Genomic DNA, 71,306 nt, shown 5'->3' with positions numbered 1-71,306 from the left:
ATTTCCCAACGGGGTGATTTAACTCTGTGTGATCTCCACTGAGGCCTTGATGGTGTGGTGCTGAATATGTCCATCTCTTGGATGAAAAAGCTTGTTTTCCCATTCTCTGCATCTCGTGGGGCCTCTCAACTTTATCACTTCCAGACAGTTCGATGACCGTGTACACGCACATGCACATCCACACTTGTGGGTGTTCAGCCTGTAAAAGCACAACACGAGATTGATACGAGCAGCAAGGCACAAAAACAGCTGCAATTCTGACACGAGGGTAAGCCGAGTCCTGCACAGTGTGGCCTTCTCATTTTTTAAACAAACATTAAATGGAAATTCCTCAACGCAGTGAAAGGAAAATACAAACACATAAGCACGTGGAGTAGATCGAGTGGAAAGTCATGGTGTTTCCCAGTCCGGGAAAACCAAGTAATCAAACCTTAGGATCAGGAGCTGTGCAACAAGCCTATATCCTCGCTGATAAGCCAAAATCCTGTTCCTATCATGCTCTGACCTTTTGGTTCACAGAAACTTTCAGTAATCCAGAGAGATTTTTTGTGTTGCGTCTTTTCCAAAATATTCACTGCAGCAATAGCGTTCAAATCTGCCTTCAGCGCTCTGGGTTGTTTCTGTGTGTTCTCCCTCCTTTTTGCTGCCTTGATGCTTCAGGTGCTTTGGTTCGCTCTCACACAAATGCTTATGAGACTAATTATTTTATTACCCTGTTTCTCTGTCTCATCCTTATAATAGAGTAGGTGTGCCCCACTTTTTGCCCAATTTACACATCTAGTTGGATAAGCAGTTAAGAAAAACAGATGAAGGGAAGATATACATCCATGCACAAAAAGATCCATTCACCTTGGGTAACAAAGTAAGAATTTGGAAGCCAGGAGCCCTCCTGTCTGAGTGTCTCAGTTTGCACTGTTCTCAGAAAGAATTATTCGATCAATCACAGAAACGTGTTGTGTTGAAATGTATTTTATCGCCCAACTATTTGGAGCTTTTGCTACATTATTGTAAACCTTGCTTTACATCGTCTGGCAGGACATTCAGCCTCACGGGATTAGGATGAATGTGATCGTTTTTAGATCAAACACATCCAGAAAGATTAAAAATGGCCAATAAAACGAAAACCTGATGTAGCGTAAACATTTAGAGCCACGTTTAAAGTAAAAAAAGGAGCCTGAAATGTGCAGACATTACGTCATTTGTCTTCGTATAAACTTCCTCCATGTAAACAGTCGCCATGAAGACAGAGGGCTGTACACAGATCAACGAATGTTTGAACTTGTTGAACAGTGTCTGTAAACCCACACCTGTAGAAATAGGTGTATGGAATGGTCATTAGTGGCACTCCTGCCATATTGTAACATTCTGCAGTGTAGCGTGATGGCAGAGATCACTTCACATTGATAGGAGTTGGAGTTGGAGAGACTGAGGCTCATAAAATGTTTTTTTCCCTCTTTTACCAACAGATTTCCGAGCATTTCAATTCAAAGAATGCTCATGCTATACCCATTTTTATTAAAATAAATAAATGTTATAAGATTTGTAACATTTTTAACATATCTGTTAGTTGCCAGTCGAAACAAAGAGACTAGGTCACTCAACATCTTTAGCTGCTCATACATCCTGTTGGTGTATGAGGACCAATGGAGAAGACTCAAATACAGATGCCAAACTAATAAACCGAGAAAAACAAGAGGAGCAAGTAGGACACCAAAGAAACAACTGGAAATAAGGAAAGGACCTAACTCTGACCCATTAGATAAATGCTTTACCACAGCTAATTAGAGTCACTGAAGAGGCTTCTCTGTCGTGTTGGTGCCTTTTGAGGCATTTTAATGAAATCTGACAAAATTTTTGGCTTGCTGTGTGGTTAATTGTATTAGTACACTGTCAAAGAGCCAGGGATCTGTTTGCTATTCACACATGAAGTGCATGGATCTATCTTGCTAACCAAGCTTGCCTGCTATAGGCCGTGCCTTTATTCTAACCACTTGGTCTACAGTTTGAAGTAATTTTGATCAAACTTTCTTTAGGAAATATAATGGAATACGCTCGTTTTGTCCCAGAGATAATTTCATAGGATTACATTTCACTGGACATTAGTTAGCCAGGGATTTTACTCACTAATTAGGTCGGACATCAAAGTACAAACAGATGCACTTGAAAGTGTCAGACTGGTCTGAAAATAATGGGATCTGGGTCATATTAAAATGCCAGATACGGATTCAAAAACACTTTGGACACATAGTGACAGCTCAGAAAAACATTTATCTTCTTTGTTATTAAAAGAAATCCAGCAGCTGTTAAACAATATGTTTGCTTTATTTGCTCCTATGAGAGAGGATATGTTCAGAAATTGGCCGAATTTCACAGATCACACACAGGGACCAGGACATAAAGAGCCTTATAGTCCAGTACATTGGTATGCAGACTTACCCGTGCATGCACACATGCACAAACAAAAACAGGCACCTTAGTTTAAGTGGACGGCTGCAGCCACTAAAGCGTGTTTGTTTTTGTGCTGATGGTCAGTTCCAATAGGCAGACTTTCAAAGCTGTCTCTAATCCGTTTGATTAGCTGAACCCAGGCACCCTGGCTGCACACAAAGAGCTCTTTCACACATGCAACCACTGCTTGCAGCTACATGTGATCTCAGGAATCTTTACATCATCAAATACTCTGCTGATCCCCATCTCTTTTGTCCTTGTTGGCAGATAAGTCTGAAAACTTGATATGATGTATTAGGGTAGATTATCATGTACACAGATGATTTCAAGCTCGGTAAAAACTTTTCTTGTGACTCTTATGTGTTTAAAGTACACATTTTCTTATGAAAATGTGACTCTTCAGCACAGATGACAAACTATGTTAAGAGATGCACAGAAAAAAACTTGCAGTCCAACAGACTGACAACAAAAAACAGTTCCACCTCAATCATTACTTTTTTCTCTCATTAGGATAAAAGGTAAAAATGCACTCCTACAAGCTTACTGGATCACAGAAACATAAAACATAAATGTTCAAATTAAACACATAAAAAGTTATGATACCCTGATTTTATGTCCCTCTCAGCTAAACCAAAGGGGTTCTTTGTTTCACTGTTGTAAATGTGCTTAAAAATAAACTGCCACATCACTCAAACTCCATGAGCCATAAACTTCCTGTCCTCTGTGAGCTGCTACACCTGTCAGACTTTCCACTCTCACAGACTCATCATTTACAGATTTTGAAACATTTTGAAAAAGTCACCTGCTTACTTAATAAACCAATGTTGCAATAAACCAATGTTGCAATTGCATCTGACCTTTTGCAGATTGTTCCTGTCAGCATATACTTTTGAAGAAGCAAAGACCTCATCAAGCACTGGGATTTGGGGGAACCTTTGTATTACCTCGTAATGCATTTGCTTTGCTCCTCAATAAAATTTGCATTGCCTCGACTCACACAGAAAGGATAAGTCAGCACATCTGACCTACATTTTCCCCAAATTTAATAGAAACATGTTCACATGGAAAGAGCCGTGACGGAACCAGATGACCAGACGGAAACATGCGCAGGTCTAGAGTCACATATTTCTCACAAGATGACAAACTATAATCATAAAAAAAAGAAATATCATAATAGAGACTAAATGCATTACAGTTGATGCAGACAAAAAGAAAGGCTGACTGAAAAAACACTGCAAAAGATGGCTTAGATATACTCGTTTCAAACAAATTTTAAGTAACTAAACTTTTTAAAATTTGCTGAAGTTTGCATGGGCTGAAAAAAGAAGCTTAACCAAGCTAGCTACAGTATTAACTGATAAAATAGCACTCCACTTTTGCATCATCTGCACCCATCTGTCTATGCCTTAAAGCTGATGGCTTGTTAAGGCGGAACAGATAGAAATATAACATGAACATCTTCAGCTCAAGTTGTAAGTTTCACTTCTTGTTAGACCTCATATTTGGTCTCATTTTGTGTTATTGTTTTAAAAAAAAACGGTTCAGTTGCTCCTTGAATCAAAACAAAGCAAATAGTTCCCAAAATGTCTGAGAATGTGACCATAAACAGGATCTGTTTAACATATGAATAAATGGCAGCAGAAATGCATTCCGTCTTGTTAAATTTATGTCAGCATGCCATTAGCAGCTCCCATGTGTTGCTATCTCTGGTCCTGAACCTGATAAGTAATGGAAGGGCCATCTGGTTTGACAGCACCTCTGACATCAAATGTTTTCTGTTAAAAGACCAGAAAAAAATCTCCCAGGGAGGACCAGCATGGTCAAAGTGATGTGAACACAGCCATGCAGTTGAAACCTAACACGTGATTCAGGGAGTGAAGCATACGTTGTAAAACGGTGGTGATCCAAAAAACCACAGAGGAACCATAAAAACCTGTAGTGTGAAGAGCTGAGACCGAGCGCTCTTCTTTGGTTTGCTTCACCCGTCCTGGATTAAAGATTTCACGAGTCCCCCAAAAGTTCACTGCTCACCCAATCTCAGTTCCGCTCAACGCTTTTACAATATAAACTGGAAAAAAAAATCAAGTGAAGAGGGAATGGCTTGAATTCTGTTTTCACAGCTTTCTTCTTCCCTACACAACACAAGACCTTTAAATGGACAAACCCAGATGGTCAGAAACATATTATGTCATGTTTGTTTTGACACTATGTACCACCTTCTCCTACACACAAGCATAAATGCACACACGTGCATGTTTTACAGCTGCCTTCTCTAATGGAAAAAGACACCCATTTTCTCATGACCGCTGTCATAAATAAAATAACACAATGTCAAAACATTTAATGAAATGTGCATTAGCTATCATCCCCAAAAGACCAATTAAAAGGTGTGTTCCACAATTTAAGAGACTGTTCCAGACAAAGGCACTTGGGAGGCAGGCTGACTGAAAGCTTGTCCGCCTTTATGTGTATACGTGTGTGTGCGTGCACGCGTGTGCGTATGAGTGTGCAGGCTGTGCATGACTTTTATGCGACACAGAGGAGAGACAGATCTTGGTTAAGAAGGGAGTGTCGGTGTGAAGGGACAGTGGAAGCAGGCGGCCTTGTGTCTCTTGGGTGCATCTCTGTTCTGCTCGCTGAATACGCAGCAACAGTTAATGACATGTTTTCACAAATGACAATGACGACGACGAAACAGATAGACCATAAAGCGTACATACCAGCAGAATTATCCAGGTTTGATAGGTACACTCAGCTCTTTCTCTCCTTTCCCTCACTTTTTCCCCTCTCTGTTTCTCATCTGGTGCTCCTAGCCAGCTGTGAGATTGCCCAACCAGCCAGCCAGCGTGAGACATCTGGGATACATTGGGCTTGTGAGACAAGAGAGAAGGGGCAGCTGGAAGCTATCAGAACCCAGGAGATCAGCAGATCTGTTCAGTGTGTATGAGATCTGACCTGTCCTGAGCGCTGAGTTCATCCCATACAAGACTGATGTGAAGGTAAAAACGAGGGTCAGTGACTAAAATGCTGAGAAATTAATTTACTGAAGGTTTACTTTGAGGTTTTAGGTTTCTGTTGATTGCACCAGGGGTTTTTTTGGGGGGGGGTTTTTTGCAGATTTTTCCATGACAGGAGTTGAATATTTGCTTGTGATAACGCAGAGCGGAACTTTGGTTCTACTTCATTTTATCGAGTTTCAGAAAGCATTTGTCAAACGCTATATTGATTTTTTTTTTAATATAGTTTTTACATTTTAAAAGAAAAATAGAAAATAGAAAATTCAAAAACCCTAAATAAATACAGACTGAAATGTAAAACTGATTTATTTTGTCAAAAAGCTTTAAAGGAGTTGGCTGACCCTTGCAAATAGTGGGTGGGGACGCTGCGCTCAAAGCCAGAGATGGGAGGATCTCTTGTTTTTGACATCATACAGGGCAGGGATTACTTGCACACATGCTGACCTCACTGTTACGTTGTTTAAAAAGCTGGTCATGTTTAATATGAGGATCCAAATACTGTGCACATATACTTAAGAGTGAGTGTCAGCAAGCTAGCATTAGCCCACCCTGCTGAGTTAAAGTGGAATATGAGATACGATGCAATAATTGTCTGTTAAACAAAAACAAAAAGTTCTTTGTAAAAAAGCAAGATAGGGGTGCTGGCTGGCTGGTAGACTGAGGGTGCTACTGACTAGTGAGGTCATTTACATCTGGGATTTATAGGGTTTGGCAGGTGTTGGAACCCCTGATCCAGTGAATGGAAGCAGCAGGGGAAAATGACTCACCTCAAAACAACTCATGAATTTATTGAAATTGTACTGTGCACTGTTGGACCTGTTCTCTTTGCAGGACATGTGATCAGGTGACCAGTGCTGCTGGCTGTGAGGTTTGCTACTCCTTAATGTATTAAACCAACTTCATTTTTTATGCACATTCACTGACAACCCCCCCCCCCCCCCCTCAAAAAAACAAACAAAAAAACCCCAAAACTATTTCATGTGATGCAGAGCAAGCAGCTGGAGTACACCCAGAATGCAGGACTCAGAAGACAGGTGGAAAACTCAAAATCACAGCAATATCGCTGGCAAAAAGGCACTGCAAAATTAATAGCTATGCTGGGTTGGGACAGACTAAGACAGACTATGCACAATATACAGATGCTCAAGAGTTGGGCGTTCGCCTTGTAATCAGAAGGTTGCCGGTGGTGGTGGTCAGAGGTGGCGCCAGTGTTCGGCAGCCTCCCCTCTGTCAGTGCACCCCAGGGTGGCTGTGGCTACAATGTAGCTTGCCATCACCAGTGTGTGACTGGGTGCATGACTGGATGTGTAAAGCGCTTTGGGGTCCTTAGGGACTAGTAAAGCGCTATATAAATACAGGCCATTTATACACAGAAGGAAATTAGGGCAAAGCTGACACACCTGTGGACCACAGCTGAACGAATCTGACTGATGACGAAGCGAAGAAAACGCGAACATCACACACACACAAGACATGAGACTATCAGAATAAAACAGGAAATAACACACTGAGACCAGACTAAGGCACGTGAACTTCACACAGAGACAATAAACAGACATGAAGACATGGCTGATGAAAGGATAGAACATGTTGCTAGCTACACTGGTAATAAATACCACAACCAGTCTTTTCTTTTCTTTTTAAACACTGAATTTGAACCCATTCAAGGGAGTTGTGAGGAGAGTGGAAACACCATAGGGACACATTACTTTCTCATTTATCGAGTTAAACAGATGAACTTGAGATTGACATTCAGAAAAACAGCTTCAGATTTTTTTTTCTTTATTTGAAGGTGCAGGCTCCCTCTGGCCCACCTTAAACTCTGGTGACACTTTAAGGCCAATCATGAAAAGATAGCATGTATGGCAATTTTCTAAAATCATTTCATATATGTGATGACTGGACATAAGCCCTAAAGCTTGAGCTAAGTCAGTTGATTTTATAAAATAGCATGGAAAGAGCTGAAAATGGAAACTTAAATAATTACATTTTTAAAAAGTAAATTATTGCTTTGTACAGACATCCTCCCCTGGCCTGTTGACTTATTTTGACTATCTTATCTCATTTTTGGCACATCCCCTGTGCTATAGACATATAAGGTAATTTACTTGGGGGCAGAGAGAGAATGACTAATGTCACTCTACAGTCCAAATGAAATGGAACAGCTGCTGAAAACATTTCCTTCAGTCAGTGCCTCATTAAGGATTCTATTTTTTTTTTCACTGTTCACAATTGGTTTATAAATGACCAGGTTTATTCCAGCTTAAAACTACGGTGTTATGTTAAAACAGCATTTATGTGTTCAACTTTACAATGCAAGTCTTGTTGGATGTAGTTATTTATTTTTTGTTTACATAAAAACAAAACAAAGCTTAGAAACTTGAATAAAAAACGAAACAATATTCAAAACTCTTTCCCCTTAAATTTAAACTTCTACCACATTCTTTGTTGCAGCATAGATTTTGATTCAGGATTCTTTTAGTGACACTTTCTCAGTCTATGGTGTTAGAGAGGAAACACCGATGATGGTCACAAACACATTATTATCCATTTATTGCACATGAAAGTGAAGCAACAGGTCTAACTTACTCTGTAGATGTTATTGTGGCAGTGCAAGGTACAAAGAACTGTGCAGGGAGTACTAAAACAAATATGATATGGAAGCTTGAGATAAGAGCTTTTGTTTGGTTTAGCTTGGGAGTGTAACGAATAACAAGTGTTTAATCAATCACTGCTTTCCATTCATTGGCGTAAAGGCTGCACCAAGACTTGCAACATCTTTCTGTAATATATATATATATATATAGAGAGAGAGAGAGATAGCTCACTTTAAAGGACAGTTTGAGCTCAAGGGTGACTATCCTGGAGACCCAGCGTCCCTCTCTTCATGCTTGTTTTTCTTTCTTGCGTGTAGCAGGTGTCCAAGCTGTGATGGAGCGCTGGCGGGGCATTAAGGATTCTAGACTATTGTCTTCAGCAGCTTTGTGGGCAGGTTAAAGCAGGTGTGTCTGGTCCTGGGCCCAAGAAAGCTAGAGTTAGACTCGGCGCTTAATGGAGGAGGACAGATGTGTTTAGTAGGCATGCTGACACTAATTTGGCCTGACACTTGGAGCCTACGGTGATGATGGCAGTATTTGGACATGTCTATACCCAGTAAGCCTTTTATGAGTGGCCTTTTCAGAAGGGAAGTCCAGTGAGTGAAAAAAATGTGTCAGAAAACCACCTGATCAGCATATTTCTGGATCTCTTCCCTGAGGAAATTTGTCTCTTTTTTTTTTTCTTTCTTTTTGCTTTGTAAATTTAAGCCTGCCTGCCTCATGGCACCTGGCACCTGCTACAGCTGAGACGACAGACGGACAACAGACAAAATGTCAAAGTGTAAGGGGTCACCGTTGAGATGTGTCAGCAAACATGAAAGTAATTTTAAATTATGTTGACTGTAGCTATAATTGGATTAGTGGTTTTTTTCCCCCTAATATAGCTGAAAAGATCATTTAGCTTTGGCACCTGAAAGAAATTCTGCAAACAGCAGTGCACAACAATAAGAGCTACAATCATGTGGATACTGCTCATCTGTAAGGGCTTTAGGTGTGGGTAGTCAGAGAATGTGCTGTTGGCTTTCAGAACAATAATTGACTTTGTTCCACCCAAGGATAATTGAGCAAAATACAATGATCCTTGTGTGTGTAACACATTTATACAATTAAACATACAGACCCTTCTCTTCTGCAGCCACACATGCATACATGCATGCAGGCCTGAAGCAAGATTTATGATATTTGATATACCTTTATTCACAGTTTATACAAAATTTAATATATTCCCATAAAATTCTTGCTGATTCCCAACACTAGAGTCATTTGTTTAATACGATACAGTGTTTCCACTCAGAAGTGTCTACGCTCAACTCTGCGAACTTTTACAACTGCAGATCCATACCCTGAGTTTACAGCTAGATTAGTGTTTCACATTTCATTCCTCCCATTGTCTTTTCTCTTATCTCTGGCCAACACACCGAATGCCTTTATTCACATACTGAGCCCATGTGTTTGATAAGTGCCCTGAGCAGCTGGCAGTATGGGCTAAAACTAAGGCTACAGAACACAGTATGAAATATCCAGCAAAAAAATGTGTTCATGGCTGCTAACGTGGCTGTTTCCTGATCATCAATGTGTAGTGAATCATAATCAGGCACCTTTTTTGCCCAGCTGTGTTTGGGGGGTTTTGCGTGTTGCTCTCTAATTCCGGACTCCTCTTTGCTACGATCCGTCTTCCAGTTTTCCCTCCAGTCACAGCACATTAACATATTATATAATCCTCAAATTGCAGCTTTTGTTTTAGTGTGCTTTCCAAATAATCAGAATTCACTCGGCAAGACACTGTCCAGCACTGTGACTCATTGTTTTCAACAGCACACTAGAGGCCTGTATATTAATCACTTCTCACAATGACAAAGCTAAAGCAGCCCCCTGTTTGTTTATGGGTTTTTCTGAAGAGTGCTTTTTTAGGAAAGTGTTGTAAAAAGAGCACTTAACACAGTGTCAGTGCCACTGAGAAAGTCTGAGTGACTCAAAGATGAAATGCTCAAAAAGCAAATGCCCGGTCATATTCAATCCAAAACTAGTGCCTCCTGCATGTCATTTCAAATGAATCTCAGCTGTCTCAAATATCAGTCAGTCTCGCCAGTGGGAAACACTATATCCTTTAAACCACTTGAAGCATGGGCCCTTCTTCCAAGACAATAAATGCAGAAATCACATTCCTCTCATTTACATATTTATACAGATTCACATCCTGTCAGGAAGCCGACTTTTCTCCATCCTGTCACTCGAAGCCAATCTGATTCCTGCAACTTCCGAGCCACCGTGGGGAGCCTGAGAATCCCGGAATTCAAGAATTCCAAAAGGGTTCCCTTTCCTTTCAGGAAATATCTCCACTTTCGTGTTTTTCTACTTATCCTTTCTTTTTTGTGTCTTATAGGTCAGAGGATGTTTTTTCTTAAACAGTCTAGTTCAGCAATGCAGTAATACCAAAGTCACAGGTGGAGAGCTGTCCTGCAGAGCTGCTGTTAGACTCACTGTCACACAGTTCACTGACTCACAAACAACTCGTGACTTTTTCAGCTTTTCTTTTTTTGACCTCTCAGAGACTCCTTTCATCGATGGAACCACTCCTCTGTTGTGTTCTCAGCTCCTGCAGTGGTGTAAGAGTTACTGCCTGTGTTTCTCTTCTTCAACTCTGTGCCGTCTTCTTTGAGGTCTGAGCTTAATGCAATGCATCGAGCTGGTTATTTTGTCACTGAACTAATAAAAAAGTCCACAAGTATTTGTTCCACTATGTGGCTTCTCTGGCAAGAAGCCACATAGTGTATTTATCCATGCTGAGAAAATAAATAAATAAATAACAGTCAGGGCTTAGCCCCATTTCATCGGCTCGCCAGTGAAAGAATCTGTGTTTTTGTGTCTGTGTGGGCACCAAAGAAAAAGCTTAGTTTGGAGAGGGCTTTTGTGGCAAGTTTCTTTTTCTTTTCATGGCTCATTTCATGCCAAATGGAAAAATCTAAATAAATATATATATATCTGCAGTAATATATTTTCACAGTTATGATAAATGTAAAGGTCTTAAGAATAGTCTTTTAGCACCAGTGTTTGTAGTGTCTGTGCGTTTTGGAGACTTATCGAGACTTATTAATTTATGGTATGTTCTCTATGGAACAGACTGTTGGATGACATTCATCTTTTATATACAGTTTATGAATGACACATCTGAATAGTTAAATATATAGAAGCTGAACTGTCAATGTAGTGACATAAAGTTTAAAGGTGGAGTTCATTTCACTTTGGCCATGAAATTGAACAGCTTGGCACCAGACTGAGTGACACATTCCTGGTTACAGTGAAACACAGAAGCTCTGTTGGCACAGCTGGTTGTTTATGAGGACAACAGAGAGTTAAACTGAATAGATACTCTGGGTCTGAGATACAGACTGACTCTGTGGCCTGCTGGTCAAACAAAAGCCAGATGCTTTCCTGGCTTCCTGCATTATTCTCTATATTATTTATTAGCTTCACTCAGGGCCCATGCCAAGGATTTCCAGAATCTGACTTTCCAGCAGTCCGTTGCATCCAACACATTATCAGGCAGAATCCTACCCAAGTGATCATTTAGCATTTTTAACCTCTGGGTCCATCTCATGGAGACTGAAGACCACTGAAACAAATCCCACCAATCAATGACGGGTCCAAACATTTCTAAAACACAGTCAAGCACCATTTAGACTCTATAATGGCTGAACATGTGCAGTTAAGAGTGACTTCAGCTGCGCTTACTCCAAGGACATCGCTGTCCTGTCTCTGCTGATGTAACAGCAGCTGTTGGCCAGTGTGTTACATAAGCACTGGAGCCACATGAAAAAGCTCGATTGGAAATGAAAATTACTGAAAGTCTCTCTGGTCACTACCATAGAACCACACAACGCTTGCTTATGTCACACAGTGGGGGGGAGTTTTTAGCATAGGGAAAAACATTCATTTAGCTTTGTGTTTTTAGTGCTTAATCATTCCTGCCGGCAGGGTTTTTAGCGGGTTGTAAACACAATTTTTATTGTATTTGGGGATTTTAGCTTGTATTTGGGGTTCTGACCGTGTTTTATCCTGAAAATAAATGGTGTGTTTGAAGCCAGCTAAATTTCTGTGCTCTGAGCGCTGACCCACTCACTCCCCTTTCTGCTTGTATGTATACAGACGTGGTGGTGAAGATTTAGGTCCACCAGTCTAGCGGCTACATAATTTTGGTGTTTGTCGACAGGATACAAGTTTGGGGAGCAGTGTTCCGCCCCTGGAGTGCAGATATAGAGATGATGATGCCAGTGTATCCGGGTGCCCCTTGGGTACCAAAATATAAGGGTCCTGAAGCAGATGTTTCATATGGAGACTGGAAAGAACAAATACAAGGTTTATTGAATGCTCAAGAAATAGCTGAGACCCGGAAAGTAGAAATTTTAATTGGGGCTTTAAGCGGTGAGGCAAAGCGTCAAGTAAGCGTGTTAGAAGAAAAAGATAGAGACCAGATTAGGAAAATATTCGCATATCTAGATTCTCTATATGGTGACAATACCTCCCTAGCGGTTTTGAGGTCGCAGTTTTTTAGCTGTATACAAAAACAAAATGAGTCGGTAAAATCTTTTACCTTAAGGTTGAGGGAGTTGCACTGCAGGCTACAACAGCGCAATCCAAATCAAGCACCTACTGAAAAGTGTTTACAGGAACAGATGCTGTTGGGCCTGCGGGAGGGCCCGTTGTCACAAACCCTGCGAGCCTACGTGCGTCACCATCCAGAAGAGGATTTTGCAACAGTCCATCGGGAGGCGTTGCTCCTAGAGGAGGTACAGTTGGGACACCAGGGATTGCAAACTACGTGCTTGGCAGTGGGTGAGTCCAGGTGTGTTAAGCCACCTTATGAACCAGACTGGAAAGAGACATTTAAAAAAGAAATTATGGAGGATGTCAAGGGTCAAATGCGCGATCTCGTCAAAGATGTTGTTAATGAAATTAAACCGCTCTTGCCACAGCAAACCCCAGCCGGCTCAGCTTTTAATAAATCAAGGTTTAAGCCAAAGCATTCTGGGTATGCTAATAACTGGACCCGAGAGGGAAAACCCATTTGCCATCGTTGTAAACAAGCTGGGCATATTGCCAGATTCTGTCCGAGCACACTAGACCAGCAACCACCTTTAAACTAATAAACCCCGCTGCCGAGGCCCAGGCGGTGGGGACAAGGGACTATTCAAACAATCAGGGGGCCAGTACAGCTTTTGTGGGAGAATGTCCACTCATTGAGGTGTGTATGGGAGGGGTTAAGATGACGGGATTATTAGACACAGGCTCTCAGGTTACACTAGTGCAACAGCAGGTAATGGATCTCCATTTCCCTGAAGTGAATAAAACTGACACACCCCTGTTGTTCGCCTTAAAGGCAGCCAATGGACTTGAGGTACCATACTCAGGCTATGTGGTTATGGATTTTGAGGTAGAAGGGGTGGAGATACCAGGAAAAGGGGTTGTGGTTGTGAGAAATGACTGTTCCACGCACCCTTTAATTATTGGTATGAATGTTATTAGTGCATGCTGGAATGATGTTTTTGCCAAAGGCAAGTCTGCTTTTCATCCTCAAAAGCTGAAGTCCCGCAGAGCATGGAAAGAGGCGTTTGCCATCTGTCAACAGACTGCTACCACCAAGACTGAAGGCTTTCTAGGCTATGTTCGACCTGCTAGCCGCAGAGGAATCAAGGTGCCCCCGAACTGTGAAGTGATGGTCTGGGGCCGGACGTGTAAAGGTAAGGGTGTAAAGGTAAGGGTGGGACAGAATGCTTGACACTAGTGGAAGCCTTACCTGATGCCTGATGTCAGTAGTCAAAGGAGGGAGGCTCCCTATCCGGGTCTGTAACCCTAATCCATACGACGTGACTATAGGACGCTACCAGAAAGTGGGCCAGTTGTATCAGGTGGAGGAGTCGGACGTGGAGATGGACAGTGATCTTAGCCTGACAATGGGATCCGATGGTGTGATCGAGGTGGGCGTAGTTGAAGTAGCTGGGCCCGAAGAGCATGCGATCCCTGAAGAGGAGGTGAGTCAACTGCTTAACGGCATAGACTTGACCCCCCAGCAGAAGGCCGAGCTCCAGACCCTGCTGCAGAGGTGGCGAAAGGTGTTTGCTGTGAACGAGGAGGATTACGGAAGAACTGATTTGGTCCAACACCAGATCCACACAGGTGATACACCACCCATTAAACAAAAATATCGCCCTTTACCACCACTGATGTACAAAGAGATTAAGATACTTCTAGCAGATATGCTGAAAAAAGGTGTCATTCGGAAGAGTAGCAGTCCCTGGGCAGCCCCCATTGTGTTGGTGAGGAAAAAGGATGGCAGTTGGCGATTTTGTGTAGACTACAGAAAATTAAACGCAGTAACTCATAAAGATGTGTTCCCGCTCCCCCGAATTGAAGAGACTTTAACATGTCTGACCAGAGCTGAGTGGTTTTCCACACTGGATCTTGCCAGTGGATACTGGCAAGTGGAAATGGATCCTAAGGATCGGGAGAAAACTGCATTTACCACTCCTCTGGGTTTGTTTGCGTTTGATCGCATGCCTTTTGGACTCTGTAATGCCCCTGCCACCTTCCAGCGCCTGATGCAGCGGTGTCTAAGTAGTCACCTTTCTGAATCTGTTTTGGTATATCTGGATGATATAATAGTCTACTCAACTGACTTCTCTACTCATCTACAGCAATTGGAGAATGTCCTGCAGAAGCTGTGGCAACATGGTCTGAAGCTGAGGCTGGACAAATGTAAGCTGTTCCACCGTCAGGTGAAGTTCCTGGGGCATCTTGTCGACCAACAAGGGGTAAGACCGGACCCTGAGAAAATCCAAGCTGTCCAGAACTGGCCTGTTCCCTCTACCACCCGTCAGGTCAGAGCTTTCCTTGGCCTGGCAGGTTATTACAGGCGATTTGTCCCAGGGTTTGCTAGGTTGGCTCGACCTTTAAATGCTCTGCTCGTGGGAATTTCTAGCAGGTCAAGCATGCAGGTCCAGTGGTCTGCTGAATGTCAGGAAGCCTTTGACAGCTTGAAATGTGCTCTGACCGAGCCCCCTATTCTGGCTTATGCAGATTTCCTGGAGCCCTTTGCACTTTATACTGATGCCAGCAATCAAGGCTTAGGTGCTGTGTTAGCTCAGGTGCAAGATGGCAAGGAACGGGTGACGAAATGACAAAAACTAGTTCCATCAAACTGGAACTTTTAGCTCTAAAATGGGCCGTTACTGAGAAGTTCAAGGATTACTTGACAGGTGCCAAGTTTGTCGTGTATACCGACAACAATCCTGTGGCCCACTTACAGAGTGCTAGACTTGGGGCAACAGAGCAACGCTGGGTGGCACAGCTGGCATCCTTTGACTTCGAGATTAAGTACAGGGCTGGAAAAGAGAATGCTAATGCTGATGCTCACTCTAGATTTCCCACAGACTGTCAAACAGCTTTTTTTTTTTTTTTTTTTTTTTTGGCCTGTCCCGTTTGGCTCTTTTGCCCTCAGAATTGTTGTCTAAAGGCAAAGAAAGATGTCCAACGGATTTACTTTACCAAATTGACCATCCCAGCCTTGCCGTAATGGTCCATTTGATTCACCTTTTATTGTTTATTTTATTTTCACTTACTGAATACGGGACAGACTTGACTGGGGGAAAGAAGGGGAGAAAGAAAGAGGGTAGAATAAACAGCTGAGAAGAGGGACGGGGGAGAAGGGCAAAAGACAAAAACCAACAGAACGGGCAGAGAAAAAAAAAAGCATATATCAATCACCTGGGTCACCTGCTGAGAAAGAAAAAAGAAAGCAAGCAGAAGAGAACAAGAGTAATAGAATAAACAACATCACAATGATATATGGGAATATGACAGTAAATACTAAATGTTAAACATTATTGTGCAGCACATAAGATCAACAGAACACAGTGTGCTTTGAGGTAGGAGCCAAAGAGGGTGTAGTTTGTGGGTGTGATCACCCGTGTGTACACCTATGAGCATGGACGCGCTTGTTTTTTGTTTTTTAAAAGGTGCCTCTCCCCACCGCAGGTAACACCACCTGGGTCTGGGTGCAATTCCCCCCTCCAGGGACAAGGGTACCTAGACCCGGTTTGTAGAGTACGCTTGGGGAGTGTGATTGTGTGTACAGCATCTCTTTATGTCTGTCTCCAAGTTGGTTGAGTGTGGAGTGAGTGCATATGAGAGCATGAGGGTGGGAATGGATGTTTGTGTCTGTGTGTGCCTGTATGTCTGTGTCTATATGTCAGGTTGGGTATCAGACGCCACCTCTCTGGGGACACCTCAGGCCCTCCAAGGTTTGGAGGCCTATCTCCACCCACCACCACTTCCCCTGCCGGTGGCGGACTCCCTCAGGTGTCGGTGTGTTGGTGGTTCTTTGTGTCTGGGGGTGGGCGTCCGGGTACACACCGGCTCACTCCTTGGCGGCCGCTTGTCGGGGCCTGGGGCCTGGGGCTCGCTCGGGCCCCTTTGGAGGTGGGGTGCCCCCGGCCTCTCGGCCTGGGGCTCGGTCACTCAGGCGCAGCTGGGGGCCGGCGGAGCTCACGGGCGCGTCACTGCAACTCCCCCTGACTTCTGCTCCGCGGCTGCTGGGCGAGCCCTCATCTGGGACTCTCCTCAGCTCTTACTGGAACAGTGGCGCGGCTGCCCCTCTGTTGGTCTTCCATGGTCTCTTGTATTCTGGGGGCCTCTGGATGTCTGGAGTTTTGATCTCCTCCATACCCGCTTCACACCCTGGAGGACGGGGCTGTGGCCCCCCCACACTCCCTAGCAGATCATTACATGGAGAAACCTTTGGAATGCAAGCATGCTGATCCACACAGGTATGCACACATGGGTATTCACAGACGCGGACTAAAGCTTTCTTGGCTGCTGCCTCAAAGCACACTGTGCGCTGTCTATCTTGCGTGCTGCACAATATCGTTTATTATTTAGTAAATATTGATATCTATGGCTAGCTAGTTTATTGTGATGGTGCTTTGTTTTCTCTATTATTATGTTGCTCTTTGTTGTTTGCTGTCTCCTCTGTTTGTTTTTTTTGTTTGGTTTTTTTTTTTTCTCCATACAGGTGACCCAGGAGTTCTTTTTTTTTTTCTCTCTCTCTCTCTTCCCCCCCCCCCCCCCCCCCCTTTCTCACCGTCTCTTCTCCCCTTTGGTTTTCTTTCTTTCTCTCCCCCTCTTTCTCTCATTCATTCCCCCTGTCCTATTTATAAAAAAAAAAAAAAAAGACAAAGGATGAACTGAAGCTCTGCCATCACGTAATGTCGCATACTGCTGTTTCTGATGTCATTTAAAAAAAATTAAAAAAATAAAAAAATAAATAAAAAAATAAAAAAAAATAAAAGGTTCCTTCATGTAATAATCTGCTAGAGGGTGTGGGGGGGCCACAGCCCCGTCCTCCAGGGCATGAAGCAGGTGTGGAGTCCTCCTCTCCTCCACACCTGTCAAACAGCTTACATAAACATCACGAGTGCTCCACGTCGGGATCCACAGGGGCTGGTGCCGCAGATGAATGACTGGAAGGAGGCTCAAGAAAAGGACATAGATCTGCGCATCCTGAGGGAGTATGTGGAAGAGGGAATCCCCCCTGATGCACCAACGAGGAGATCCCTACCTAGCTCTGTACAGAAGTTATTACAGTAATGGAGAAGGCTGCAGGTTTGCGAGGGTACGCTGTGCAGAGAGGTAAGGGACCCTAACACTAACGAAATGTACCTTCAGATCCTATGTCCTGCAGAGAGACACAAGGAGGTGTGGGAGAAGTATCACGAGGCAGTGGCGCATGCGGGAGTGGAAAAGACACTGTCCAGGATACGTCGCTTCTTTTATTGGCCCAGCATGGAAGAGGAGTTGCGCGAATTCCAGCTAGGGTGCGCTGCGTGTGGCCTACGAGATAGAAATAGGCCTAGAGCCCCCTTGCATCCCGTTATTGTGTCCTATCCCCTTGAGGTTGTGGCCCTGGACGTTCTTACATTGGGGAGGCCCACAGACGGGTACCAGAATATTCTGGTTATGACTGATCTTTTCACACGGTACGCCTGGGCAGTTCCTACCAAAGACCAGACTGCTCAGACTGTGGTGCATGCTCTTTGGGCTCACGTGATTCAGACCTTCGGTTGCCCGACCAGGCTACACTCAGATAGAGGTGGTAGTTTTGAGTCTGCCCTGATGTACCAGCTGTGTAAGTGCTATGGCATTACAAAAAGCAAGACCACCCCATACCATCCGGCTGGAAATGGTGGGGTTGAGAGGATGAACCAGACATTGCTGCACATGCTTCGGTCCCTAGAGTCAGAGAGACAACAGAGGTGGCCAGAATATCTCCCAGAGCTCTTACAAGCATACAATAATACTGTCCATAGTGCCACAGGGTATGCGCCGTCGTACCTGATGTTTGGGCGGCATTTGAGGCAGCCAGTGGATTTGAACCTAGGTGTTGAGCGGGATTCCCCATGCCACAACCTGGGAGGGTGGGTTAAGGACCATCACCAGAAACTATCTTTTGCCTATGAGATGGCTAGGAAGAAGATGAGGGCAGCAGCCACCCAAAACAAGAGGGCTTATGACCGAAGTGCGCGGGCCCTGCCGTTGGTGCCAGGCGAGAGAGTTTGGATAAGGGACAGGAATAGGCAGGGACAAGGCAAGTTGCACCCAGGTTGGAGCTCAGAGCCGTATGTGGTAGTGGAAGAAGTTGGCAATACAGGTGTAGTATATAGGGTGCGTCCGGAGAAGGGGGGGGGAGAAGGTCCTCCATCGGAATGCACTAAAGTTGTGCGTTACCCCTGCAGCAGACTACCACTCAGAGGGGCAGGGAGTCAGCCTTGAGGGAGAGGTGCTAGTTGAGCCTCCATTTTATGGTTTTGTGCCCAGCGCTCCAGCCCAGCAGCCGGGAGAGTTGTCGGAGGTGCGGCGCTCGACGAGGCCTAATTTTGGTCAGCCACCCGCCCGTTACAGGTCGCTTGACTAGGGTGACAGGGACTGTCACAGGTAAAATGTGGGGGGGATGTCACACAGTGGAAAATTGTGTTTTTATATTTTGTTTTGGATCAGACTGTGTTGGTACATAGTGTCGATTTTATTTGTATGATTTTATTGTAATAGTGATATTGCATGTTTGTTTATTGATATTCCTATTGCATGATTTTATCCCCATATTTATAGTGTGTGTTTAGTGTTGATTGAACAATATGCTTTTTTTATTCCACTGTGGATTAAGCGGACAATTGTAGGCACCTGTGAGGTGGGGGCGTTCCCCGAGGTGGCCTTTCAGCCGCCAAACTGACTTAAGGGAGATAGTGAGCGCAAAGACTGAAAGAGAGACACACGACAAGTGAAGAGCTGGAAACAAAACGTGTGCAAGCCAGCATATGAAAAGAAGGACCTCCGGCCTGACTGTGGGGCGCCACGAGACATTCGGCGATCGGCCAGCATAACCCGGCGATCCAGTCCCGACGGACAGAATAGCGACCGTGGGAGGCGACGCGTGAAATCCACAGTAGGGCAGGGGTACGCCTCTGCCTGCATCTGTGAGTATCGCTTTCCCACTGTTGGGCGCTAGGCGTAGCTTTGCCGGGGAAGGGTAACAGCGGCTGCGCTGACAACGTTGCTGGCCCGTGTCTGTTGTTTCAGGGCGGGGCTACGAGGGAGGCCGTGCGCGGGTGTGGAGAGTGGCTGGACTGCACAATCGCGCACAGTCAGGTGGAGATAGGAGCCTCCTCCCTGGTCTTCTGCTGGCGAGATTCCCCATCCCGGAAGAGGAGTTCCCCTCCTGTCTCTTTCAGCTCAGGAGAATTTGCCCGTGTGTTGCTGGACTGTGAGAATTAGGACCCTGGGGGGGGGGGGAGTTTTTAGCATAGGGAAAAACATTCATTTAGCTTTGTGTTTTTAGTGCTTAATCATTCCTGCCGGCAGGGTTTTTAGCGGGTTGTAAACACTATTTTTATTGTATACGGGGATTTTAGCTTGTATTTGGGGTTCTGACCGTGTTTTATCCTGAAAATAAATGGTGTGTTTGAAGCCAGCTAAATTTCTGTGCTCTGAGCGCTGACCCACTCACTCCCCTTTCTGCTTGTATGTATACAGACGTGGTGTGGTGGTGAAGATTTAGGTCCACCAGTCTAGCGGCTACACTTACACAGGCAACCGGCCAATCACATCACTACAGTCCAACACTATCCCCTCTCTCAGTATCACTGCCATATGGACAAACCACAAATCAACAAGTGAGAGGATGTCACTATGTTGAAATTGTTAACATATTAATGTGGGACATGTGCTGATGTGTAGGAGCACCCGGCTACGACAGGGAGTTGTGTATGTTTAGAGCTCTCGAATACGTTCTTAAAGTGGTTGCATTTTGTTTTTTCCACACTCTGCTTTGCAAAAAACAAAAAGCTGAAAACACGACGGAGACTGTGGAAGCTGCATTGCTGAAATTCTCCTTAAGTGCACTGCAATGAAAACAACAAAGATCTAAGAATTTTAAAGTCCGCTCCCTTGTGCCCCAAGTCGATGACACATGACGATAAGCTGTGTGATTGTGATCATAAAACTGAAAGCCATCTCTTCTGGAGGGCAGCCAAGAATTCCAAACATGTTTAATCCAGTGAGTCAGTGCTCTCAGCATCATGCACTCATTCAACCCTCCCTGTCTCTGGGCTGGGATCTACAGGAGCTTTAAAACTGATTTGATATGGTTTATTTGATATGGCTTATGTGAAAACCCCAATCAAACAGTGATGTGTAACTCCATGGTGTGGAATCTTTAGGGTAAGCCACTAAAAGTAGTTTTATCACTTAAATAACAGGCGGTTAACCAGCAATGTGCATAGCCTTCTGTGCTGACTTATCAGACAGTTTTTTTTTTAGGTTTCCTGAATAAAACAGCATATCTGGATAGGTTCAAGATTTTGTGTTGCATTTTTAATTTATACCTTTATTTATTCATTAAAAAAATAGTTGGATAAAGTCTTCTGTTGCACATTTACAGAAGGCTGGCTAACAAGCTTCCGAGTTTTGAGTGTTGACACAGCTGCAAAGATGAGAGAGACCTGGCGACGGTAACGTTGCATAAGTTTTTGCTTCCGCTTTCAGTCGTTGGACAGTTTCAGTCCAACTTTACGATTTGCTCAACAGTTTTCTTTGTGTCCATTTCATCGCCAGTGCAAAGTCAAATTAAAACAGGGATAACCATTTATTTTCTTTCCCATAGTTTTTACCATGACCTCTCTTTACAGCCAGAGATGGCCTCGTTAAAATAATCCTACTTCCATAAAGTTGATTTACAAGACATTTCAAATGTACACGTGACACTGTCCAAACCCACAACTGAATCTTCTCTGTGAAAGTCAAGCTCAGTAAACAACATAACCTCTGATGAAATCTCATGTTGTGCTTGATTCCCCTCAAGCTGCAAATGAATGGGAATCAGCTTTCAGTTGTGAGCATACACACATGTGCACACACACACATAGATGTGCTTACTGTACTGAATGGGCACTTTATAACCCAAAGCAAGGATTTAAAAAGTTATCTGATCATAACAAAGCCCATTCAGCATTAAAATAAAAGAATAGCACAGGAGATTTTAGAGCCAGGCACAGTAACCACAAACAGATGGGTCTTCAACCACTGAACTTAATTGATTGAGGAATGGAAATAATTTCAGCCTCACCAATCAGAGGTAATAGATGCTAGTCCTCCCCTGACACCCCTGTTCTAATTAAATAGTACTGCCAGTGTGTACTATAAATCTTTCAGTGGTTACTTCTGCTATGAGCTGAGATTTTTGACTTTGACTCCCCTCTGCAAAGCATCACATGACCGGACCCTCTAATTGTGCAGAACACGCTGTAATCGTACATGAAATTATTGTGTGCCTTTCCCTCTAAGGCAAAGTAATTAAGATAAGCATCTACTTTTTTGCAGGATCATTTTACAATTTGGATGACTTACAGATGAATGGTTCTCACTTTCATTCATTTTTTAATGAGCATTGGGCAATTTTTTGACATTAACATGGTGAAATGATTGCACAGTGTAGTGGCTGTAGAGTCAGAGTTACAGTGGCTCTCTATTATAATACAACTATACAGATCTTTCCCCCAGCGACTAAAAAATTTATCAGGAAAACGAAGCTGCAACCAAGAAAAAGGAAGATGAGAGCCCTTTAGTTTTCATGGCTGCTAATTGAAGCTTTCCAAAAGTAAGACAGTGGGACAAACAGACTAACGGAAAGCAAAACAAGACTGTATCCGGGGCAGGTTTCAAAAGTGACATTCAGTCACTTACACTTATTCTAATAAGTAATGAAAGTTGGACACTTATTGGTCTAATATGAGTGGGTGTTTAAACCAGAAAACATATAACGTCTGTATGATTCACTTATGTTGGTCAGTTATTTCCCCCATACTTTGCCCCATAATACTCCCACTGCACTGGATTACTACAAATATTTTCTAATTTAACAGGAATGACTTGTTTCCTTTGGAGTGTCTTATCTCTTTTGCTGAGTATTCTGTTTTTATGCTGCGGCAGTTAATTAAATGAAAGCAATTCAGGGCTTTGATGTCTTGTGAAGAGGCATATGTTATGTACTGCTTTTAATGGTAATGAGATGCAAGGAGGAAAATGTTGGAAATACAAAACAGTTGAAATGAATAAACTGCATTCCGTTCAAGCATTGTTTTTGCCTGCGGTGGGTGACTGGAGAAGAGACTGGAAACTGGAGGGAAGGAAGGTTCAGTTTGCTGGATGCTGGTCAGGAGCTGAAGACAGCAACAAACTGATTGCACACCAGAGGCTGGTTCTCAGAACTCTGGAGTCCACTCGGTTCGGGTAATAATGTTGGAGCTCTACAACCGTAAACGCTGAGAGAGCTGCAATCAATCAGCACCTCAGGCAGTAAAAAGAAACTGCCAATGGAGGCTTTGTGGAGCTGATTATTGGTGTGTAGTCAGAGTGATCACCTAATCATTTAGGTCCATGTGCAAAGAACAAAAACTGCATACAACACTGTAAGACAATGGTGGCAAGATAAAATATGCTGCAGTTTATTGTGGAAAAAAAATATAGATTTGCCTAAGAGGATCCAGAAGTCTTTAAGGTGGTCTCTTGGAGAAGCTGGCAGAGTCATAGTATTGTATTCACTCACACTCTGGCACAGAGTCTTTTTTTGTTTAACAGCAGAGATGCTGAGGTTGCCTTGGGAAAAGGCCCTTGCTAACCACTGCAGTGACTTGAGTTCAGTTGAGGGTACTACTGGTTTTGTTTTGAAGCTAACCAAATGCAACTGCTTATTGCACCAGCAGAGCGCCTGTGGGGAAAGGAACCAAGTCTGAGGCACATGGCATCAACATCCTTGCGTGCGGCGCCCTCCTGTTGAAGCTGACTGCTCACAGGTGTAAAGAAGCAGATGGCACTATCACATACATTGAGACCAACACATTCGCACAGTCCAACAGTGCGAGTTAGCATTAAGTAGAAAAACTTAGTGAATAATAAACTGAACGAAAACATGCAAATTGGTAATGATTTATCAGATGACAGAATTCATGTTCCAGTTCACACTTTTGCTGCTACTCTAAAACCCCTTTTGTAATATGAACCTTTGTTTTATATCCCCTAATTCATATCAGCATTTGACACACATGTGAATGTGTATTTAATCAGGCAGACATCTGGTGACATGACAGAGTAAAGTAATTAATCTGATGCTTTTAGACGTTTAGACAAGACCAAAAGAGCAAATCTCAACAATAATATATCGTGGCTTAAACTTGGCAAAGAAAGACTTCTGCAGCTCATTCTGTCTCAACACCTGTAATAACAAATAGAGAATCACTGCAGTTTGGATCCTACCTCTGTTTTCCCCGTTATCCCTCCAGTCTTAACCTGTGACACTGTGTCACTTGCAGGGACGATGCTTTTTGTCTCCTGATATATGTTTTTTTTTACATTCCAAGAGGACCTGGTTAGAACTCATCTGAAATTAAGAATGAATATAAATTTCTAAAAAAAAAAAGAAAAAAAAAGAGTCTGATGTTTTGCTTTTCATTTTTCTGACAGCAGATAATCTTTGAGTCACACAAAAATCCTTTGTGTTTATGAGTTCAGGCCACCAGAAGGAACAGTTTCATGAATGTGTGTGGTAGCTCTGGAAAACATGAAACTAGAAGTTTAGACTACAGATAAAAATAAATAACAAACACAGGAGCATAAGAGAATAAATCAGAAAAATCATTTTTCAAATAAATAAAATAGTAGCACTGTTCATTGAGTCATGGAGCGTGGATGAGCTTTTAGTGCATCAGCTGTCCTTCTGTCCCAAAATACAGCAACAGTTTCCGATTGTAAGGAACAGGATTTCTCTAATTTGTCATATTTTTCTTTCTTTTTTTCAGTTCCAGAAGCTCAAATGTAAGGCCTGACTTTTTTTTAATCAACTGGCTGAAAATGTAAATGCGCACTGACATACATTTACAAACCTTCATTATAGCGTTTACATTAATAATTACCACGCATGAGTGGGTTTACTGTAGCTGTGACTTCATATAGGTTTTGCAATACATGTGTTAAAGAACCACTTTTTGAAATTGTGTGTAATATGTACAGTCATGATTTAGTTTAAAAGTTTAAAGTCGAATGAATGTCGTGGCAATAAGGGGCATGAATGATGTCTTTGAACTATTCTTTGTCCGGGGTGAAATGATTGTACTGCATACATCCTTAATGATATTGAAAAAACAAGAATTGGGCCCAAAAGTCTGAATTTATTTGGCATTGTTGCCAAGCTCAAAAGCCCAAAATTACCATGAAGTTCATGCTCAGGATGAGTGTTTGTAAACTTCTGATCATAACTGTACACAAGTAGCATTTTATAATGTGTGTAACTGGTACATCTGCATGTTAAGCCAATAAGCATGTGGTAAACACACTCAGACTGCAGAGTTTATTAGCAGGTATATGCATGAAGTCTTCTGGTCATAATGTTGCAATATGGCTTTTATTTGCTGATTTTTATGCTGATTTTGAATTTATTCAAAACGGTGTGTGTTAAACTATAAATAAAAACATATTCATAATTAAACATTTACTCTATTCGGGTAATAAATCACTGTGCAGAACCAAACATTGCCCAAGATTTCATGGAAACAGAGCGAATGGACTGCATTCATAAACCACACTGATGGAAATTTAATGTGTAAACTGAATAAAATGAAATACTAAACAGTTTTGGGGCCTCTGTGCCAGGGATTGCATTTCATCACAAGCAAATATGCGTAATAATGTGTTTTCTATTGAGACTGTAACCATGAAATACACTGTAGGCCTGAAATGGGCATTACTGAATTCCTTTAATCAACTACATGAGGGATTGCACTCAAAGAAAAAAAAATACTTTAAGGGTTTGCAGACGCATACCCTCGTGTAAGTTCAATGTGTGAAAAGAGAAATGTTAAATATATCCAACTAACAACTGAAGAATGACTAAAATTGATAAATTAATACATTTTAAACCTTAACATGGAGCAAATCCAGTAGTAAAAAGTCTTTTTGTATTCATTTAGTCATTCATCACTGCTCTGCCCTTCCAGAAACTTCATACCTCTATCATTATCTATACTGTATATCACCATCAAACGGCCAGTGAACTGGGAAGAGAGCAATGCCTTTCATTAAAGAATGTGTATCATCCCCTAAACTGAGCGCTTCACTGACCCACTTGGTGCATTGCATGACTTATTAGATGAGCTCAAGCTAATCCAACTGTAACCAATTGTGCGTTATTGTTCACGGTAATTACTCCATTAGAGGAGGCTGTTCTCTAGTTCACATCAGGAGGCCAGAGGTCACAGTCGCCCAGGGTTGAAACCTCTCACTCAAATGCCCACCTTCACCATCACCTAATCCCCCTTTCTCCACTCAGCAGTCTAACGTACATTTATAGTCCCCATACCGTCGCAGTCTGGGAAAGATTAATCTGCAATAATGGCAAAATTGGGTTGTCGCTGGAGATTTGAGTTAATACGCATACATCCGCTCCCCATTGTGGCCCTGTGACCTGTGCATGTGCTCCCGTCAGTTGAGAGCACAGGTATGCAGGGAATGCTATCACAGCAGAGCCAGACAGATGCTGCTCAGGGGTGCGAGTGGGAGGAATTGTAGGTTAAGGGGTGAGGACCGTGCTTCGCACCCAGCTGGATGTTTGTTCAACCTGGGATCTTTTATGAATAAAGCACACGCTGAAGGAGGTGGTTACGCCGCCGTCGTCTCTATCTCGCCTTCTATCTGTATAAACTGTTCTCCCCCAAGCCGCAGGACACAAAAGAAAGTTGCAATGATGTGGAAGAAGTTAGTCCAGCACTGTACTCCCCTGTGGCGCAGCACCAGCCTGCAGCTATCGCTCAACACTGTCTAGCCTCTGTCTTTAACCCTGATTTGTCCTGTCTGGATTATAGGAAGAAGTGAGAAGGCTTATCATTTCACACATAATAATCTCATTTCACAGCCTCTGGCACAGGGTCAGAAAAAAGGGGAAGCACACAGAGTTCTGAAAGCTGGAGGTCCAATCACATGCTGCTGCTGCTGTGTGTGTGTGTGTGTGTTAGGGGTCCTTTGTCTTTTGAGGCAATGGGATATTTAAGTTTCCTTATAATAAAATTTAGGATGGCATTCAAAACGTATTAGGGTGCATGTGGATGTTCAGTCATGTATCCCCAAGTTATATATCTGAAACACAAAGTTCTTGGGGGAATAACTTAAATTCACCCTTCCTTCCCACTTATATTCACACCCTTCTCCAGTTTCCTCAGTTTGTGGCCTGCAGAAACGATCCCTCATAGGCACTGACGTTTTTTGGCTTTCATTCAGATTAAAATGTTTGGTCTTAATTAGAATCAAGTTAAATGGTAGCTGTTGAACTATCAATATCACAAGTATTTTCACTGGGTTCATTCCATCTTTGATTCCTATTTTGTTGAGCTATTTTTACAAGCTCAAAGCCTAGAAGTGCCCTTTAACCACCCTTACAAGACAGGTCTGTAGGACACATCAAGAAGGCTAAGCACCATTCATATTAGCTAGTAAACAACTTTGATAGCATCATAAAATTGTGATTCTATCTGATGCTGTCTTTGCATATTTGTTCAGTATGACATTATACAAATTGCTCAGACAGTGATATCTGCTGTCACATCTCCTGACCCCATGTTGTCACTCCTGAAGAATGCTTTAATGACATGTCAGAGGCTATACATGCAATTGTAATGGATAGAGCACATACCAAACACACAGCAGCTGCTATCAGTGCCTCTACTCTACATACCATCCTGTATGGCGCTTCACTGTGTCCTTAAAAAATCCTGAGCATGCATGCATACATTACTTTCAGGGGTGCCTGCAAGTCCCACCCTTGGATTTGACGAAGTGCAGAGGGGCTGTTGCTACATTACAGTCTGGAATGCAATTATGCTCGATTGGTGGATCAGTGTCAATAAATCCCTAATGAAATACATGGATTTAGCTTGCACGCTGGATCGTGTTAGTTTAAAGAAGAGCTATATTTCACGGTGAAGTTTTGTATGACACAGTACCAGCCAAACAAATCTCATATTTTAATAAAGAATGTAATTCTTCATCTGACTGCAAGAGGGACCAAGTCCCGACTTGGTGCATTGCTGGAGGGAAAATATATTACGTACTTTAAATGTTTTGATTTTTAATATAAGGCCTAATGTGTGCGTATGAAATTGATTCTGGTGATATGTGATAAGGGGAGTCTGTTCCCTATTTATGCAGTCAGCAAGCCATGGTTGATAAGCACCCAGCCAATTATTAAATTAATTTCAGCAAAAATCAGGATGTGACACAACCAATCACTTTTAAAACGAAGACATTCACTGTAGATTAAAAGGAAAGGTCTAGCCCATAAAGGTTTGATAAGCCAGGTATTACAACATGAAAATAATTATTAAGAATCAAAGGTTTTTATTGTGGAAACGGTAATGTGGAAACAAGAAGTTTGGAATCTCAATGAAAACTTAATATTTTGTTACAGGAGTTGTTGCAAATAAAGGGCTTTGTAATAGCCAGATTTAAATCAGGTACCGCTTTAACTCTTTTTTTTTTTCTTTTTTTTTTTGGCAAAGTCACAAACATTTTGATTGTAAAATGGTTGTAAAATAGCTGAAAAGTACCTTTCTCTAGAAGGCTATGCGGTCATTTCTTTTAAATAGCTCTGGGCATTGAAGACATTTTCATTTTGATGTGCTGTGCCATAATTTACACATATTTTTAAAAAGGCACTCCAATCACTATAGAAGCTGTGAGGAGCCACAACTAGGTTCATAAATCCAACTTCATAATCATCAGTATTTGCAGTATCATATGATGGTCATTACAGACTCTAAACTGATCTTTCTTAGTTTTTTTGTCTCTTATCGGAGGTGTCTTAAATTTTTACACCTTGTGAACTTTGGAGCAAACATGTTTGTAAGTACCAGTTCTAAGGCAAAAAAACGCTAAAAAGTACAGTGAGTCATTTTTTGAGGTTATTTAAAAAATTTTATAAGACTATTATACGCATAATAGTATATCAGTTAGTGTGTAATTACATCTTCCAATAAATTCATGGAGTCTCATAAATTTAGAATTAATCCCATAAAAATACACAGGAGCAGGTGTCAGTTTGTGGAAGCTGCCATGTCTTGATTATAGTCGCCAAGATGTGAATCACCATTCCAACTAATCTACATACTGTACGTAGTACACCAGGGCAGACACAAGAACTCGTAGGTGTTCATGTACAGTGGAGACAAATTTTAAGTCACACGTGCACCTTCAGACTGAAGATATAATGAATCATGCCTATGTTTTGTCACCTGAGAAGGGCTTCCCTTCACCAAAGAGGTAAAAACATGACAGAAAGAGACAAAGTGATGATTTTGGCATAGTATCTTTCCAGAGGCAAGGATTTGCAGAGAGAAAATGATTTAAATAATCTTGACACAAAAAAATGTCTTTCCAACAGCAGGCGCTGCAGCTAGAATAATACACTTGAACTGGGTGGGGTAAGAAAACTGAATTCAATTGACTGCAATCTGCTATCTACAGTGAGATTTTCCACACTATACTATTAAGAATAGCAGGAATGCAACGGCCCGTGCTAGTTTAACTGACTCTAACCAGCAGGCTTCTTCATTAATTCAGCTCTGCAAGCTAAGAGCATCAGTCATTGTTGCATTCATTATTTCATTTGTTGGTTAGAATAACAAAATAATGAAAGGATGCTCTTCTTCTCTGAACCAGACTGGTCGCTACAGTGACTATGGACTTTTGAGGTACAAAATGGCACTAAGATGAGCCTAGCTGGTTAGCATGGATAACAATTCAGAGATGTCTTTGTCCTTGGAGGTATTTTTAAAGCCTTTACTATTATTCAACTTCATGCAGTGTAGAGCAGGTGGTAGTATGGCCATGTACTGCTTGCAGTTGTAATATAGTGCAATTGTAGTTGTCCTTTGCATCACTAACAGTTTATCAAAATAGAGAAAGCCATCAAAAAACTCTCAGTGTGTGAATGTGGTAAATGCACAATCTTCATGACTTTGTCCTTCACCCTAACCCTGATCCCATCGCCCCAGACCCATAAATTATATTAAATATCTTCATACCTAACAGGTTTCATTCAAGGAATGTAGTACTAATGAACTTTCTTCTAGTTTATTTGAATGAATTGTTCCACCTTCTTAATAATTTAGAGTTACAAAAGCCTTGAATCTGTAATTTAATAACTCATACTCTGAGAATAAAATACATCTTCCCCTGCTTGTAGCTCTTATCATCTCTTACTCTTCATGATGTAATGAGCTCAGTATTTTAAAGCATTTTACACTTTTCCTGCCCTGAAGATGATTTTTCTTAATGAAAATAAACAAAGGGTTCCAGTGGTTGTGATGGCATGAATTTATTAACACATCCAGGAATCTGAAAAACTAACAAATCTCCATTCTTTAGCAGACAGAGTATGAAGGTTATATGCTGCAGCAATCATAGAGCATGTGCCGGTCAAACACGTCTGGGTACGTGTATGTGCATTTAGTGCATGTGGGAGAAAGAGACACAAAGTGCATGCATGCACATGTAAGTACATTTTTGTGGTTTGGATTAAGAACCCCCAACGTGCAAACCTCCAACATTTGACTTTTCTCAGGCTATTGGTTATTAAGGCAAGAAATTGTGCACTGGTGACCCCAGACATCTAACTTATGGCTGATTGTTCCCACTTAGCATGGCAGCACTTCAGCTGAAACCGGGTATGGCTTTGACTTAAACAATTCCCAAATGGACTGGTCAGGATTTCTGTTAGATTAGCTAAGAAAGCCCCTAAAGTATACAGCCATCACCAGTGCATCCCAGAAAAGAGAAGCATTTTCATTGTTTTTTATGGTGCGTATATGTTGCCCAGCTGCAGTTACTCATAAAAAGTTAACATCTTTCCTTCATAATACTAGAACTCAAACAAAACCATTCATAATGTGCTCACGTGTCCTTGCCGGAGACAAAGGTCACTCCTGGGCGTGTGAAATCACTCTGTGAAATGCTGGACTCCAAATTGGTTGGGTGTGACGGCCACTGATTTGCCAATCATTCCATTTCTTTCAGGAGACTGACAGGGCTGCCAAAAGAAGTGTGAAACACTGCCTTTCAGATTAAACCAGAAAGAGAAAGAAACAAATAAATGCCAACACACAGACCCGTAAAAAAACATTCTTTTAAAAAAAGCCTCTATTTAGACATAAAGAACCAATGCTAAATCGTGTGTGTGTGTGTGTGTGTGTGTGTGTGTGTGTGTGTGTGTGTGTGTGTGTGTGTGTGTGTGTGTGTGTGTGTGTATGGGTGAACACAGAAGAAGACAACCTGTTATCCTTCTTCTCAAAACAGTTGTCTGAACACCATAGACTGCTTTGAACCACTGTGTAGTATCAAGGTTTTGCAGAGATGTGACTGCTAACCATGTGATGTTAATGTGTCCACCACTTTGGACCTATGACATCATGGTGTCATAGGTCAAATGAGGCACACAGGCCTAGAAATTGGTCTGCGACTGACTTGAAACCACCTGTTGCTATGGGAAAATGTTGGCAAAAACTGTAATTGTTTTGGTTTCTAATATTTTCTGTTGTTGCCTGTAGTTTGCACAAAGTGGCATACTTGTCTCAGAAACACTGTCCAGCTACTCTCCGAGTTGTCCTGAAACTAGCTGTAGCTCAGGAGGTAGAGCATGTCACCTACTGATCGGAAGGTTGGTGGTTTGATCCTTGACTCCACTGGTCTGCATGTCAAGTATCCTTGGGCAAGATACTAACCCCAAGTTGCTCTCCGATGCATCCATCGGAGTATGAATATGTGTGAATGTAGTTAGAAAGCACTAAGTACAGAGAAAGTGCTTGTGAGAATGGGTGTGCTTTAAGTACTCTGGGAGAATAGAAAAGCGCTATATAAGAATTGGTCCATTTACCATTTACCAAACTGTGAAAATGACTGTTTGCCTTCAAAGTAAAAGCTGTGTCCTTTGAGACATGTTGGCTTACTACCAATCATCTAGTATTTAGCAAGTATTTGAAGGCAAACATGAATAATTATAAGCACCCGTGGCAATTGGCTAGCAAATGAGAGCTAGCAACCTCCAGAAACATTGCTAACAAGTCAGGGAATACACATTTTTTCCTATCTACTGGTGGTTGTATTATATTCAATATGGCAAACAAGTCTAGAGTAACATATGCATGTCTTCAGCTTTGCCAACTTTAAGTAAAACTCTTGAGTGTGTTGTTAAGCAAGTGTGCTTGACAACACACTCTTTTGAACTTTTGAGCACAATACTAGAATCAGTAAAGGCTGGATGCCTTTGTGCACAGCATACACTGGGAACCAATCTTCCGTGTAAAAATATTGCTTCCATTCCTCTCTTTGACCATTAAATGCGACCAGATCACTGCACGTGTTTCCGTCCGAGTGAGGGTCTTTGTTTGTCTACACACGAATCCCAGCAGCCCTGGTGTTGGGGGGTTTGCAGGGAGGGATGCAGGCTGGAAGCTGTGGGAGTAGAATATCATTAACCATAAAGCATAAATCTTCACTCTGCAGACCTCAGGATGGGGCAAGGACTGCATAAGGCCGAGGGAGCTTCTTCTTCCTTCAGTAACATACATGAACAGGACCCTGTGAGTCTGAACTGAGAGATGGATACTCCTTTTCAGTTTTGAAAATGTTTTTCAGTATGTGGATGCATTAGTGTCTCCCAAGGAGGACTGCAGGAGAATGCAATCTCAACTGTGGGTTCTCCTACTTAAAAAGAAATGGAGGTCCCGGTCAGCTAAAGAACATAGCTGAGATCAAAGATTTGATTTTACTTATTTATTTGCATGGATATAGCATGTTAACCAATGGATTGACTAATATACAATAACAAATCACAATTATGCTCTCATGTTCTTGGCTTTTATTCAGTAATATTTATATTGCGGCAGTGGTCTCTCTCCTGTTACTACACTACAGTAGTCTTTGTGCAGGCATTCTGTGGGCAGTCACTCCTGACTTTCATTAAGCAGCTATGGTTCCTCGCTAATCTGGACAAGAAGAAGGGCCTAAAGGAGAAACGTGGACCTCGTTCAGACCATGACAAGAGCCAGTATCTGTTTACTTGCCAGACATCTTGGGTTTAGAGAGGTAAACATAACAAGAGTGAAAAGAGTTGGTGAAAAAATGTGGCTGATTTGATACAGCGAAGAGGGAGAAGTTTGCTAAATATGTTTATGACAGAAAGCTGTGCTGCAGCTTTAAGTGACATCACAACAAAATAACAGCTTCTGCAAGTTGTTTGTGATTTGGGTTGAGTAACTCAAGTCCCTTAATTATCCTAAGCTGACATACCACAAATATACCACACCTAACATGTTTTTGGATAGCCGGAGAATTCTTTTCTTTTTTTCAAATCTAGATGATTTAACACTGGAGGTTGTGTCTGTTTTGCTTGTTATAAAGTATCGACACTCTCATTTCAGCTTAATCAAGACCCAGTGAATTCTCATGTGCAGATCAGTATTGTTTATCTATTAGCGTCTCGTCCAGGGTCATCTTCTCTTGCTTGCAGTTTCATTAAAGTATTGGAAAAATCTCAAACCACTTTGGCCATATCCACCAAATTTCAAAAATAATTGGCCAAATTTGCATTCCTGATTATATCTTCCTACGCATCAGTTGCCAAGTCCTTGGCATCAAATACAATCTTGCTCTATGTTCACCACATGGCTGAGTTTATAGTCTATGGTTTAACATCAATAGAAAAATGGCCTCCTATGAGCCAAACACGTGGCCACCTGGCTCCAGTGAGCCTGGCCACAATACGGACCCATACTCGCATGCACATACACACACTGACAGAAGCCTCTTCAATTAGACAGACTTAATAGCAGTGGTGACAGCTGTAGGATAGGAAAGAAGACAGCTAGCACTCAGATTAGTGATGATGGGCTTGGATGAGTCTAGGATTCTGGCCAGGGACACAGGGGAGTTAGAGCTGGAAGGCTAGATGGAAAGAGTTTAAAGAATATGGTAATTAAGAGTTATTTACTTAATAAACACCCTGATGAGAAGTGATGTTTCCTTAAGGTCTGCTAATGATTATGAGGGAATTTGGGGAAACTGACATTGGTACAGCAATGTCAGTTTCCCCAAATTCCCCAAAATACTGATAGCCGAAGAGAACTGACCTCTCTCTGCTCAGCTACGGTGGATGATGGTCCAATAACTCAACTCAGGCCTAGACGCAGAGACGCAGAGGTATGGGGGAAGTGGAATACGGTAGGAAATAGTGGGAAGGGTAAAAAGTACATAAAGGAGACAGGAAGATCACGATTTACTGTTGTATTAAAGAGATGTGGGAATAAAACAGGGGAGGCTGGGATTTTTCTGTGGCTTTTTAAATGCTGCCTGTGTCACAAAATAAATCGTGCACATTTAAAATGAGCTAAAGCACAATTAATAAAGGAGCATATGTGCAGTTGTAGTCAGAAGTTCACATACTCATCATCATGGCAGTTTGGGGCTTTGAACTGTTCTTTTTCCAGGGTGGAATAACTGTACAGCATAGACTGCTCAGCCTTGGATTGTCAGAACATGCAATAGTGTGGTTCTCAAATTATCTGAATAATAGAACCCAGTGCATTAAACTTGAAGGTCTTTGTTCTAAATTTGTTGCTGTCCACAAAGGGGGTGCCACAGGGCTCAGTTTTGGGTCCCCTTCTGTTCCTTTTATATATCAATGACTTGGGTCAAAATGTCTCAGACACAAATTTGCATTTTTATGCTGACGACACAGTTATTTACTGTTATGGATCATCTCTTGCTCAGGCCATTGAAACCCTACAGAAAGCCTTTGTTGCTTTCCAGCATTCACTTATTCAGCTAAAATTAGTTCTCAATGCTGACAAGACTAAGCTAATGTTGTTTTCTAAGTCAAAGAAGGTCCCGGAGCCTATTCCAGTGGTGTCCACCCTTGAAGGAAATGTCATAGAGATAGTTCATGAATATAAATACCTTGGTGTCTGGATTGATGACTCCTTCACCTTTAAACCACATATAGAGAGACTTGTAAAGAAACTGAGACTTAAACTTCGTTTTTTCTTCCGTAATAAACAGTGCTTTTCTTTTGCAGTAAAAAAACGTCTTGTCACTGCAACCTTTTTATCTGTTTTAGATTATGGTGACATTCTGTATATGAACGCTTCTTCTTCATGTCTTCTAATGTTGGACACGATGTATCATGCTTCCTTGAGGTTTATTACCAATTGTAAATACCTGACCCATCACTGTGACTTGTACTTAAGAGTAAAATGGCCTTCTTTGGCCATTAGAAGACAGGGGCATTGGTACACTTTTATTTACAAAGCTATGCTTGGATTGCTGCCTCCTTATATTTGTACTTTGCTCACAAGGACAAATAGTGGTTCTTACTCCTTGTGTTCAAATGATCAGCTGCTGCTGTCTGTTCCTCTTGTCCGCACAGAGCTGGGTAAGAAAGCCTTTGTCCACTCTGCGCCTTTTTCGTGGAATCTGTTACAGAAAGACTGGAAACTGACTGAACTGTTGTCTTTAAATGTTTTTAAAACTAAACTCAAAGGCCTACAGACTGCCTCAATAATGTGTAATTGTTTTGTGTAATTTTAACTTTGTTTGTTCGTATGTATTTGTTTTGAAATGTGCTGCCTCTTGGCCAGGACTCCCTTGAAAAAGAGGTTTTTGATCTCAACGGGACATTCCTGGTTAAACAAAGGTTAAATAAAAAAAAAAAATAGATCTTTAATAAATTTTTAAAAAAAGAATTGGGTACAAAGGTTTGAATTAATTCTGGATTTTTTTCTAATCCAGACAAGGTCAAAAGTACAGTCATAGGCTCAAATATATATCTATATATCTATATATCTATATATAGGGGGTTCAGGCCTATGCAGAACAGCAGTGGGGACAGAGCATCTCCTTGGTAGATTCCGCACTTGATGGTGACTTGTGCTATGGGCTTGGAGTTGGCCTCTAGTGTTGTCTGCCACATCCCCATTGAGTTCCTGATGAAGGCTCTTAGGGTCCTGTTGATCTTATATAGTTCTAGGCATTCCAGGATCCAGCTGTGGGGCATTGAGTCATAGGCCTTCTTGTAATCAATCCAGGCAGTGCACAGGTTGATCAGTCTGGTCTTGCAGTCTCGGCTGACTGCTTGGTCTGCCAGTAGCTGGTGTTTTGCACCTTTGGTATTCTTGCCCATCCCTTTCTGTGCCCACCCATGTGCCTGACAGGAGCTTCCACGTGGTGCTGAGGCAGGTTATTGGTCGGTAGTTGGAGGGGACCGGTCCCTTCTGGGGGTCCTTGAGGATCAGGACTGTCCGACCTTCGGTTAGCCATTCCGGGTGTCTCTCGTCAACTAGCAGCTGGTTCATTTGTGCTGCCAGACGGTCGTGGAGTGTAGTCTGCTTCTTCAGCCAGTAGGCGTGAACCATGTCGGGCCTGGTGCTGTCCAACTCTTCATACTGGAGACCCTTTCTTGGATATCTGCCACTGTGATGGTGGGGACCCTGTTCGGGGAGGTTGCTGTGGTCTGCCCTCAGATCCACTAGCCACTGAGCATTGCCGTTATGGGTTGCGTCCTTCTCCCATATGCTCTTCCAGTATTGTTCCGTCTCCAGCCTTGGTGGTGCTGTTCTCATATTATTCACCTGCCACTGAGAGTACACCTTGGCTGGTTCCGTGGAGAACAGCTGGTTTATTCTCCTGCCTTCTATCTCTCTGGTGTACCTCCTCAAGCGGCTGGCCAAGGCTGTGAGTCGTTTCCAAGGCCTCAGGTATGGACAGCTTCCTGTACTTCTTAGGCACCTTCCTCATCGCGCCTTTCTGCAACTCCGATAGTTGGCTAACCTCCCTCCATGCTACCTTGATCTTAGCCTCTAGCCTCCTTCTCCATGGAGGGTACTGCCCCTTGTGTTGTTATACATATCCTCTATTTGAGCCTTTATACATGGAATATAGAGAGCCTCTATGCCTCTATGTATACTTTTGACCCTGTGTGGATTAAAGAAAATCCCAAATAAATTCAAATTTGTGGATCCAATTCTCATCAAGAGAAAAGTTCAAAGTGACATTCATGCCCATGATGAGTGGTTGTAAACTTCTGACCACAACAGTATCTACAAGACTTTTGTTTCATAAGAAAACAAACAAACAATCAAAAATAACTAGCAGAGGTTAATCCAAAGCAATGTAAATAAGTACAAATCAAACAGGAAATGAAATGTTGGAAGCAACACAGTGTTTGCTTGTGTGTAAATGGTAAATGGCCTGTATTTGTATAGTGCTTTACTAGTCCCTAAGAACCCCAAAGCGCTTTACACGTCCAGTCATCCACCCATTCACACACACATACACACTGGTGATGGCAAGTTACATTGTGCGTAAAGAATAAAAAAGGGAATTTTAAAAGTTTAACAAAATAGCAATGAATAAAGCAGGACTGACAGGAAAGCTATGAGTAAAGAAAGTTTTCATTCACTTCAGAGACCAATCTCAAAGGTCCAGTCTGCTTATGTGTTTGCCTCCATGCTGCAGCCTTTTGGGGGAGTTCTCTCTTGATTGTTTGGCTACCAGGAGGGGTCTGCTATCACCTCAGAGCCCCCTAACAGAAAGTGAGCAGCTGGAAGAGTGTGTGCATCTATGTGTATTTGGGGTGCAGGGGTATTCAAATCCTTTTTGCTGTGACGATGTCGGCCAGAGTTCGTGCCATGGCCAAAGACAACACGAGCTCACTAAAAATGGAAGTCAGATTCAGTCATCTGAAGAGCAGGTGGGGTAGAGTGAAAGATAGCTGATGGACTGTGAACGGGGGATAGGAACCAGAAAGGTCTTGGTTTGTTTAACCCGCGTTTGATTCTCAATGATCATCTGATGTTTATTTAAGCTCTCAGGGATGACATACAGCACAGGTGTAGACACTTTTATAAGCTCTGTGACAAAACTGAAACATGTAAGTGAAGGTGATCTAGGCCTCTGTTGTCCTGGAGCATCTCTATGTGTTCATCACGGCCGGTGCTTTTTTCACCTCAACACATTTAGTTGCTTAGTCTGTGAAATTTATTGGCCAGCTGCTGTGTGCTTATGCTGTACTTGATCAGAAAGACACACAGATGACTGCCGACTAGGTCTCAAAGGTCTGTCTTCTTTTTAACTCCTGCCTTTAATCGCTTCACCAGATCACTATAGCAGAACATATTGTTCATAGACTCACTCTCTCTCCCCTGATGTGTATGAAATTTCCAGGAGAGATTTTTTTTAACCTCGTTCATCCTTTCTTTTAACACCCCTACCACTCCGCCGTCAATAAGTCTGGGTTCAAAATGTGCACGCACCCAGACCGCACACTCATATATGCACCCTGGGAAAATGTACACGTGCCTGAATCACATTTGGGTCATGCGAGTCAGACATGTGAATTCCCGCTAGCACTGCAGCAGAGAGGGATTATTGCAGTGCCTGGTCATCAGCATATACTTCCCAATTTAGTAAATGCCAAACATCAAGACAACAACAAAAAAATGAGAAAAAGTAGCTTCTGAAAACTGATGTGTGTATGAACAGGGAATAAAATCCATTCCACAGATGCACACACCATCAAACTTTTTCTGACACCAGTTTTGGTTTATGAGAGCAGGTCATTTTGCCTTCATCTGGAATATTTGCTTGCATTTTTATATCAGCAAAACCAGGTTTGATGCAGAGCAAACACCCGTTCCACTTCTGGATCTATATGTATCCTTACATATAACTTTGGGACGCAAACAATGACTGAAATCTTACTTTTTAACTAGTTTTTATCCAGATTATGCCTTCTGCTATAGCTCAGAATAGTCCTGGAAACATGCAGACATAACTGTGTGTACACACAGGGACGGAGAACAAAGGAAATCACCACACGAAATTAAAAATAAATAAGAAAATCATTTGCCATTTAGCAGCAAATCTGTGGATCCTGATATTTTTTATATTTCCTAGTTAATCTCTGACTTTACACCACAGGGATGGCAAAACGTAACTGTTTATCCCAAATGAATTAAGAGTTAGTAATTTAGCAGTTCAGTACGCGCATGATCAAACACCTGATTTGTTTAATCCACAATGAATTCATCACATCCAGCCCACCGACTGTCAAGACGTCGCACACACTAAGCGCTATCCATCTTTCTGTCTTGAAAAGAGAAAGGCGAGTGGGCGAGTGACTGAAAAAGAAACAGAGGGGCCTGTGTTTACACTGGCAGAGTGAGCGGCCTGTGAGCCCCATGGAAATGGCCAGCTCACATCTGATGGCGAGAAAGCTCCACCATGACTGACAGGGCCTGGCTTTTGAAGCTCTGCACAGTCAGTGCAGTCTGTTTCTCTATGTGCCTCGCTCCCCCGGGGTGGCCACACCAAACAAAACAAATAAGAGAGATTAGAAGGAAAATGGTTGCCATACCAGGGAACACAGAAGGAGAGCCTTCACTGAGGGTGAAGGGGTGCATGTGGCACGGAAAAACTGGACCCTCAGTGAGTTGTCCGCTGAATTCCTATACACTGTAATTCCAGCACTAATAGAGGGGCTGGAATGCCAAGGACATCCCAGTGGAGTCATTTCTGCAACTGTCTTCATCAACAATGTACAGTATTTCATCTCCGGAGAGGAAAATGCATTTACCAATCACTGGCATACATTTTCCTTCCATGTTGTGCTGATAAGTTTCCGCCATGCTCTCCAAGCCATACTCGCCATTTAATTGCATTTAAAAAGGAAAATAACAACCAGCACAGGGCCCCAGTGGTCTCACAGCGGACCACAAACACGAACTGATCTTCTTTAAAGGGTTGCGTAAATCTTCAAAGGGGAGTTTTCAGTGTAAAGCCCACTATTACCATCACTTTCACAATACCAGCTGTCTTCCTGGAAGAGAATGGATTTCTTGTATTGCCATTTAGATTTCCAGCAACGGGCTCGGACTCTATTGATTCCCATAATTGCATTAGATGACTTTTGTCCTTTTCAAAACAGCTTTATAGCTATAGATTGGTTCATGGAGCCAGGGCATGTCAAATAAAAGAGGTCCAGCTGAAGAGAAAAGGGTTCAAGAAGTGCAAGAGCAAGATTAACGGGTGAACAGATCAATGAACCAACAGGAGAGCACAGTCTGTGATATCCACCGTTGTAATTGAAAGGATGGAGCTGAAAGGTATGGGTAAACTGTATAGGAGTTGTAACTGCATATGTATACAATTACATTCCTCCTTTGGTGTTTTTCCACACCGCTCTAGATAATCTTATATAGATATTTGAAGATAAGTGTTAAGAGTGATGGTGGAAGAAGAAAAGGTCGATTAACAAAAAAAGCTCTTATCCCAGTCATCCATGTCATCATGATAGCAGCACCTTTTATCTTCTCTTTACTCTTCTTTAAGTGAAAAAAACTTATCAAAGCTACTAAATTGTTGGTTGAGTGTGGAGTAAGTGCATATGAGAGCATGAGGGTGGCAATGGATGTTTGTATCTGTGTGTGCCTGTATGTCTGTGTCTATATGTCAGGTTGGGTGTCAGGCGCCACCTCTCTGGGGACATCTCAGGCCCTCCAAGGTATGGAGGCCTATCTCCCCCTACCACCACTTCCCCTGCCAGTGGCGGTCCCCCTCGGACATCGGTGCGTTGGTGGTTCTTTGTGTCCGGGGGTGGGCGTCCAGGTACACACCGGCTCACTCCTTGGCGGCCGCTTGTCGGGGCCTGGAGCCTGGGGCTCGCTCGGGCCCCTTTGGAGGTGGGGTGCCCTCGGCCTCTCAGCCTGGGGCTCGGTCACTCAGGCGCGGCTGGCTGCCGGCGGAGCTCACGGGCGCGTCACTGCAACTCCCCCTGGCTTCTGCTCCGCAGCTGCTGGGTGAGCCCTCATCTGGGACTCTCCTCAGCTCTTTCTGGGACAGTGCTTGTTTTCTTTTTTCTTTCTCAGCAGGTGACCCAGGTGATTGATATATGCATTTTTTATTTCTTTTTTTTTTTCTGCTCATTCTGTTGGTTTTTGTCTTTTGCCCTTCTCCCCCGTCCCTCTTCTCAGCTGTTTCTCTTTCCCTCTTTCTTTCTCTCCTTATTTCCCCCAGTCAAGTCTGTCCGGTATTCAGTAAGTGAAAATAAAATAAACAATAAAAGGTGAATCAAATGGACCATTACGGCAAGGCTGGGATGGTCAATTTGGTAAAGTAAATCCGTTGGTCATCTTTCTTTGCCTTTAGACAACAATTCTGATGGCAAAAGAGCCAAACGGGACAGGCAAAAAAAAAAAAGAAAAAAAAAAAAAAGCTACTAAATTGTATGAAATTCTTCTTACAAGTCCTTCCCACCAAAAACAGCAGCTTTTATCGATTGTGGAACTGACAATCTGCAAATATGGTGTTATAGAGCAGCTTTAAAGCTGTAAATAAGCCTATGTGCGCCATCTAGTGGAGGAGAAAGAGAAAAGACATGGCAGCAAGTATTGAAAGCTTCATTAATGATAAACAACAGTGACAGAAACCACCAGACACAGGTGGATATTTTGTTTCAGAAGTGCTGTTTTTATTAAATTGATTACAGTAAAGAAATATAATAAAAACAAAATTTAACAAAGCAGTACTTTAACAAGAAAATCATTACTTTATGAGTTCCAACCCTTTCAGAAAACCTGGTAAATCTTGTGAGTATGCTTTTTCCCACAGGTGTAGTGCAGCTCACACACGATCATTTCAATGCACTCTGCAAAAGAACTAATAGAGCTACACAAACTAACATTATGAGGATTCCTTGTAACTAGGAGAAAGACAATGATGGTAGCAAACAGCTGGAAGCAGTCGCAGTGACCAACAACACACTCAGCCTCTGAATGACTGAATAGGTTCTGTCTTCAATCACTCTCAGACAGACTGGAGAAAGTATGCTGTCTAATTTATGAACACAAACAGATTCAACACAACACAATCTTTCTGAGTCAGTCTCTGCTGAACCAGACTTCACTGCATCTCTCTGCAACTGTTTGCCAGCTGCTAATTTAAATGTGAGGCTGCCGAATGCTTATGTGACTCTGCAGCTGAATCATCGTCCTGCAGCAGCTGTGTCACCATTCGTGTAGAAATGTCTGAAATTATGCTTCAAAACTATCAGGTCCTAGCTGGACTCTGAATGTAAGTACATAATGTGAATTTCAATGTATTGCCATTTTATCACCATCACCAAATCCACTTTAAAGATAGCAGTTGTCTGCAAGTGATCACAGACTTGGTCGCCATCTTCAAAGCAACTATTTGAAAGCCAATGAGATCAGTCAGTTGCAAAAATGTTTGGTCGTGCCGTCGTCTCCACCCACTGTTTTCCCTAGTGTGACTGTAGCATAAGATACTTTGTGGATCTCCTTCTGTGTTCCTTTTTCTCGGTGAGGAGAGTCCATTGAGTAGTTTCAGTCGACTGTCACACCTTCAGGCAGCTCCACCACAACAGGTTCACAGTCGTCCAAGTCTGAATCGAAATCCCATCTGAACTTCTTGGTCAGGTGGGCTTTGAATTTCTCTGCTCTCTTACGCAGGTTGGCATCTACACCAGGCCCAATGGCAAACTGGAAAAAATCCTGTGAAGAACAATTAATCAAACAATTTTATAAACTGGTAACTGTAAATGTGATCTGTAAAAATTCAGGTGATGCTTTGATACTGTGGTCCATTTTCTGTTTGCAAGCATTTCTGTGTGTCGTGGAGATCATTCAGGATTATGAACGTATGTTGTACGGATCGAATTATAAACTGTCCTCAGATACCAGCCATAAAAAAATAGTGTTGTGAAAGGTATTCAACACACTGGCAATTTAAACATCCCTTTCTCGTTGCATACGAATTATTATCTTTATAATTTATTTTTTTACATTTAACCAGAAGAGCATGCAAAGTGTGGAGCAAGCCCAGGTTTAATCCCCGCTGGGGTTTAAGTAGTACAAATGCAGGGTTCAACATAACCAACAGGCCAATGGCCCAAGGCCAGCAGAAAACTCTACTGGGAAAGTTGATAGCCCAGCTGCTGACCCATTTGGACCAGTGACGGTGTTTCCACTGACCGATTTACCCCTGAACAGAGCTGACCGAAATGATCGACTGTTTTTAGCTGCTTTGACTTCCATTTTATTTATTCCACTACATTTATTTTAAACCTTTATTTACAGCTTTTTTCCTAATAATCTTCTTCTTTTAGCTGCGTCATTTAGGGGTCACCACAGTGGATAATCTGCCTCCATCTCCGCCTATCCCTAGCATCCTTCTCTGTCACACAAACTCTCTGCATATCTTCCTTCACTACATCCATGAATCTCCATATTCAGCTTCTTTTGTACAATCTGGCCACTATCCCTCCTCTGCATATGTCCAAACCATCTCAGCCTTCCCTCTCCAAACTCTCAAACCTGAGCTGTCCCTCTGATGTACTCAATTCTAATTCTGTCCACAGATCACAATGTAGTCTGAATACAGCTTGAATCTACTAATAAAAAATTATATGTTCCTATAGTATAATCTTGAAATTAAACTGTCATTTTTGTGGGCCAATAAAGTCACACAAGGAGCAAGTAAAAGGCTGATCTTCTGGCTTGTTGGTTGAAAAGTGTGATACTGGTTAATGGACCCTAAATTACTTAAGATTAGTTTGCAAGAACACATTTTTTTAACTTTTTAATATCACAACATCTTAGTTCACATCTAAAATCAATTTTGCACCAGTGAGATGAATATATATTATTTAGTTAGATATAAAGGAGCATCAAGTGACAAACACTATAGTCTGATTTGTGCATGTACCTGCAGCGTGGAGGTAAGGAAGTTGTTTTGAGATACAATGTCAACAAAAAAATCAGGAGGTATTTCTCCAAGCTGGTGGTAGAGCACGGCGATGAGCCCCAGGTAGAGGTCCTTGCGCTTCAGAATGGACTCCTCTGAGCGGCACAGCAGAGCGAGGAGGCACTTCCAGTGCTCGAAGCCCTCGTACACATTTCCAAAGAGAAAACACACAAAGGCAAACTGCAGCTCACCTGAGAGAGGGGCTAAATGTCAGTACTTTTTCTTGCATAATGAATCAAGAGTAACCCATTTTTAACAAATGTGATACATACCCAGCACGTTAAGAGCCTCCTGCATGTGGTTCTTCTCCAGCACCGTCTCCAGAGCGTAGCTCAGGTCCATGCTGCACTTGGTGATCTCAGCCGGCGTAGCCCCGGGAGGGTAGGTCTTCTTAGGGATGACAGAGAAGCGCAACTCCGTACCCTCCCTTTGTTTCATCTTGGGGAGCCTGTCAAGCCCCTCTTTCATGCTCTGACAGGCCGTGTCATTCCTCGGCTGCTCCGCCCTGTCTTTGGTGTGTGTGAACTGAAGCTCGGGAATCACGTCACTGAATGCACATACTCGACCTGAGAGAGGCTGCAAGTTTTTGGCCATTTCCTCACTGATACGGTCAGTGAGGGACACCCACTTCCTCATCACCTCATAGGGATAGGGGCCCAGGTAAGGATCCAGCTCGCGCAAGCTGGCACGAATCCGACTCAACTCTTCTTCATTCTTGGAGGCTGAGAAGTCCAGATCTTCTTCCTTGGCGTCCCAGTTGGCCAGTATGATCTCTCTGGGTTTGAGAGAGAGGAAGAGGCCTGTCTTCGGGCCAATTTGTCCTCCATAGCCTGACGAGCAGTAGTGGAGGAAGTGCAGACCAGGGGGGATCATTTTAACACCCCGGAAACGAGGACCCACTTGCCAACTCTTGCAGTCGATTCCGAGCTCTGTACCCTGAGGAACACCCAGCAGCACGAGGGTAGCTCCCTCCTCGAAAAGCCTCAGGGCAACATCTGGATCCATGTCCACACTACCACTGCTGCTGCTGGCCATGTCTTTTAAGGGGTACTTAACGTGAATCTACTAACGAATTAACTAACTAAACTCTGCTCTCACCTGTTAAATGCAGATCACTCAAACGGATTTCCTCAAAAGGTCAGAGAGCCGCTGCTGCTTTGACGCTAATACTTTCAATTGATGCGATTCTCGATGACTGAAAACATGGCAAAAAAGTTTTTTAAAGCTACACTGTGTTAGTAACTTCGGTGTAATAGCCTTTCTCACAGCCACACTTCATACATCCAGCTGTTGACGTTTCGAGTCGTTCGTATGGTGGAAGTTGTGCCACAAATTTCTTGCTCCGGACGGAAACAGTACCATGAAACACATTTGTGTCCGTCTACTTTTAATTTAAATACATTAATTAATAAATTTAAAATGTTATAAATCGTTTATGTATAATAGAATAATTATATAGATGTATTATATGATTTGTGTATGTGTATAGTTATTGTATATTATCTATATTTGCACTTCGTCTTTTGCTTGCTGCCTGTAGGTGTCGCCAGAGATCTCACCCTATGCATCGTCCTCTGTCTCACCAAACCTTGGCATGCTCCCCTTCGCTACATCCACGAATCTCTGTGGTCTTGCTCTTTTCTTCCTCTTCATTCTTGTATCCGCGCATGTCCATCTCAGCCTTGTCTTTCTAACTTTGCCTCCAATCCACTCAACGTAAGCTGGCCCTCCAGTAGACTCATTTCTAATCTTGTCCATCCTTGTCACCACAAATGAAAATCGTAACATTTTCAACTCTGCCACCTCCACCTCCTATATTTTTGTCTGCCTTCATTACCTCTGCTCCTTGCATCCTCACCTTTACCCCCTCTCAGTCACACACATGTCTTGCTTCTTCTGACTTTCATTCCTCTTCAGTGCACACCTCCACCTCTCCAGGCTCTCATCCCCCTTCTCACTACTCTCACTACAGATCACAATGTCGTTTACAAACATCACAGTACACAGAGACTCCTGCCTGACCTCATCTATCAGCTTGTCCATCACAACTGCAAACTACAAAGTGGCTAAGAGCAGATCACTAATAAATAAATAGCAGATTGGTTGGGGTTTTTTTGCTACACTTTATTTAAAATATAATGATTTAGCCAGCATGTATTAATATCTGCTTTATTCACATTTAGCTTTTTCTTGTGACCTCTTTATGGAAGCTTTTTTCCGTCACTCAGAAAAAAAAAAGTAGTTAGAAGCTAAGTTAGAACTTTTTTCACAAAACGTCAAGTTACTGACTAAATGTTTTAAAATTGAGTGATTTGTCATGAGTAGAAAATTTCAAGACATCACCTGAAAATTTTGACTAACAAAAAAAAATTAAATTAAAATAAAAAAAATCTTGATTGACAGAAACAAGCTTCTATATGTTTCCATTCTTTACAATAAAGACATTGTGCAATATTTATTGAATGACATTTTGTAACACTAACATTCATTCCTTAATCAAAATAATGAAAAAAAGGATGGTTATATAATATCTTGCAACAAAAGTCTATTGTAGCTGATACACCTATAGCACCCCTAATAATAATAATTAATTAATTAATATCATTATTACAATAACTGCATAGGCTCACTTCAGAATAGTATAAATCAAACATGTACAAATTTTATTATGTGGCACATACTCAACTATATAACCGACATAAGAACATTTTTGGGTATGATGACATGTGGTTTGCAAACACAAAACATAAGAGTTTGTACAACAGGAGAAACTTTTAAAATGGTCTAAAAGTATCTGAACGCGTCGATCTTTAGCTTATCTTTGCTTACTATATAAAGCTATTCCATAAAATGTAGCAATGCTGACATGCAGATGCTGGTGTAGCTTTTAATACACAAGACACTGAGAACTTGACAACAGTAAACATTCATGACTTTGCTTTTGAAAAATAGCTGTCTAAACACAGTCACTGATTGGTCACATGTAATATTCGCTATCTGTAGCAAGGAACACTGTGTAAATTCACCTTATGTCTTCATGAGAAAGTAGCACAGGCCTATAGGAACCAGGGAGATACATTTCCTACTTTTAAAGCACAGAGACACTTTGAAGTTTTTGCCAGCAAGTGATCAGTGCCTTGATAACTCGGATTAACCTCATCCTTTTTCTCTTCTTTCCTCGTATTTTCTGGACAGCTGAACAAGAGGTTTTATTTCCCTGAAAAAAATGGAAAAAGAAAATAGCACAAGAGCGGTTTGGCTTGTTTTCTCACTGTGCGGTGGTGCTGGGGGCTCAGAAGAACACATTAAAGTCATCTTACCAAATACTGGGGACGGCAGTTTTGCACAATTAGCTGCTCCATGCTCTCAACTGGCTTCTCCAGGTCAGATTGATTTTTGCCACTCCCCTGACACCGCATCTGCTGTGTCATACCATAGATGGAAACCAGGATGCGACGTGCCTGCCATGAGATAACAGCCCAAACGTGTAGAAAATTAAAAAGGTGGAATAGTCCATCTAGCATATCAGTCAAAGGTTGAAAACTTCTTCTGTATTTACCCAAACGTAAATGTACAACATGTGCCACGCAGGTTGTCATTTTTACCCTGTCCATGGTGCTGAAAGTGCATATAATGTAGTGCCACTTACCTTTCCTGAGGGACAAGGGTCTCTCTCTTTAAATTTATTCGCTGAAACAGTCAGATTCTGCAAAAGAAAAAGCCCAGTGTTGAGTTATTTAAGACATTTATTTGGCTTGTGATGCAAAAGAGAGAGGGGAGAAAGAGCTTTACTTGAAGAGCAAACACTGGAGGGCAGCCTAGCACATGTTATTAACTCACAAGCTTTATCACAGCTGTAACTGATTGCAGTGAACTTGCATTTAATGGTAGTTTAGTTAGTGGGGATGTCTGCCAATACAATACTTAAAACACAATCATTTTTAAATATCTACCACAGTTAATTAATCCCACAGTCTTATGATAAACTTTGCAATCATACCAGATTCTGTAGTTCAACGGAGATGACTTCTCTGTAGGAGCCCAGTATTTCTTTATAGTTACATCTACTTTTCCCACAGGAGTAGGCCAACAAGACAGCCACCAGGACACTACGGAGCAGAGTTCCAGTCAGACACTATGAAAAGAGAGCAGTGTTACAACTCTTCACACGCAACCAAGGAAAACAGGCCACGAATCATCGCTCAATTTGGCTCCCGCTGAGGCGCACAGTGCGTTAAAAGCATCTGTCAGTTTCCAGCTGTCTGCGCCACCTGACATCTCGACCAAAGTCGAAATAACCACATTAATATACGTCGGTGTGCACGCTTCATCAGCAGCAGCTCATTTACTGCGTAAGTACGCACCAGATGTTCAAACTGCGCTTACCATTTATCATGTTTTTCTGCAGGATCTTCAGACGAGCAAACCCATCTCTAGTCGTGACCGTCTTCGCTCATGGTGAGCTCCAAACTTTCACTTTTTTTTTTCCTTTGGCTCCCCTTCAGTACTTTTGCACTACCTGTGGCGGAGACGTTAATACGGCGACGGGTAGACTTCCGATGTGGCGCTCCGTGGCTTCCAACATTACCAAACTGACTGCTCCTATTTCCTTCCCCGTCATGGATTGCTGACGCCGGGCTTAGGATTTCACCAAACTCCAGTCCGATCAAGTCAAGGACAACTTCTGCAATCAATCATTTGCCTCCATCCTTTCGGTTTCGTTGGAAAGACACGACGCGGCATTTATCCAAAGCGCCGATTTAAACTTTTTAAAAGCTTGTTGTGATAGCAAAAGAAAAAAAAGGCAGCCTACAACATAAAAAATGGAATGAAATACCAGAGAGAGCAGTCAAAACTATGACCCTGCATGGGAACTGCTCGGGAGGATGAATGTCACTCTTAGAGTGAAAGTGTGGGAAATCATATCTCACAAACAAAGTGTGCAGTCAGAGTTTGAGTTGACATTTAACTTACAGCACAAGAAAAAAAAAGTCTTAGAAACCAACTTGTTTGGGAGAAACAGTGAATTCTGCAATAAACTTTGTCTGTTTATTGGATGCCTGCAAAGTATTTTTAAACACATTTCAGAAAAGATATGTAGAAAGGACAAAAATCATGGCTACATGATATAATCCTTGAGAAAGAGTTTATATACACTGTCATGTGTTTCTAAACAGATATAGCCAAATCTGGAGAAGACACAAAACATATAATTCCACAAAAATGTAAAGTGTTTAACAAACACAGCTACAGATAAAAACACCTTAATGTGTTCAGTTCAAACATTCTGTAAATGTGAAACTGCCCTTTTTAGATAGTTCTTGTATAAAATGCCTGAAATATGCATTTATTTCACAATTGTAACAACCACATAGACTGAACTCAGAACAATAAATCAAAACAATAAAGCATAATTTTTGATTTAATAGTACATTTTTACCACCTTCAATGTGAGCTATAAATATAATTCGTTAACAGAATTCTCATGTGTGCCAAATCCAGCTGACAGTGTGCTGGTTTGCTGTGAGATGACTTGAAATGGCTGGTCACAGGCAGCTAAAGAATGATGAACAGATCAAGCATCGTGAAAGCAAAATAAGTGCTTGTCAACACACCAGAGAACACATTTTCTCATTTAAAGATTTCACAAAAACAAATTCAAGTGTTACAGAGTAGGGCTGGGTATCGTCACTGATTTCTAGAATCGATTCGATTCGATTCGGATTCACAGGGTCCTGAATCGATTCGATCCACGATTCGATTCAATTCGATTCGATTCGAATCTGGGAAATTTTGCCTCAGACAGTCAGAAATGTTATAATTCAGATCAGTACATTTACATATTTTTGTATCTATAAAAAGGAAGCTGACACTTTCCAGACTTTATCAAAGGTGTGAGCATCACAGCAGATGCCTTTGTGTCAAAGTAGCTGAAGATAAAACACAGAAAAACATGAAGGAGGTTTTCCTGGCCTGGGATTTTGTACAAATATTCTGCAGTACATCAAAAACGAAAGAAAACCATTAATCAACATATGAACATTATCTCTGAAGTTACAGTGGTTTTATTAGAGACACAGCGTTTTGCATTTTGTATAATTTTAAAAAGTTTAAATTTGTTCAGAAGCCTATTGAATGGCAGAAATTAGGTTTTCTTTTCGGAAGTAAGTAAAAGGAAAAAAAAAACAGTGGCCGACAGCGCTGTAAATAACGGTAGACTTGTGCGTAACAAGCAAGCGAATAATGCAGAAAACAGATTTCGTGAATAGACGGGAAACTGTTCTTGAAGTACACTGAGAAAGAGAGAGAGAGAGCTGTGCATGAAGTGTGATTTTATTGTGGTGGAAGCAAAACAGAAAAAGTCAGAGGGAGTCCATGACGATGTTTTTGTGAAGCGTAGTTGGGATCTTCTTTTGCTGCTGGTTTGGTCAATATTGTTTGGAGAGAAATAAAACTAACAGCTTTAGAATCAGCGCAAAAAGGGCGTAAACACAAAGCGCGGACCCGCGGATCAGAATCAGCGAGCTGTCGGCTTTCAGCTCAGACCGTGTCCGTGCTGTCGGGTGAGAAAGGCGACATCTCACTGATTCTGATCCGCGGGTCCGCGCTTTGTGTTTACGTCTTTGTGCAGAAGCCGTGTACCTGCTCTCATTTACTGTTTTAAATGTTTGGTGGTTGTCAAAATTTTGTGACGTTTCACCTGAGATTCTTGAATTTTGGGCAAAATACATTTATATAAAAAAATCGATTCAGGATTTTAATGAATCGATATCACGTTATCCAAGCCAGAATCGATTTTAATCGATAAATCGATTATTAAAACCCACCCCTATTACAGAGTGAATATGGACGTTAAGTACAGACTCTCAGCTTTGAGTTAAACAAAAATATTGCATGAACTGTTGAAAAATCACAACCATCTTTCACAGTCACTTATTTTCAGCAGCTAGAATGTAATTTAATAAATTAATGTGGAATGAGTTTCCTACTTTGTGGTGTTTAGCCCAACATTTAAGTTTTTCATGACTCTTTCTGTCTTGTGTCATCACAACACTAGTGATTAGTGAAACTGGAAAGCATGTGTGTCTGTGCATCATACTGTTTCCAGTCCATTTTTTTATTAGATGCTGTATGCTTGATTTATGAGCCAATGGATGGCTGTGCCAAATTTTTTTTGTCCCGTCATTCCGGTAAAGGTTGATGTCAGTTTTATTTGTTTAAAGAATGGTGTTTCCAAACTGCTCTGGCAAAGTCTTTCCTTTTACTTTCAGGTATGGTTTGAACCTTGTCGTTAACCCTCTGTATCCTTATAATTAGAGCCCGACTGACTTAGTTGTATGCCAGTCTATTGGTATCTGCATTTGTAACAGCTCATAAATGACATAGAAGAGAGAAACGCCCTTCAACCACGTTGTGGGTGTTGATATTGCATAAGTTGTCCACCAGAGGGCACTCTGCAACTTCCCTATTCGCAACCCACCAAACGCAACAAGCAGCTGATCCGTGCAGCTTCAGGTAGGGGATTAAAAAAAAGTACCGTACACGTAACAAATGTTTATGTTTATTTTATGTCTTCTTTAAAAAAAAGAAAAAGATATCGACAAATATATCGCAATATCATATTTTTAAAATAACAAATATCAGTATCGTCCTAAATATCAGTCAGGCTCCATTTACAATGGAAAGGATCCCAGGATCATCCACCGGTGTTGTCATCCATGGAAATGTGGACTTTGTTATGTTGCAAAGTGCCTTGGTTTGTTTTTTTTCCTGTCTAAATGATTTGGCCTCTCTAATGCACTCGCTATCACGCTGAAGGAGCTGTTTTTTCTTGTTTTGCAGCTGATATTTGGTCTGTTACACTTGTACTTAAGAGCTCTTTTGATGGCACGTTGTGGTTCACAGCTGCTTTCCAAACACATCACTTGGAAACATCTCACAACCTTTTACCGCATTAACTTGTGAAGAAAAAAAAATAGAAGCAGCTCACAAAACAAAATAATAAATAAAAACAGAACACTGTAAAAACACTGGACCAGCTCTAACTCATCAGTGGTATTGGACACCCCTTGAATTAAAGCTTATAAGTCTGTCCTTTAAGTCCATATTGATTATATAACTGTAGCTTTTGTTACATTTTCAGTAACAAAAAACTGCCATCTTCCTACTTGTACACAGAGCTGAATGTTACCCAACTCCAACTCCACAAAGCTATTATAGCCTGCCCTGTTTATCTTTTGTTGCCCTTCTTCTGCCTAACAAGCAGAATACCAACACTGACCAATGGGAGTGCAGACTGTGATATTTGATTGATATCGGTAAAGTTAGTCAGGTTGTTAGCTGAACTAGGCAGACCTTTGGAAGAATTCTGTGGTAATATATTAAAATTTAGATGATGCTGAATGATCCAACACGGCAGAACTATAAAATAACAGCAGGGATTATTGGATAAAAAAGATGGGAGACACTCTGCATGACTCTAAACCAAAGAGAAGAGAACGGCAGATTTACTATGACATAATCATTTATTTAATAAACCTGAAAGTAACCTTTTATACTCAGTAATATTCTAAAAAGGTGGATTTAAAAATGAATGAATGAATCACTAGAATGGGTGTTTTTCTCTTTAATTATTCAATGCACATGCGACAGCTGCTTACTAGATGATTCATCGGTTGCATCTTCACAGCAGAGTTGCAAAGGGAAAACAATGTATTATTTGCCAGAAGGCGTGTGGGACCTGAAGCAAAACAAAATTCAATGTTTTAACAAAACAAAACAAAACACACCACCTCTGATCTTCAACATCAAGCAGAGCATGACTCAGGAGGTTTAAATAATAACAGAAAAATGCTGTGAAATCCGAGAGGACACCTAAGGGTACTCTTCTAGCACTTTTAGGAGAGTATAAGACAAGGATTTTAACAAAGAAGCCAAATCACAACGATAGCTGAGGCCACACCTTGAAACCCCATACACACAGACAGATCAAAAACGTATCCACAAAAATCTCACATCGCAGCCAAAGATCTCCTTACTGCATATCAGGATGAAGAGGGTAACCATCAGTCACTTTGATTTTTTATTTTTATTTTTAAAAAACATCCACAGATTCCGTCACTTTGACGTCAAATCATTACTTTCTCCTGACACATACAACAACAAAAAAATGTAAGGGCGTGTGTAAATACTTTAAATCTGCCAGAGATGGGCAAGTCCTGGTACAGAATAAGCATGTCAATAGCTGCTCACTTCTATACTGGTGACTGCCAGAGTCCTCCAGGTGTTTTCAGTCCAAATTTCCCCACTCTCAGAATGTGTTCTTGATCTTGCTGGCTACCTGTGCTAAGATCTCTCCTGTCTTCTTCTGCCAGTTTAGTACATGTTTGGACTCGGCACACCACAGCTCTCCATGACGGGGCTCTGCATTCTCACAGCGTTTTCGCACCTCTTCCTGCTGCTCCTGAAGCATACAGAGCAGTAATGTTATACAATCACAGCACAACACATGGACCGGCCACACAAACAAGTGACTACCAACTTTGTGAAGAAAGGAAAAAAAAGCAAGAATGTATACCATAAATCATGCAGCTGGAAAAACTAATTACATGTTTATCATGTATGATTTCACATGTTTACTGCACATTTTAACGACTGAACATAAATCTGAAAATTTTAAGTTTATAGCAGCTGACATATCCACTTCATACAATAACACTAAGTAATAACAAACAATTGATTCACAACCAACGCCTGGAGTAAAACTGGACCAATGCAATCAATACTGAGGAAAACTCACACAGCTACATGAAGAACTAGAAAACTCCACACAGAAAGCCCCCAGCCAGGCAGCAGGTTTGAATCAAACTTCAAATGATTTAATCAACTTATTAATGCATGAACAAAATAGCACAAGTCTAGACACCAGATCCTTACCTCTGTGCCATGCTGCAGCTCAAACTTGTAGAAGAAAGCCCAAGCATCCCCCAGATCTGGCTCAATCTTTACGGTCCTGAGGAACCACTCTCTAGACTTGGTGATCTTACGCTCACTCCAGAACAACCTGACATATGCAGAACATCTCAAAATGTTAAGAGTTTCATACAGAAAGGTCTGCTGAATGTAAAACACCAACAAAATACACATTTTTATATTGTAGGTTATCACAAAAAGTAATAGCTATTACTAAAGGGAGTGAAAAGTTCAAGTCATACTTGGCTACAGCGAGCAAGACGTGTGGATCATGTTCACACTTCTTCAAAGCATCCACACTCTTTGTCTTCCTCTGGGGCCTGGCCTCCAAAAACACTGCCTCAGCCCACAGGATACCTTTGAAGGAAGAAAATAAAAGGAGATTGAAATTTGTGCATTAAAGTCCAATAGTGCCAGTGCAATGAACGAAAGTTAAGTCTGCATAAACGTGAAGGGCACAGAGGAAAACAAACCATCTAAAGCAGGGATCACAAACTAAATACCCAGGGGCCAGATTCGGCCCGCCAAAGACTCCAATCTGGCACAGCCTACTTCAAAACGATTTTATGTGGTACACGGCGCTCGAAAATCTGTCAAATGTTTTAGCAAGACTTTGCTAAGCTACGAACCTGCACCGCTTGATGGATTGTCTGAGTATTATGGCTATCGTAGGCAGGAGCCTCGCGGAGTGATACGTACTGTGCTTCAACATAATATTGCCGTATTGTGTGTGTTTAACCTCTTTTAAGTTTTGTGGATATTATACATGGTTATGCTGAGGATATGTCGGCCAATTTCCACTGGAAATGCCTTTTGGTTAAACTGTCAAATTTTTATATAACTTTAATCCACATAAAAAACAGTTGCTTGTTTAACTGAAAATACATTGATGTTGGGTTTTTTGCACTAATACAGGTTCAGAAAAACAAAGCTTTTCCATCTATAGCAGCATTTTATACACACCTGAATTTGGGCACTCCTGCAGGGCTTTGGCCATCAGCGTATTGGCAATGTTCTTCAGTCCAGCCCTGTACTCCAATCTGACTGACTCCAGCCTGATTAATAAGATCATATGTACTTTTAGATGCCTTTATTTCAGAATTTATGGCAATAAATGGTGTTGGTGTTATATATGTTCTTGATGTGCCAGTTTCGGTTGATGTGGTTTTGCAAAAGCAAATTAAGCCTGCTTCTAGTTTGGAGGCACAAATATAATGTTTTCCAGCTGTAACTTTTTACAGGTTTTCATGGATAGGAGAGAAAAAAAACCTGCATATGCTAAAATACACTGCTGCGCAGGTGACCTTTTCCAAACTCTTCCTAGTTCCTTGTTGTCGTGTATTTTCTTACCACAGCTCAGCGGTCTGGGGATTCTTGAGCCGCGCCTTCTCGAGGATTGCTCTGGCTCTGGTCAGCTGTCCCACTCTCTCTTCCAAATGTGACAGCAACAACCACAGTGGCACAGAGTGGGGACACTTCTTTAACTGTACCAATGAAAATAAAAATCCTTAACCCTTACTCTGGTTTTTAATGATACACTCATTTTCATCAAAAAATAAAACACTTCCTTCCTTTGCATTTGTGGTCAATCCAATACTACCGGTAAAACAAACCCACGCCCCAAACATAACCCCATCCTCACCCCTTGGTTATAGGCCTCTCTAGCTTTATCCATATTTTCACATTGCTCCTCGATTTGGCCTCGCATCATCCAAAGCTTAGGGAAGTCCTCGTAGTGCTTCAGGGCCTCGGTGCACAACTCCTGGGCAGCTTCTATGTTTCCCAACACCCACTCCAATTTCACTGACTTCATAAACACCTGTAGAGATTACAAATACAAATGAGACCTATGAAGTTTTATATTTGCAAATGCATTGTAATACACCTGAAACAGAATAATGTAAAACAAGGAAAATGCTTATACTGAACCCCAGTACTTGCAAGTCTATACATCAGTTTTATCAAATGCCAACTTGCTAAGTTTTTGCCTAAATGCTTAAGTGGTTAACACTAAAACTTTGTGTTATCTGATAGGACAAGCAGTACAGCAAACATTAAGGCAGATTCTCTTACTCACATCTGTCAGCATACAACAAAGATAAAGGGGAGTGTTACCAGGTCACTTGACAGACAGAGTGGTGGTTTAAAAGCTTGGCTGACACATCTGTCAGCCTATGTGGTACTGAACGGCATAATCTGTGGAAAACCTGCAAGCCTGAACCTGACAGTGTTCCCAGAAACAACCTCAAGGAAATTGCACCATTATGTAGAGAGCAGTGGTTTCAAAACAGAAAAATAAACTAACACTTGAATCACTCATCCAAAATGTGTCAGAGTTCAAAAATTAATAACACTACATGAAAAACACAATGTAGTACAGTTCATAAAAGGCCAGTCAAAGTGAAAGGACAGGATTGATTCAATGCAAACGCAGTCATACTCAGTGCAAGTGACATGAGATAACCTGAACAACTTGATTTCATTAATCTTCTTAATAGCTTTTTAGGCAATTCTATAATTCAACCAAGTATTAAAAGCTCAAACAGAAAACCAAGTATTAACTTTTATCCTTTCTACGAAGTAACCTTTACAATAGTTCCCTACTCTGAAATTCACACAGATACACTTACCCTGGCTGTTGGTGCACTGCTGCGGGCCTTGGCTAGCAGTCGACGGGCTCTTTCATACTCATTATTCTCCGACTCCAGTTTGACAGCAGCAAGCCAGATCTCTTCACTGTTTGGGTTAGCCTATGAAAACAGACAGAGGAGGACAGAGGGAGAGGAGAAGCAGAAGACACAGGATAACAGAGTTAGACATAGGTATACATAGATTACTCTAATATTTGACATGCTGTATCGAGAAGTGAATGCTTTTTAATTACCTGGAAGGCCAGAGCAAGGATGCTTCTGGCTGCTGGCACATCCTCAGCAAGCCACTTGGACTTGGCACCCATTAGCCACAATACCTCTGCTTTGGGGCAGTGAGCCACAGCCCTCTGAAGTAAAGCCTCCAAGGACTCTCTGAGAAATTAAATGTGCCATGAAAGAATAATGGATGCGGCGGCGACGACGAAGCAGCAGGTCATAAAGCACAGGAGCAAAAAAGAATAAATAAGTATAGCGATGCGAAACAGCAACTGTCACCTTCTGACTGCTAATGTTTGCATTTGGAAATTAAAGATTGTCACCTGGTGCCATGGTTCTTCTCAAAGTAGGCAGCTCTAAGCCAGACACTTTTTTTACTTGGGAATACTTGGAGAGCATGGGCGTAGATGGCCCTGGCACACTCCAGCGCCCCATGGGCCACACACTGAGGCACAAACACACAACCATCTCATTGTTAAATTTAACTACAACAGCAAGTATGTAAAAAACTTATTTTAAAAAACCCAAACTAATCTCTCTATACTTACACTCTCGGCATCTTCCATCCAGGTGTGTTTGCGGTCCTCCTCCTCAATTCCAATCCCTATGACAGCCCTTATCACAGCCTGGCAGGTAGCCACACTACTTGCTTTGTCACACTCCTCTGCGTCCTGCAGGGTATGAACAAGCATTTAGAAGGATAGACACTTTGGTAGAAGAAGAAGGGTGCAAAATTACTGGATGAACTGCTGGTATCAATTCTAGGTAAGCCATTCAAATGAAATGATAAAGTGATTAACACAAAAATAATTCTAATATTAATTAGAAAGAAATTTTAAAACTGACATCAGAACACCTGCAGATTTATAAAATAATAATAATATTAAAGCTGACAGACATTAATAAGCAAATATTTGCGGTGACAAGAAAAAAATACCACTGGCAAAAAAAAGAAAAAAGAAACAAATAAAACAACTATGCAAAAGAGGAATTTCAGTTAAAGCCAATTACTGCAAAACAGCTGTGTACTGCACTAAAGAAAACATTAGACACAGTGGTGTGTTGTTTTGCATCCAGATGAAACATTACTGGCATCTCTTTGAGGATCTTGTGTGAGTTGTTTGCTGTTCTCACAAACCATTCATTTAACATGTCCCACACTTGGCAAGTGGATTGCTGGGGAGCCAAGGAAGAGTAGGGTTGACTTCAAAGTTGTTTGGATAAGTGTTCCGCATATTCTGGCTAAAAGCCGTTTTCTCTTCACAACAGTGAGACAGGTAATGTGTAAACAGGCAATTCTCTGGAGCCTTTAGGGGACTCTAGTCATGTAAATGTAAAATAAATCAGTAGTTTGTCTTTGCAAGGTTTTAATTTGCTCTTGCAGACTTACAAACTTAACTCCACAGCAAAGTCTCTAAAAGAGTAAGTCCAACAACAACCAATGAACAATTCGCAATAACAAGTTCGTATGAAATCTCCCAAAACAGATCCTCGCTTCAAGTTTAAGTGCAGCAGGCTGTCCAGCGTGAATCTTTGGGCCTTTTCAGAAACAGGATACGTCACATTATTGGCTTCCTCACTTAGTTAACCCTTTAAGACCTACCATAGAACCAAGTCCGCCAGAGCTTATATTATATTTTTACATGCTGTAGAGCCATTTTTGGGAGCATTTCAAGTTGATATACATCAATACAACCATTATAGCTCAAATTTAAATAATATGTCTGCATTAAGTGCATAGTAATAACATAATTTGCAAAAAAGTGCAATAAACTACAAAAAAATTTAAAATCGTTTTTGTTTTTTTAACATATATTTCTAGTTAGAGAAATTTAAGAGGCTTACCCCTCAAAACTGCAAATACAAAAAAGTTGCACAAAATAGTTTCCCACCACAGGAAATTTATTTTAAAGTGTCTTCATAGTTTTATTTTTGAAATACACCAATTTTTATATACTGCAGGAAAAATGAAAATAAATATTATAATGCAAATTTGCAAAAAAAAAAAAAACAGCATATGCATCAAAATAAACTATTTCCAGCAGTGCAATACGAGTCCTAAGCATCCCAGAAACGACACAGAAAGTCATAAAGTCAAACATAACTTTTAAAAACACCAGTATAGGCTCATAAGGCCCTGATGGTAAAAAAAAACTACATTTCCGCAAAATGACGTCACTTCCAGTTTCGGGCAGGTCATGGCGGACATGCGATAGTTCGCGCTGTTGGATATAGGAAGTGTTACAAATAGCTAGAGCTGGGCGATATAAGATTTTTTCATATCACGATGTTTTTTTCATTTCAGGCGATAACGATATCTATCACGATATAAGCCAAATAACTATATTTGTAAGATTTAAATGTGCCGTTGCTCACAAGTAAAATGTGAAATAATCAGCAGCTTGTTTTTATTTAAATATTTATTTCCCATAATAAGTTCAACAGGGTAGATGTACTTAAGGAACATGAGACTTTTTCAGATAAATAAAGGCAAATATTGCAAACTACACAAAAGGCAGCCGCTAAAGCGTTTAAGTTTCAAAATAGAACAAATGAAACAGACTAAATTGTCAATTCCACTTAGAAACAAAATATTAATTCTAAAAATAAATCTTAGTTTGTTTTACAGAAGAACAGACAAAACTGACTAACTTTTGTCAATATCAAATAAACTGAGAACTAAAAGGAAATTCTCAATCTCTTCTTGTTGTATAGCTTAGCTTTTCAAACAGTTTTAACAGTTACTTTAGTCTGACAAAAGCCGAATGACGAATTAGCGCTTCCAGTCAGAGACTGAGGCTACGTCCACACGTACACGGGTATTTTTGAAAACGGAGATTTTCCGTTTTCGTTTTAAAAAATAATCCACACATAATCCACACACCGTCCACACATAAAGGCAGAAATGAAGGAAAACGCTGCTATGAACATGCCGAAGCAGCAGGTGGCGCTAGATTCCTAACCGTGCAGAAATGTTGGCCAATCAGAAGTCTAGAAGCCTCGGTGGGAAAAAGTAAACAAAGCTGGGGCATAGAAGCAGAACCGAGTCGGGGCATAGAAGCAGAACCGAGTCGTATGTGTGGAGGGACAGTAACTGTGTGTATATGTAAGGATTTAAACACTGCAGAGAGTACAAGTAACAGTAACAGTATTGTAGAAATTCATTTCACCGAAACAATAACGTGGCGCACAGTGTGACGTCAAAAAATGCGCACACCTTTGACGCTGCGTTTTCTCCGTTTTTCTAGTCCACACGTAAATGCAAAAACGGGAGTTTTCAAAAAGCTTCGTTTTCAGTGACCAAAAACGCCGTTTACGTGTGGACGAAAGGTGCAAACTAGGGCTGGGCCATATTATACCGTTCACGATAATACCAGTATAAAGTTCGGCAACGATAGGAAAATGAAATATCGCGATAGAATGTGGGCAAAATGCGCATGCGCAGTGCCTTTGTTTTCATACGCACATGGCAGAAAAAGTATGGCGGCAATGGAGGATGACACGGACGAAGGCGCGTCTTTGAATGAAGCGGGTGAGCCAGAATTGGTCAGTAAAAACGGTGCAACTTCGGTGGTGTGGAAGTGGTTTGGTTTTCGTCCATCGGATACCCACCAAAGCAAAATTTTTTGTAGAACATGCAAGCGGGCCATCGCGGCGAAGGGAGGAAACACTACAAACCTATTTTATCATTTGAAGCAGAAGCACTCCTCTGAGTACAAAAAAGCCATTAAAGCACGTGAAGAGTTGTCCGCTTCAACTAGCGAGGTGGTAAGACCAAAGAAGATGACTCAACAAACAATCTACGTAGCTTTAAATAGCTCCATGCCTTATGACAAAAGTAACAAACGCTGGGGGGAGCTAACTAATGCAGTGACACATTGTTTAGCCAGGGATATGATGCCTATTCAGAGTGTGGAAAGAGAAGGTTTCAAAAAGATGCTTAAAACGTTCGATCCACGCTACAAGCTACCCACAAATACTTCTCTAAAGTCGCCTTGCCTGCTTTATATGAAGAGATCCGTACTGAGGTGTCAAATGCGTTATCCACGGACATGTGGTCAAGCCGAACATCAGACCCCTACATGAGCCTCACAATACATTATGTGGACAAAGACTGGAAGCTACAAAACAAGTGCCTCGAAACATGTTTTTTCCCCGAGGACCATACTGGGGAAAATATAGCCAGAGTCTTAAAAGAGTTCCTCAGCTCGTGGAATCTTCAGGAGGAAAAACAAGTGTGTGTGACGACTGACAACGGGGCCAACATTGTGAAAGCCGTCGCACTCAACAACTGGACCAGACTTTCATGCTTCGGACATCGCCTGCACATTGCAATAGGTACGTTTTTTTGTTTTTTTTTTGCTATAGGTAAGTTAATTATAACGTCAGATTAAGAACTTATTGTATTAGTTTAAATGATGGTAATAATACTGTTTGTGTTATTAATCTCTGAATGTGGGTAGTTGTACTGCAAGATATATATATATATATATATATATTAGAGAGAGAGAGAGAGATGTGTGTGTAAATAATTGTGTGTTATACAACTTAAATGTCACATTCCACACCGCATTAATAGTGCTGTTGAAACTGTGTTTCCTTTTAAATGTATGTCTTTTAGAAAGAAGTGTGAAGGACCCAAGGATCGAACGAGCAGTTGGAGTGGGAAAGAAGATTGTTGCTGCTTTTGGCCATAGCTGGAAGCGCCAGCGAGCTCTGCAGGCTGCCCAAAAGGAACTGGGCCTACCAGAACACAAACTCATAACTGAATGTTGCACTCGTTGGGGTTCAAAGCAGAGAATGATCCAACGGCTGCTGGAACAAGAAAAAGCTATAACACAGGTTTTAGCTGCTGATAAAACCACAAGGCACCTCATGTTGACATGGCAAGACATTGAAGTGCTTGACTCGGTCAGCACTGCACTGAATCCACTCCTAGAGTTTACAGATGCTTTCTCTGCTGAAGAGTATGTAACCATTTCATGTGTTAAGCCTGTTCTTCAGATGTTTAACAATGACATGTTAAAAGTAAAAGAAGGTGACACTGAGCTGACCAAAGACATCAAAACAGCAATACTTGACTACATGAACAAAAGCTACACAGACAGTGTCACAGAGAGGCTTGTTAACATGGCTTCTTTCCTTGATCCACGGTTTCATACAGAATATTTCAGTGAGAGAGAAAGCAAAGCCATCAAAGTTCAAGTCATGAGTGAACTAGAGCATCTTGTCCCACACCAGGGTATCACAGGTTTTTCAGAAACACTTCATACATCTACTGGTGACCAAACAAATCAGGGAGCTGTTAAAAAGCAAAAGAAGAGTCTCGGGAGTTTTTTGAAGGGACCAGTTAGTGGCAAGATGGAGGTAACTGCAGAGAGGTTATCATCTGAACTGAGATGTTATGTGAATAGTCCACCAGCAGACAGTGAGTGTGATCCTCTTTCGTGGTGGAAAGTTCACACAGTAAACTTTCCCCACATCAGCAGATTAGCTAGGAAATACCTCTGCATTCCAGCAACTAGCTCTGCATCTGAAAGGTTGTTCAGCACAGGTGGAAATGTTGTAACTTGTCAAAGGTCCTCCCTTAAGCCCGCATCTGTGAACATGTTAGTGTTTCTGACAAAGAATCTTAAAACTTGAAATGTAGAAAAACTTCCAGGAGCAGTAGCATAATTTATCTGTTTTTTGTTTGTTTTGTTTTTACTCAAGAGTTTGTGCAATATTATTATTTGACTTATTGATTTTGCACACTGCACTTTTGTTACAAAGCACCTCTTAAGTTTTGTGGATATACATGATTATGGATAACCATGTATATAACAGGATAACCACTGTTGAATTTTGTGTGGCTGTAATGCACGTTAAAATAAACAGCTGCTTGTTTAAACAAAAACAAATTGATGGGGTTTTTTTCCACTAAAAAAGTTGTAGAGTTGTATTTTGTTTTGCGTCAATTATATCGTCAGTTATATCGTTATCGCAAATTTTCAAATCTATATCGTGATAAATATTTTTTGCCATATCGCCCTGCCCTAGTGCAAACGCATAGAAAAATCTGCGTTTTCAAAAATACCCGGGTACGTGTGGATGTAGCGCATGCACCAGTTTATTGTATTTCCAGACTTGCTTTCGGCACAATTTACAGTGCACGCTACTCTGTTTTTTGTCAGACTTGAAATAGCCGAAATACCTTCACACTACGGAACTTCTATGGCTCTTCCGTTCGACAATCTCTCCGGCATTGGAACTATCATCTGTTTTCTCTTCGGTAACCTTCGGTCACGCTCGGTTGATTTCTCTAGTCGGCTCACTCTTTTCCTTAATTACCCGGGCGGTAGGGTGGCTGGCTGCTTCCCAAACAAATACACATGTGCGGCTTGGCACTTGTGCTGTACGTAACAAGTCACGTGACGTGACGCTGCGGCTGTGATTGGTTCGGCTCTGCGCTACGTAATTTGGATTGGCTGTTCTTTTTTTTTTTTTTTTTTTTTTTAAGAGGACAAGAGCGGCGAGGTCTATCGCGATAGTTTAATTTTTCTATCGAGAAAAAGTTATATCGCGATACATATCGTTATCGTTCTATCGCCCAGCTCTACAAATAGCTGATCGGATCGGCAAAGCGTGTTTCTGGAATATTATGTTTTTGTTGCTGCAAGTGCTTTTTATGCAATTTTTAAAGCTATGCGTGGAAGGAAACTGCAACCTAGGACAAGCTGATGGCATCAAATGTAAGTTCAACTCCTCCGGTTTCATATGCAAAAAAAATTATTGCACTAGCTTAAACGGTTGCAGTGCTACCGGGATTTAAAAAAAGTTACGCAAAACGGAGCGTGCCTGCTCTGACCGGCTTTAAAGGGTTAAAGTGATTCCCTCATTCAGGCATGACTCACTTTTGTGCTAGTGTTTTTTGTGTGCTGTAGTGATCTTACTGTTGCCATCTTGGTTAAAAAATGGGATGTGACAAAGACGAATGAGCATGCCTGTGAAATGGCTTGTTTATTGGCTGTTGCCTGGTCAATCACAAGTTGTTAGCCAATGAGCATATCTTTTTTTTTTAAGGAAACATACTCAATTTTTTTCCCTTCAGCATGTCCTGAAATGAGTGACTGATCCCATTAAATCATATTGAAAATTTAAATGCTAAGAAAGCCATTTTTTCCATTTTGACTTTTTGTGACTTTTTGAGTCCTCAGCTTGATAGCTGAGGACTCAAAAAGTCACAAAAAGTCTGTTAGCCTTCAGATCGAATGCAGGTTTAAAGCACATCACAGTTCAAAGTGGGAGCCACTCATTTATGAATAAAAATAACAAGCAATTTGGTCTCCCTTTATCTTCTCAGTCATTTCAAAGAAAACAGAAAGCCCCAGAAACAAACCTGTATCCACTGTTCTCTGTTGATCTCCACACCATTGGCACGCAGAGAAGTGATGGCTCGGTCAATGATCTTTTCGACCATCTGAGTGTTCCCATTGGCCTCCTCCAGCTTCGCAGCAGTGATCCAGATGTGGCGATCAGTGGGGATATTCTCTCGAGCTTTGTTCAGGACACGACGAGCGTTCTCATACGTCTCTAACCGGGCCAGTGCCAGCCAGAGCTAGAGAGGACAGAGAGTTAGTTATAAAGTTCATTGCATATGTTCATATATTGTGCTGCACTCTGAGACATTCAGTCCAATTTCCAAATGTTCATGTTGGTGAAGTACCTCCACACTTGTAGGGCAACACTCCACAGCTCTGCTGAGCATGATCCTGGCATCCTCTGGTTCCTCCAGTTCAACAGCTGTCTTCCACAGTCGAACTGACTTGGATACATTTTCCAGCGCTATGACAGGGAACAGTTAAATAAGTACTAAGTTATTTTGCTGATGCTTTTTATTTTGAATAACTTCAATGCAAGAATTCATAAAAACAAGAACACAAAAACTATTTAACAAAGATCCTATAGAGCTCAGAGAACACACAAGCACAGACAACAAAAATAAATAACATATTTTCAACAGTGTCAGCTGGGATGGGAGTGTGCTTTGTATGTAACTGAGAAAAGTAGAGCAGAGGCAACTGAACATGTAGAGGCGGAGTAAGCTCTTCCTCAGAGGAAACGCTGATCCATCTCTGTCAGTGGGGTATGCTGCTGGGAAGTGTTAATAAGCGTTTGTGTGTGTGCGTAAGTTAGAGCATTGACACCATGGTCTCGCTTTGACAAGAAGCCAGAAACACAGCTGCCAAATGTAACTGTGATAAAATCTTTTGTTGCAACCTTATGAATAAAGAAAGTGAGCAGATCTGTGCGGGTGATTTTATAAGAAGATAAACAGATTGAGACTGGTCTTGAGTTTTGGCCCTGCAGAAATTAAGTTTCTTTCTTTTGGCAGAAATGGTTCATTCTGATATGCATTGCTGGGAAGGCGCATGAACTTCGGCTCATATCATAACAGGAAGACGAATTTCTGGTAATCTGTGAATAAATAAACACAAACACACAAAAAAGCTTTTTGTTAAATATTGGAGGGGATAAACGACAACCTTACCCTTTCTGAGGACTCGTTTCTTAGCCCTGACGTCTGTCTCCAGCTCTGCAGCTCGGATATAGATGCGCACAGACTGTGGAAGGTGACGGACAGCCTGGGCTACCACCGCTTTGGCTGTGTCACCAGGCTGGAGCCTGGCAGCCTCCAGCCACACATCCTCACTCTAATCCAAAGGGAAAACACTTATTTAAACAGGAAAGCACAAACCATTGCCCCCATTTGCAACTTATTCAAGAAGTAATGTTACGTCTTAAATTTAAGCAGCTGTTACATTATAATACTAGCGATATACTAATACCATATTCTAAGAAATGCAATCTTAGAGATTATAGGGTTAATTTGAGCAAAATATCCAGAAAACATCAGCATCCTTGTGTTGTCATTTAATAGTTTTATTGTACTGTTTAACTTCCTTTACCTTCGGACACATCTCTGTGCCTTTCATGATCAGGTTTCTGGCCACCTGCAACTTCCCAGTCACCTCCTCCAGCCTGGCAGAAGCAATCCAGGCAGGTGGGTGATGGGGATTTGTTTCCCTCACTGATTTCAGCAGCAGACGAGCCTTCTTGATGTCACTGAACAAGCAGAGCCACAAATAAGCGATTAAACACATATACACACAGCAACTTCTTTTACACAAATATAGCAATCTGATGCTGTCAGTGTCTCTCTACCTGATGTCTCCTCCATAAGTGGGGATCATAGAGTTAAGATCTGTCAAGTAACCCTTGGGATCCACTACTGTTTGTCCACTCACTGAGTCAGACACCTGAATACAGAAAACATGTAGACAAAGGGATAGAGAATAGTTAAGTTGTTTCTATCAGTATAATGGCAGCAGCATGAATCCTAGAAGAAAGTAAAAGTGAAAGTTGCGCTAGGTGATGCATCATTTACCTGACTGAGCCTCATATCCATGAGTGTGTTTCTGGCCTGACCAATTTTCCTCATATCCAGTTCTCCGGTCCCTGGTGTCATCAGACCAGGTGTCATGCTTCCTGGATAAGGTGTGTTCAGACCTCCCAGCTAGTAGAGATAGGAAACAATGTCAACAGAGAGGAGCAACACAGTCTGTGAGAAGTCTGTCATGGCACGTTTAAACAGCTCTTGAAACAAAAGCCTGAATCATGTAACACTTTTCTAGCCAATGCAAAATGACACAAATTACTTCAATCTTTTAATTTAAAGTCAAGCAATGACTTTTTCTCTGTTAGGAGGCTATACCTCTTAAAAAACTCAACTTTTTAAATCAGCACGCATGTCTCCATTTTCAATTCATGGACGTCTACCTGCATGCACAGGTCAATGAAGTGTCCCTTTCAAATGTATTTTAAATGCCAACAAAGTTCGTGTGACCAATTACTGTAGCAACAGGTGTCCAGTCTGTTAAACAGAGAAAAACTGAGCAAACTGCTGTAACTGGAGAGTAACTTTTTTTCCAAGGAGATATCCTGACTCCTGCTGGGCCATAGTGAAACTACACCCTGAAGTTTAGTGAAGTGCACTTGGAAGTAAATATGAGTTACAAAAATTATTTCTATTTGTATACACAGTATACTGACCCCTTGCAATGGGTCAACAGAGGTGTGGTTCTCTCCACTCTGCAAGTGTTTGGAGAAGAAGCTGTCGGGGACAGGGGTGAGCTTCTCATAGCGGGGATTCCTCTGGCGCTTGTTTCTGGCATCTCCCACTTCAGGAATGCTCAGCCATTCCTCCTCTGACACCTCTGCAAGCTTCCTCTGTAGAGAAATAGTAAAGAAAGATGTTGGAGAAAAGAATGGGATGTGAGCATTGCTTTCATTTACGATTGTTTGATAATACCTGAGTACCTAAGCTAAATGTGATTTACTGCACAGAATCTGCAAATATCTGTACTGATTAAAATAGCACCTCTATTTTAATCAGTATTTTATTTCCTCAGTAAAACAAGAAGAAAAGGGAACACTGTTTCAGAGACAAACATGCAAGGCACTTTTCACTACTAGGCTATGACTAAGCTATTTTCACAGAAAGATCTTAGCCTGGGAATTCATTGCTTAAAAATCATGAATCTAGAGACTATAACCGATCCTGCCTGTGGCTATCTCATTGTACAATTCTTCCATTTAAAGCACAGTGTATGCTGTACTGCCTGCACATGCTTACTATTTGCACATCCTCTACAGAGAAAACAAAAAAGCACAGTATGACAAGAGGGGCACCACAATGTCAACTATATATTTCATTTGTGTAATATACTGGGACATTTATCATTAAAGCCATTTATAATTAAAGCCATTTTTTTATATTAGAGCTATTTTATTATATTGCATAACTTTGCAATATATTGAAATATTTAATTTATTTTAGTTAGCTGCTGTTCTTACAGTCTTGGAGAAACTCTGATCACATAATTTCCTCAGGCATTAAAAAAAGCCTTCTGATTCTGATTCAACCAAAGAATTGCATTGGATAATATTAATCCTTTTCTTCTGTAGATATGATAATAAAGCCAATAAAACCAAAATGCATTTAAGATGCTTTTAGTGCAAAAAGAAGACAACATTAGATTTTTTAACTCCATAAATGATACTGAAGAGAGGTTTGGAATATTAGGGTCAATCTCTTACCTTTAAATCTGAGAACTGCTGCTGAATCTTTGGTCGCTCCATACGGTATTTCTCAATTTCCTCCTTTTCTCTCAGCTCCCTAAAATACAACGACAACCATGAACAAAAGACTCCTGCAATATAAAATCCATAATATATTTGAAAACAAATACACTGTGCATTGATAAACAATTAAACAATAGACTCTTTTTTTTGTAACCTTCTTTCTTTGCGTCTTTCATCCATCCTCTTGTCCAGCGCTGCATATATAGCATCAGCTTCCTCATCATCTTTCTCATAGGGCCCACTTGAGAACAAGCTACCTGCATAACCATTAAACTACAAGAGAAACAACAAAGTATGACAAGATTATCAAATTAACTGCTCATAATAAAAGAAATTGGCTTTAAAATTGTGACTTGATCATTTAAACTCTCAGAAAAAAAAAACTTTATCTACAACAAATCACAGATACCTCATCATAGTTGGTGTCATTCAGATCTTCATCATCATCATCCTGGTTCTTTTTCATTTGGTCCCCGACCGTCCTCTTTCCAGGGGGTGCATGCCGGTCATCCACTGGATCATTGGCATCACGAGCAGGACCGATATCAGATCGGGTGGTGAAACCGGTGGCACTGGAGGGAAAAGCATTCATTTAAATGTGACATAAATAAACACAGCCAGGCCAAAATTATACCGCGAGGTCTTTACTCTTCTCTATAACACAGTGACATAACACTATTTTGATCACTATGACTTTTTAACTTAAATTTTGCTCGCTTGTCTAAAACAGATTATATATTAGAGGACTATGGATTTAGGAAGAGCATATATTGACATTTAACTCTATTTGAATTAAATTTCAATTTAACAGTTCACGTTTGGCAAAGCAATTAAATCATAAAACCACTAAACTATTTAAAAACTTCATAGTCTGGCGTACTTGCCATGGTAAAGGAAACGATATGCACTTTATTCACGTATAAATTATATATATATATTAACCAATTAATTAATGTATTGTAAAACTACCTTGTACTTAAATTTTACTCATTATTAACTTGGGTTAGTACGATTGAAGAAAAAAAAAAGGGTCAATCTGGCTAGCAGCATGTAGCTTTAAGTTAGCTCACCCTCTGCCGAGACCGGGAACGTAACCGAGCGGAGCAGGCATCCCTAGAAACGGCTTTTTCTTTTTCCCCATGAGCGGAGAGGCGAGGGGCATTATCGGGGGCCCACCACTAGCCCCCGCCGCCCCGGTGCCTCCCGCAGAAGTTTTGGAGACAATTTTAGGCGCTTGTTTTGCACCAGTGCTAGCCATCGTTGCTCACACGACGAGACGATGCAGAGCCGGATAAACAACAGTCGAGCTTCCGCTCCGAGGAAAAAGAGGCCTAAGGTCTAGAAACGCCTGGCAGCGCCCCCACAGGACTGGCGGATTATTAAATATTATTATTACTATCTTTATTTTACATTGTATTCAATACTATTTTAGTTTAGTTATAGCAAAACTGTTATACATTAACTATTCTGTTAATATTTATTGTTTTGAATGCAACTTGCTGTGAGACTATGTGGATGAATTTATTTCTTTACTTATGTTTTCAGCAGATTGAAATTTGCACAAAAGTCACAAGAGGGCACCACATCCTGAAAAATAATGCCGCTATGGAAACTCATTGAACTCAAGGGCCCGACTGTTGCTTCACAGCAAGAAGGTCGTGGGTTCAAATTCATTCTGGAGCTTTTCTCTGAGGAGTTTGCATGCTCTCCCTGTGTCTCCATGCCTTCCTCCAACAGTGCAAAGACAAGCCTGTTAGAATAAGTGGATGGATGGATGGTGTTGCATAAACTATCATCTGACTTTTGTGTGAAAACACCAAAAAGCTACATATTGTTTTATTCTGAGATATTTGTACTTCATTCTACTTAACCCCAATGGTACAAACATCCTGGCAGTTCCCTGATAATCAAATACCGAAATAAACTTCTCACATTATTTCATTCATTTATTTTATGGTTTTGTTTTCCCATAACAATATGTCATAAATGGACCACCTGAACCTGACCACTTGATGGGACACATGGCACAGAAACACCCTAACTGAAACACACAGTGGTAAAATAGCAGTAATGGCATTTTCAAAATGGAATACTTACATGCATACACTAACTTAGACATGTGTTAGCATATTAAAGTCCCAACCTATTTAACATTATGAGGGAAAAATATCCATTATCCTCTATATAATGTGGATATTCAAACTTGAGACAGGAAACTGTAATAGTGGTAATTACATATTAATATGGCATTTCTGGGTTTCCTCCCATAAGATGAAATTAGTCTATAGGCTACAACACTGCGCTTCAATCACATTTAACTTCACTGATGCACAGTCTGAGCCTCGGCTCAGGCTTTTACATTTTTCTTCATTTACATCGCCTGAAGGGCAGACATTATATTACTCCCGGGAGAAGATGCTATGATGAAAATGGACTGTCAGGCACATTAGCCGATATATAGCTCACGCAGGACTAATTTAAACACGGAGCGTAACTCAAGCCTTTATTTCATCCAGCTATTGTATGGCCTATTTTATTTTTCCCTGATTATTTCAATGATTGTTTGATTTCAACCGGAGGATTTTTATAGTCACACATAGAAATCAGAATTATGTCAAGCCTGAATTGACAGGGAAAGGTGGTAGAGAAAACCCCACATCATATATCTACAGTCTCTCATAGTCCTGAGCCATAATCCACTTCAGTCTCATTAATGATAAATTGTCTTTAAAGTATTGGCCTATATTAAGAGTGAGAATTTCTCAGAGCCTGATCCAAGCACACGTGTAGTACCAAGATTAATTTGCACAATAATTGATTCATTATTCTCTGCTACATGAGTAATGGTTACTATACCTAAATGAATAGAAAAGGTGTCTCCAATAATCTGATTTACATATTGGTAACAAAAGTGTGTTTCCATAAGCATAAAGCACCTAGCAGGAATCCACAAACCACCTCACATCCAGAAACGAACACATTCAAATCTGCAGTTGTGATGGCAGTGGAAGCAGAAGATAGCGGATATCTGCTCCGGGGCTGGGAAGACTGACTGAGTAACGGCGGTCTCGCCAGAGATCATGCTATCATCATTTCCTTTGATGTGCAGCCATAAAACATTTGGCAATGCTTCCTGTAAATGCAACTGTGAGTTGGAAGCTGTGTCTCGCATTAATAAAGTTTAAAAAAATGACAAAAAAAAACAATTTTTTTTCTACTTTACCTGCATCATAGACAACTTGGCATCATGACACAGAAGTCTAAAAGGGACTCATTTGACTTCTACAACTCATCTGCATGAAAAAGACAACTTCCTATATATGTTTGTAAGCAAACAGATCATAATGGAGACCAAGATTTTGACTGACTTGACTTTTTTTTTTGCCTAGTCATTGTTATAGAAACCCTTTTTTTTTTAGAACCAAGCAGTGCTGAAGGACAATAATTTAATGGCTTTTTTTTGTTGTTTTAACAAAGACTAATCACTTCAGTTAGCAAGAAAATGCATTTTGTGTTATAGAGATTCACAAAATAATATCTCTAATTTCATAATAAATACTTTAATTTGTGATCTGGTGATACACTGATGCTTGACAAACAAAAGTGTAATTGGAAGAATAAAATGTGCTCTAAACAAGTGAAATTACAAAGAGAGTAATTGTGAATATTTTAATGGGTGCAAGCATACAGTAATGTGTGCATTCTTGCATGCTTATTCGTTTACGTGTGGGCCAGTTTGCATGGATGCATAACTGAGTTTA

At 41.2% G+C, this 71,306-nt stretch overlaps 4 protein-coding genes and 1 long non-coding RNA gene across 5 annotated transcripts; 2 read left to right on the top strand and 3 right to left on the bottom strand.

The window, feature by feature from the left end:
- Positions 1-41,206: 41,206 nt before the first annotated feature.
- On the bottom strand, positions 41,207-44,850 carry aar2 (AAR2 splicing factor). The gene is made up of 3 exons (XM_026153977.2): positions 43,795-44,850; positions 43,484-43,713; positions 41,207-42,270 (listed from the first exon to the last, which is right to left on the bottom strand). Exons 1-3 carry the CDS (start codon positions 44,555-44,557, stop codon positions 42,103-42,105), a joined length of 1,161 nt encoding a protein of 386 aa, XP_026009762.1. The 5' UTR covers positions 44,558-44,850; the 3' UTR covers positions 41,207-42,102.
- A 775-nt stretch (positions 44,851-45,625) lies between these two features.
- Positions 45,626-48,050, bottom strand: LOC145423097 (uncharacterized). The gene is made up of 5 exons (XM_080295254.1): positions 47,909-48,050; positions 47,523-47,657; positions 47,172-47,228; positions 46,843-46,983; positions 45,626-46,739 (listed from the first exon to the last, which is right to left on the bottom strand). The coding sequence occupies exons 1-5, from the start codon at positions 47,909-47,911 to the stop codon at positions 46,611-46,613; spliced, it is 465 nt and encodes a 154-aa protein (XP_080151380.1). The 5' UTR covers positions 47,912-48,050; the 3' UTR covers positions 45,626-46,610.
- Positions 47,735-48,579, top strand: LOC145423098 (uncharacterized). Its single transcript, XR_013904205.1, has 2 exons — positions 47,735-47,874; positions 48,028-48,579. It is a non-coding gene; the product is annotated as an uncharacterized LOC145423098 (long non-coding RNA).
- Positions 48,580-52,133: 3,554 nt separating this feature from the next.
- Positions 52,134-68,844, bottom strand: prpf6 (PRP6 pre-mRNA processing factor 6 homolog (S. cerevisiae)). The gene is made up of 21 exons (XM_026154288.2): positions 68,616-68,844; positions 67,955-68,117; positions 67,700-67,818; positions 67,501-67,579; positions 66,454-66,630; positions 65,789-65,917; positions 65,566-65,660; positions 65,310-65,466; positions 64,892-65,054; positions 64,067-64,185; positions 63,740-63,958; positions 56,910-57,032; positions 56,685-56,806; positions 56,379-56,517; positions 56,125-56,244; positions 55,137-55,313; positions 54,845-54,978; positions 54,458-54,549; positions 53,737-53,851; positions 53,459-53,585; positions 52,134-52,985 (listed from the first exon to the last, which is right to left on the bottom strand). The coding sequence occupies exons 1-21, from the start codon at positions 68,801-68,803 to the stop codon at positions 52,833-52,835; spliced, it is 2,910 nt and encodes a 969-aa protein (XP_026010073.1). The 5' UTR covers positions 68,804-68,844; the 3' UTR covers positions 52,134-52,832.
- On the top strand, positions 60,267-62,261 carry LOC145423096 (E3 SUMO-protein ligase ZBED1-like). Its single transcript, XM_080295253.1, has 2 exons — positions 60,267-60,699; positions 60,983-62,261. Exons 1-2 carry the CDS (start codon positions 60,414-60,416, stop codon positions 62,002-62,004), a joined length of 1,308 nt encoding a protein of 435 aa, XP_080151379.1. The 5' UTR covers positions 60,267-60,413; the 3' UTR covers positions 62,005-62,261.
- Positions 68,845-71,306: the final 2,462 nt, after the last annotated feature.

This window comes from Astatotilapia calliptera, chromosome 20, assembly GCF_964374335.1.
Source record: "Astatotilapia calliptera chromosome 20, fAstCal68.1, whole genome shotgun sequence".
NCBI lineage: Eukaryota > Metazoa > Chordata > Actinopteri > Cichliformes > Cichlidae > Astatotilapia > Astatotilapia calliptera.
Note: the sequence above shows the minus strand (reverse complement) of the source record. Positions and strands in the feature narration are given on the sequence as shown.

Bases quoted from the DNA above. Each gene is read 5' to 3' on its own strand.
- aar2 (XM_026153977.2), bottom strand. From the start codon at position 44,557: ATGGCCAGCAGCAGCAGTGGTAGTGTGGACATGGATCCAGATGTTGCC. The intron at 43,714-43,794 runs GTATGTATCACA...CCCCTCTCTCAG, and splicing joins GGAGGCTCTTAACGTGCTGG to GTGAGCTGCAGTTTGCCTTT. The intron at 42,271-43,483 runs GTACATGCACAA...TGTTCTTCACAG, and splicing joins TCCTTACCTCCACGCTGCAG to GATTTTTTCCAGTTTGCCAT.
- LOC145423097 (XM_080295254.1), bottom strand. The intron at 47,229-47,522 runs GTATGATTGCAA...TTTCTTTTGCAG, and splicing joins CCGTTGAACTACAGAATCTG to AATCTGACTGTTTCAGCGAA. The intron at 46,984-47,171 runs GTAAGTGGCACT...ATCTCATGGCAG, and splicing joins ACCCTTGTCCCTCAGGAAAG to GCACGTCGCATCCTGGTTTC.
- LOC145423096 (XM_080295253.1), top strand. From the start codon at position 60,414: ATGTGGTCAAGCCGAACATCAGACCCCTACATGAGCCTCACAATACAT. The intron at 60,700-60,982 runs GTACGTTTTTTT...TATGTCTTTTAG, and splicing joins TCGCCTGCACATTGCAATAG to AAAGAAGTGTGAAGGACCCA.
- prpf6 (XM_026154288.2), bottom strand. From the start codon at position 68,803: ATGGCTAGCACTGGTGCAAAACAAGCGCCTAAAATTGTCTCCAAAACT. The intron at 57,033-63,739 runs GTTTGTTTCTGG...CATACCCTGCAG, and splicing joins ACAGAGAACAGTGGATACAG to GACGCAGAGGAGTGTGACAA. The intron at 53,586-53,736 runs GTATGACTTGAA...TGCATATGTCAG, and splicing joins GTCTTGCTCGCTGTAGCCAA to GTTGTTCTGGAGTGAGCGTA.